The 64928-nt window shown below is 39.4% G+C and overlaps 1 long non-coding RNA gene across 4 annotated transcripts; it reads left to right on the top strand.

The window, feature by feature from the left end:
• The first annotated feature begins 7981 nt into the window (after positions 1-7981).
• LOC137476186 (uncharacterized) lies at positions 7982-53693 on the top strand. Of its 4 annotated transcripts, none has more exons than XR_011000289.1 (3): positions 7982-9694; positions 12717-12858; positions 17016-19763. It is a non-coding gene; the product is annotated as an uncharacterized lncRNA (long non-coding RNA). The 4 variants fall into 4 exon arrangements; XR_011000290.1 differs by lacking the exons at positions 7982-9694; positions 17016-19763 and adding exons at positions 11005-11219; positions 51738-53693; XR_011000291.1 differs by lacking the exon at positions 7982-9694 and adding an exon at positions 11005-11219 and having other exon boundaries at positions 19685-19769.
• The last annotated feature ends 11235 nt before the right edge of the window (positions 53694-64928 follow it).

The following is a 64928-nucleotide window of genomic DNA, read 5'->3' as shown; positions in this document are numbered from 1 at the left end:
CAGTCAGGAGTTCTGCGTTTGCAAGTGTTTTCAGGTGTTGGACCAAAGATGTCGGCAATCAAGTAATCCCAAAGACCCTGTTAAAAAAGAGAAAGTGCTTCAAAAAACTTACTTGGAAAGCACTCAAGTTGAAATGTTAGTCATGGACTGGAGCAAACAGATTTATAAAATGCTATATATAAAAGCAGAATAATTTTATGCACTGAACAGTAAGGAAGTTTTCGATGCTGAAATTTTGAGCATTTTACCACAGTAAAAAATAATAACTGGCAGCTTGCCTGTAACAGAGGAATCTCATCTAGGCTTTTGTGCGGAAGCAAAGGGTCTCACAGCACTTGCAGCTGAGTTGCAATGCATCTCCGGCATAAGCATCATTTGATAACCATTATGCTTTCTAATCACTTTCTAATTAAGCTGTGTTATTACAAATACGATGTGCAGCTGTACTTTATTTGTCATATTCTTCCTTGGACTTATTGGCTCCAACCTGTAGTCTAATTTTCATACGGGGGGCTGCCTGGAAAAGTTCATTTTGTCAGTTGTGGTTGGTAAGCTGAAAATTTCATTCCTTCTGCAGTTTGTTACCTATTTTCTTTCTTTCTTTCTTTCTTTCTTTCTTTCTTTCTTTCTTTCTTTCTTTCTTTCTCTTTCTTTCTTTCTTTCTTTCTTTCTTTCTTTCTTTCTTTCTTTTCCTTCTTCCCTTCTCTCTTCTCTTTCTCTTCTCTTCTCTTCTCTTCTCTCTTCTCTTCTCTTCTCTTCTCTTCTCTTCTCTTCTCTTCTCTTCTCTTCTCTTCTCTTCTCTTCTCTTCTCTTTCTCTTCTCTTCTCTTCTCTTCTCTTCTCTTCTCTTCTCTTCTCTTCTCTTCTCTTTCTCCTGAATTAAAACTGGATTAAATATTTAAATTAAATGTGGCCCAGACACCCAATGTAATTATGGCATGGCTGTTTCTGTAGCTGATGGCACCTGAGCCTGACTCCTCCTTCCACTTCAAATGATCAGGTCAGGTGGAAGCAACCTCTGCTACACAGCCTTAAATTCCCAGCTCTGGATTATCATGACTAAGAAATAAAAAGGTAAACAGGGCTTTTGACAAAACCAAGTAATAGCAGCTTCTCACAGAATATTGTATTCAACCATTTTACATCTGAATGACAATCACATTTTCAAATGTTTTGTTCATCTTCTCACCTAAAAATACAATGTATTCACATCATTGGTTCTAATTGCATTTGTAAAACTCACTGACATCTTTGATGTTTTACACTGCTTACTTGTTTTATTTAGTGCAAAAAGAAATGCACTAAAGTGGACTGCAGCATTATTAAGTCATAAAGTTTCACAGCAAGGGGTCTAGATACTATAAAATAGGCTACAAAATCCCAATGAATACTGTAAGTGAGATGGGGGAATCACTACTGTATTCTAAATTAAGTTAATACCATCCAATGACTTCACCATCAATGTTACAAGACTGCAGTACAAAATAGCCTCCCAAGACTTTGGAGATTTATCAAAATTATTTATGTTCAGGTTTCTGGAGAGCAATTGTATGCATATTTCTGCATCACCCATTACCCAAAAGGAAGGAAAAAAAGAGAAAGCATAGTTAGTTTTATTCATTACTACTCTTGGTTACAATTCTATTATTTCTGGGTTTACGTAACTAATGTTACATAATGTGTGCAACAATTCTTGCAATATTTCCATTGTAGGTTTCTAAAGAAATGACTACCAAATTTAAAATGTCTGTTAACTACTAAGGTAATGTTTCCTCATCCCCTTATTTGGTGGTAAAGCAAATACAGAATTGAAAAGATGAATCTCCATATTCTCATGCTATACAAGCAACATTAATTAATTCAACATGACAGGCTTTGTGAAGTATCTGGGTAAGTCAATCTAGTATAATTTTGTTCATGAAGCCCAAAATATAGACTGACAAAACACAAGTATGAAATGCATTTCAATCAGTTTAATCAAATAGAGTCAATGTAAAGAAAAGGGGCATTGTCAAGATGTGTCAGTGAACATTTGACCTGCCTTGCAGTTAATATTGTTTTTGTGCAAATTTCTCTTGGGGGGATACCCACTCTGCTCTGCATTTCAGTTCTAAAAACTGAAAATTTTATTTTTGATCTGGTGAGTGGAAATCTTTAGTAGGAATGATATAGGAAAACATCACTTGCAAATCATTGTTCACACACTAGCTGAACCTGTGAAATCAGACCCTTTAATGAAACTAGACTATTCAGTGCGACTTTGACTTCACTGTAGGAAATTCTGCTTTCTCTGAATGATCTTTTTCGTCTGTTTTGCGAGATGCCAAAGATGAGACTATAGTGTACCAAATTCAAAATCTGATGGAGGTTTAGCTTGTTCTCTTCTCTAAGACTTGCACAGGAAAAAGATGAGGGCTCAAAGTGAACCTAGACCAGAGTCAAGTGGCCACAGAACCTAGCAAGCTGTGACTTTTAAGGGCAAGTGGAAGGGGCTTGCCACAGATGGCTTCAGTGACATTTCAAGAGGGATTCCCTGGTAAGATAATTCAGGATTTCTCCGAGGAGAGAGTACCTAAATCTGCCTTACTTCTCTGCATTCCAAATCTCCCTTTATCACTTTCCATGATCCCAGTGAAAATCAAAACAGAATGCAGGTTTGTATTTATTTCTGAAAATTTCTTCACAGATTTATTTTCACAGTGCTTGATCTAATGCCATAGTTTCTGATTATGCTCAATATGCAGAATAATTTAATGGTCAAATCACGGCACAAAAGGATTCTGTTTTGTCTGTAAATCCACTCTTCTGCCAGGGAATAATGCAGTTGTTTTAAGGGCTTTTAAATCTGTCTGTTACTTTCTCTGAAAACTATAGATTATGCAGGATTCAAATTCACTGACTGAAGACACACATGCATGCTCAGCAGAAGCCAGAAAAGTAGCTGTTAACTTTTTTCTCAAGAGAAAGCTATGAGTGTGACCAAAATTTAGAGAACAATTTCAAAAGCCCATTTCCCACAACAATATGTATTTGATAGCCTTGTTTCATTTTCTGGACCTTCAGCTTTCACTGCCTAAAAAAAGTCATCACCGTCTAGCAGCTGTCGTGACTTCAGACACATGAATCGAGTTTGCCAGAATATGGAGAGATCTGCAAGGTGAGTCTCTAATAAATGCCTGAGCAAACTTCTCTATCCACCCCTTTGAAGTATTGAGTGTTATCCCACCCAGGAATGAAAGCTGACTTATCAGTGCTAACTTTCCTACCACTCCTTAGAGGCAAGAGGAAACCCACAAATTCCGTTAATTTCAAGTCCTCTGATGATTGCCATTTGTACCCCCTCCCCTGATTCCTGGTCCCTTCCCCTCCCCAAACGTTGATGGAGTCATTCCTAGAGCACACCAGAGCCTATGAAAGCAGAGCACAGTCAAGCTCTGTAATCCCAGTGGACCAAGTTGTACTTCCAATATGTGCATTCTGGTCTGAGCAGGGACCATTGTAGCGACTCATCTGCAGGGCAGGTTTTTGAAGTAATGCTCCAAAAGATCAGGACCACACATTTTTCTCAACCTGTTGATGGGTGAACCATGACATGTTCACAAATCTGGTAAGATCTCCACATAATCCAGTGTTTCTCCTGGACCTCTTGGAACTCCAGTACTATGTGGAAATGTTACAAGTTCTTTTACGTGATTTTTTTTGAATGCTTCCTTCTTCAAACTTTGATGGAATGAGCTAGGAGCTACGTGGAAAGAATGATTAACTGCAGTTTAATGAATCACAGGAAGGTTGATGCCTGGCTCCAGCTCCGGAGACGCACCTGTATCACTCTTATTTATTTGAAATGGTTTACCCTGTAGTTTTATAGCCAATGAACTAGAATAACCAAAATGGTCTGAAGTGTCTTATTTTGATATTTGCAGCATTTTCACCCCAATATTTTATATAAACCTTTCTGTTTTTCATGAATATATGCTGCTTAGTCCTTGACTAAAACATTTAACAGTGTGAGAGTGGAGTATTTTGCTGCTACAGACTTAGACCTTCTGAAGAGCCTAATCAAAACCAGATTTTTTTCCTTTAATTGGAAAAGAAATGAGTGTTTTGCACTACACACTAGCTAGTTAGCGCTATCATAAGCAATCCCCTATTAATCACGTACCATTTTTTGCAGCTGTGTACAGTAACTGACCTGCCTAGATACACTATAACTGAAGCAATTAAGGATCTTTTGTATTTTTTATGTAATTACCACTTCTGAGCTGGGTTGCTAAATACTTGGGACATGTGGGGTTATAATTTCAAGGTCGTTATATTTTTGTTCATCTCATTTCCTAGGAAACCTATTTGCAGACTTGCCTAAAGCATCCCAGATACTGTACATTAAAGTATGGCAAATTAATTCAATCCTACCTCCTTCCACTCAGTAGGTGCATATCCATTTTTCCAGTGTCTAATACACGGTATATTTTTAAATTGTAAACTATTGCATGTTTTAATGATGCAAACAATGGAGAGACCAAATAAGCTAAAAGAGCTAACACATTTATCTCTACATTCTGCCATCTGTTTGAAACTGCTGATGTAATTCCAGTTTTAAATTACATTAGATCCTGCCTTCTGGACCCCTTTCCCTATTTACTTTTTTTTTTTTTTTTTATTTAAGCCTTTAGAGAAACCAGTGCCTTCAGGTTGTTGACTACATAATAAGAAACTGTGTCTTTGACTGTTTTCAATCTAGACTTAAATTTAGGTTTCCTGGACAAAGAGGTATAGTGAAATAATAGCTTTATTTCCAAAAGATGAAATTATTCTCTGTGTACAATTTGATGAGATCTGTTTTCAGCAATAATGCTAGCAACCAGCAGATTTGTTTATACTGAAGAAACAGCAAAGATTAAGGTTTGTGTTCTTGCATATTCTATTGTCTAATGATGGAATTTCCAGTTTTATCTCTGTGTTTATGCTTCAGAATTAGTTTAATTTCTTTTATGTAACCTCTTCCCCTTATTTTATTGGTTTAGTTAACAAACTTGTATTTATTTTTCTTAGCACTTCCTTTGCCTTTTCAGTCCACAGTGGCATCTCTCCATTCTCCCTCTGGCATCTTGTGGCTCAAATCACTTATTTGTCTGGATCGGATACTAATGTTGATCTTTTAAGGATTTGCTTACAGGCATGTTGGTCAGGGTCTGTCTTCAGCATTATCTATCAAACATATAGCCTGATTTTTGCGCAGTTATTTTACTGTCTCGAAAATTCAGACTTTAAAATATTTGCATCACATAATTAAATTAATTTCTTATGGTTTGCATTTATTTTTTTTTTTAATTTTTACTTTGTTTACATTCATTATATACCCACAGAATAGTTTGGATAGAAGGACTTTAGAGAGAAGTTGGAGTTGTATGCTAAAAATTTTTCAGACTCCTCATTTGAATTTATTTTAAAAAGACATATCAAATAATTAAAAATCAAGAAAAAATGCATTTCAAGCTCCATTTTATTCATCATAGGAAAGAAATTTTTCATAAGCATATTTTCAAAAGTCATGATAAGATTTTAAAAAATTGTACAGATTTTAAGATGATTGGAACAACTTACCCATTTAGAATTTCTTAACCACACCAGGCAAAAGTCTAAAGAAAATGTTGAAAGAGATTGGTTTGATTCTGATAATTTTCTAGAAAGTTCAGATTGTTAATGAAAATTACGTTCATAACAATACTTTCCTAGATTTAATTTAGAAAATTCTTTAAATTTAAATGAAACCCCACAACGCTAAGCCTTTTTTTGTTTGTTTGCTTTGGAAGGGAAACGGACACTGGGTTAATTTTGAATTCAAACAGATGATTTTATCTTTCACTGTCTGACTTAAAATGTAGTAAAATTGTTATTAATAAAATTTAGACAATTTAATTCACGTGAAATGCTAATTCTCTTACAGAATGGTGTCTAGGAGCTGTAACTGTTGTCTTACACAAATCTTAAATTTTCTCATTGAACCAGCTTCCAGAATGATAGCAATTTTAGTGCATCAGTCACCGATCCATACCAGTTTTTGGGGAGGAACCTTGACCAAAGTTTCAAAATTCCTAATGCACTGCTACCTATAAAAATATACACAGTCAGTCACTATGACTTCAGCTATCATCATGCTCAATGAAAACAAAAGTCTGGTGATTGAATTGTGACAAACTTAGTATAGTCTTTCTGCATTTCTTCTCCAGACACTGAAGCCAATGGCTAAACTAAAGTGGTGGCCAGCTGTTGGGAATGTGGATGACTCCTTGGAACTTTTGTCTAGGCAGGCCATCACCAGTGGTCAAAATCTGAAGCAGGAAGGTGTAATATTCCCTCTCACTCCAGCATTGCTAACCTGGACTGGGTGGATATAGAAAAAGTCAGCAGGTTCCCATCAATGGTTGAGGACTAAGTCAGGCGTTAAAGTGTTCAATTCTGGATTTTCAGAGGTTGGTATAAAACCATGTAAACCATTTATTCATATTTTCATATAAGACTATGTTCTATGATGATTCATCTTGCTATGAAAAATAAGTGCATAAAAGTTAAACCAGAGATGTTCAGGTATAGTAAAACAAATGTGTATTTTAAATAGATCTGAAGCTGATATCACAGATACATAGAATCATAAAATGGCTTGGGTTGGAAGGGACTTTAAAGATTATGGAGTTCCAAATCAGAATCCCTGGGCAGGGATGTTTAGGGCCCTGTTCAACCTAGCCTTGAACACTTCCAGGGTTGGGTCAAGCACAATTTCTTTGAACAAGATGTTCCAGTGCATCACCACCCTGTGAGCAAAGAATTTCCTCCTAACACCTAGCTGAAGTACCTCACTTTTTGTTTAAAAACCGTTCCTCTTGTTCTATTATTACCTGCTAACATAGAAAGTTACTCTCCCTCCTTTCTCCTTTTCTAAGTGACCTTTAAGTACTGTCAGGCACCAGTGAGGTCTCCCTGGAGCCTTCTCTTCTCCAGGCTGAACAACCTCAACACTCATCCTGTCTTCACAGGACAGGTGCTCCAGCCCTGTGAACCTTTTTGTACCCCTCCTCTGGACCTGCTCTAACAGGTCCACATCTTTCATGGGATAAGGACCCCAGAGGTGGATGCAGGACTCCAGGCGGGGTCTCATGAGCGAAGAGTAGAGGGTCAGAATCACCTCCCTCGACCTGCTGGCCAAATATTGTCAGTTAAAACTTGTTATGGGGGTTATATCAGCTTTCCATAGAAACAGAGAGTGACACGCATCAGAAGAGGGAGTGTGGATTTTCTGCTTACAAAAATACCGCTGACTTATGGAGTTTGAGCAGTGTTTCCCAAAAAAAGAATTGACTCCACCCTAGCCTACAAAGAAAAAATAATTGAAGTCACATTATTTCTTCAAATACTTAAGATTCCAAATGTTTGGTAACCAGCTGCCTGTTGTGGTAATGCTCCTTCTTCTACACAGAATTTGTATTCTAGACCTACATGAAATTAGTATACAAAATGAACTGAGTGATTTGTTGGAAGAAGTTTTTGTTGTGAAAATGTAATGAATATTTCATGGTTCAAATTCAAAGCAACTATAAAATATAAAGTTTTGCTCTGATGCATAAAAACAATTCATCATAACTGTTAAATACAAACCATATTCACTCATGGTATGAACCATAAATATGACAAGAGGTCCCAGAAAGTTGTAGTTATGGTTAAGGAGTCTGCAGTGAATACAGTAAAATTCATCCCAGATATTTTAAATAATGCTGCCTTTCCTGACGGTAGATTGTATTTCATTGGCATCAAGATTTACAAATCAGTCAGGGTCACCAAAACTCCAATTTTTTCACTGCATCCCTAACCAATGTTGTCCTGGGTTTCCTCCCAAAATCTATCCCAAACCAGGACAAATATAACATTCAAGTATATAAAAGAATTTATTTTAAAAGTCAAAAAATATATCCTGCCAAGTCCTGTGCCAGTTTATTTGCAAGAACCTCCGAACATTTCACCCTGTGTGCACATCAGGCCTTTCAACACAGTTCCTGGTCTTACAGAGACACTTTCGAAATGACAGATCTCATGGAAGTTAAAGGAACTGTTAGTAAATTGAAATATAACACTAATACCATGGACTATATTTCCCCTGGAGTAAAATATATGTTGTTGTTCTTGAGATCTATGCTGTTGAAAATATTTGATACTTCTTTAACACAGAAGTGCATGAGTCCATATGATAGCAAGACTGATTTTTAAACTGAATTAATAAATTTTATTTGAATGATTAATTTATTTAGTGATTGTGACATCTTACATTTTCCTGCTGTTATTTTCTTACTATTGATCTATAGAACTGCATTTCTTGAATGGAGGCATCTGCAGCAGCTGGATGGATGGATGGTGGCCTGCTGTAGGCTCTGTAGAACAGTGCTACAATCTGTGCTGTTTTACAGAAAAGTCTCAGACTGTGGCATCCTCTCTTGTAAGGACTGAGCTGCCTGATTTGGACATACAGACAATGTAAAACTTTGGACAAAGAGCAGAAACACTGTGATCACTGTAGTGGTTCAGAGATATAATGGAAATGAGGCTTATAGGGAGGATGAGTCTCTCACACAGCCAAGATTCTAGCCCAACACTCCAATCAAAAACCTTAAAAAAATCAGCAGACTACGAAACATGAACATGAAACATTGTTCATATTACTGAATTAATATACTAATTTTCAAAATGCATATGCCTGCATGTATTTACTTTAGAAGCAAGCTTTCTAAAAGTCTTTGTGTATACAGCTTGATTCCAGCATTAATACCATTTGCAATGAGCTAGCTAATGAGCTTCTGGTTTTGAACAACTTGACTCTATTTATGAAAGATTAGACCCACTGAGAATCACATTATTCTTTTTTCATAAAGTATTTGAATCTAGCTACTGTAAGGTTGCAAAATACTGTAGAACAGTCAGATTCAGAGATTATTTAATCAGTAATAAAATGTCATTGTAGGCAGAATAGCAGTACTTCCTAAATTCCCCGATGCATGGTCGGCTTATTTCATTAGAATCTGTGCTGGCTGTTCTCCAAAGATGCAGAACTAATGCTATCTGCAATTATCGGATTTTGTTAAGCACAGAGCATTCGACAGTTACAGTGTTAATGAATGAAGAATAGCTAGGCAAGCCTCTAATCCATTGCTCATTGTTTAAAGAAAAAATTAGGGCCCAGCCCTATCATACTCAGTTATAATATGACTCAAATCAGCAGAATAAATAGCTCTGCACCTTTTCTCCCTGTGAGGCAAATGTAATGCATTGCTTGCTATTTTGCAAATGAGAGGCTTTTTACTGAGAAATCCTTTGCTGAGAAATAAGTAAGATGCAAAGTTTTCTAACAAGTAGGGGTATGATGTTTACCTATCATGGCCATATTCCTGCCTGTTGCAAAAATAATGTATTGATAGGAAAAGGAGAAAATAATCTAGTCTGTCGCTAGAAATATCAGTGCCTTTTAATTAGCTCTCAGCAATTGTAAGTTATCATGGTGTGTATTGCACTGTGTTGATAAAGATGTGAGGGGAAAAGACTGCAGCTAATAAATAGCTCTGAGTTCAGAATTGCAGCATGTTCCGTGAAGCTTCTGGATGTTGACACTTTACAAGAGTGATGGAGATGTGGGTCCCCTGGCAGAGAAAAAGGTGAGCTTGTGTGTAACTGGATCATGGCAAAGGACTTTAATTAGCATTTGTAATTGCATAATATTTGTAATTGTACGTTTTGTAAATGTACACGTTATATGTTATAAAATTTAAAATAAAAATATTAGTAATTCAAATACTTTCCTTAGGGAAAAGAGCTGAAAACTTTATATTTTAGAGCATATAGATCTACTAAAAGAATTTTAAATTGTTTTGGGAAACAAAAGCTCCACGTGGCATTTTTTTTACATTGTGTCTCTCAACAAGACAATACTACTATTGATCAACCAAATTTAAAATATTTGTATGTTTCAGATTACATCACCATCATTAATTCTGATACTGACAGCTAAGTTTGGCTTTCTAATGAAGCAGTCTGGTGATAAAACACAGTGGAAAAACAATGTATGTATCCTAAATATGTCCTTTTCCTGTATCTGCAATCCATCAGCCCCAATTACTCTGCTCTTTTTCCACTGTCTGATTAACAGCAGCCACAGAGAATGATATAAAAAGTGAATAGTTTTGTTACTTTTCCCCTGCCATGTCTTGGTCTCCATCCTGCTGTTATCTGCTAACTGAAAATATTTTAGGCTAAAACGGGAAAATGGTTTTAGAAACCTACAAGGCAGGACACAGGTATGGCCATTAAGAGCTGTTGCTGGTTCTTATGGGTGAGAAAAGTAGTTATATTGTCTCACATTTCCATTGGCAGCAGACTTTGGACAGCTGAAGTTGTCCTGCATAGGCACCAAAACCCTTGTCATGGAGATGCATATTGGCAGGGCTGTTGGTGTCCCTGGAGGGTCCCCAGCACACCCCCGCCCCAGGCCCTGGCACCCCAGAACCTGCCTGGGGCCTTCAGCCCCTGCCTGGGCTCCCATCCCATAGTGCAGTGTTGTGGTTTAGGAATGCTACTCTCCAGTTTAGTGCTTCCATTGACACTCTCCCATTCATGTGTTGCTTTTTTCATCTCCCTCCCTCTCCCCTCTGCATCAGGCTGGAGAGGGGAATTAGAGGCACAAAAGGCAAAGATCAGATGAAAACAGATTAGTTGAAGTAAGAACAGTTTACAGGAAACAGCAATGAGATAAGAAAAGGGATAGTACCAGTATTAGTAACTAAAGTGTACAGAAGAGAGTGATTCACATGCCAAATGCTCACTGCAGAGCCCGACATGACCACCCCCTCCAGCCTGGAACTGGTGGCGCCCAAAGGCTCCTTCTGGCTCAGAACTGGACCTACCCAGCTGCTTCCCCCAACTCAGAACAGGCAGCAGCCCAGCACTCCATCTGGCACGCTTACTCAACCAGAAGAGACTCCCTCCTCCCCACCTCCAGTCATGAGGTGTCACAGAACAACCTCCAGGTCCCAGCCATGCCCCTTCCTGGCTGCTGCAAAAATGAGCTCTGTCCTGGCCAGAACTGGGACCCAGGGTGAGCAGGGCTGGTCTGGGGCTGCTGGAGGCACCCAGGTTGCTGAGGAACCTTGAAGGCAAGAGGCATATGCAGGGCAGTGCACCAGGGTCCAGTCTGGCAGGGAAAGCCCTTCTTTCTTCAAAAAGAAACTCAAAAGGCAACCAGAGCAAGGCTGCGCCCCAAGGGAAGAAAAGGCAAAATGCAAGGGTAATAGCAGCCACCCTTAGTGAGCACAGTGCAGTCCCACAGTACCTGGTGTGGCTGAGCAGAGTGCTGTTAACAGGTTCATGGGCAGGCACAGGTACAGCAAAACCTGAACCACGTCCACGCAGGAGACACAACCAGAACAAGGCTGCAGCATGATCCAGGGTCTGTCCTGGAGTCAGCTGTGCCTATGGAAGCAATGAAGAACAGAGCTTGAGTTTAGATGGAGCTCTTCAGCCCATGGGTCAAGGATGTGGATGAAAGTTTCGGGCCAGGCTGCACAGTGCTATTGAGGCCTATTGGTACACTCAGAGTTCTGACAGATAAGCTGTTCCAAGTATTAGAAAAATGTCTATGACTTGTTATGAAAGATTACTGCTTGGCAATAATTATAATAGTATATTTATCCTCACTTTAATAAACTGAAATACTAAAATATCAAGAAGTTGCAAAACCAGTTGTTTTGAGGAATGCTTTTTTAGATTGCTTTAAATGGTGCTTATACAGCTGAATAACTTCCCTAAGTGGACACCAAACAAAATGTAAATTTTGTTACAATGGGATTTTTTTCTAAAATCATATATTCATATGGAGAAAAGTCTGGTAGATCAGTGGTCACAGGCCAGCCATGAAATTCAAATATGCTTTTTCTGGATTTTTTGCATTTTACGCATGCAGATTGCCCTCACTCATGCTGTAGCTTTGGACAGCTAGCCCTGAAAACCATGGCCACAAAAGGAACTTCAGACTATCCCTAACCAAACATGACATGCACATTTCTGTGGGATGAGAATCACCCTCTATAAATACAATGAGAATTCTAGATTTTGTGTTGCAGCATTAAGGGGGTATGTGAGGAAATGTGTAGTTCCAAAAGTAGTTGCCTTTCCTCCCATTAACTAGCTCTTAAAAACAGAGATGTCCCTTTTGCAATAGTACTTTAGATAGTACAACGATTCAGCTACAGCTAGAAGGCCCAAATATAAATGAGTCATCTTTAATTTCTTCAAAACTAAGAATTGAAAAGAACAAAACTTCTTTAAAGAGAAGCCTCCCAGTGAACATTAGTATCCATTTTCAACAGTCATCTGATTGAGTGTTCTTGCTTTCTTTCACACTTTGGAATTGGACGTCTAAGTCTCTGATATGGTCAAAGTTTGCTTTTTTCCACATGAGATACTGTTTACAGAATAGACAATTTAGAACTCACCTGCAGTTTGTTACATGGCTTGAATCATCAAAATTTTCTTTAATGAAAGAGTGTACACTGGCTTTTCAATTATTTTTATAGTTTAATACTTAACCACTGACTATTTTTGTATATAAAGATATAAAAATAACCATCATAAATTAAAATGCCAGCTTAAGCTGGAAAACTCTAATTGACTTTTCTAGCTCAGGCAATTCTTCTTGGGAGCTAACAATAAGCAGCAGAACCTGAAAAAGCTAGCTGTTCACTGGAAGGGGCCAGATGGAATGGGTCCTGTGGAAAGATGATGATATGTGCCATCTGCTGGAACCCCACTGCTAGAACATTCTGAGGTAAAGCTTGCTGGTCACAGAATCTGCCTGAAACTGCACCTTATTAAATCAAAGGTAATTTTTATCAAATTGTAGCAATAAATGACAACCAGCAGAGATGGTCTGAGCAGCTCCTTTGTCCACATAGACAGCTTGAAGTTCAAAGATTGAGGCCTGGAAACCACCACATTTCTTTGAAGGTTCAAGACATCTTTTGTTACTCAGCTTCTTTCATTTTTAACCAGATTAGTATCAGAAATGCCATATTCTTCCTTTCTGAAAAGTAGAGACAGGTTTCCCTAATTGCATACAAATATTGCAGTTGTGCATTTTCAGCCTTGAGATATATGATTGAAATTGTTGGATAATCAAAATGTTTCAATGAATATGGGATTCAGACTGGTGTTCATGTTGTTTTATTTTTACTAGCCAATTCACTGCATTAAACAGTAATGCATCATAGGAATTCAATAGAGTAATTTTACCCAAAAACTTTACTTGATGATGTATGTTAAATCAGGTATCGCAGAGAAACATACAATTTCATCCAGGCAAACAGAGCAGCTCAAATTTTTACTATCAAAAATAGTGTACACACAGTATACTATGCTAAAAGTTATTTCCAGAAATGATCTGTAGAAGTCAGTGCCTTTGAAAAATTCTTAACCCTTCTGAGGTACCTAAGGCTCTGACGGCACTTACAAATTGCATTATTTCGCTACTTTTAGAAGCTGTTCTAAATTGTATCTGCTATTAATGATTTGTTTATATTCTTCTCAAAGAAGCATCTTACTGATGCTTTAAAGACTTATCTAAAGCACAATTTTTTCTGGTTGAATTCAAAGCCCTTAAATGTATTTTCTTGGATTTTCAGAAAGAGTTTTTATTCTGTATGCCAGTGCTGGAGTTGGAAGTTTTGATGAAGTTATCATGAAACAGCATCAATTGTTTTGCTGACATCAGTCAATTATTTCTACATTTCTGTTCCCTGCAAATTTTGTGTTTCTCATCACAAGATCAGCCAACTTTGCTTTTAGGAGGTTTATCCTTTGTAAGTCTAGTAATACTTCTCATTAATGATTCCACTGCTGTTTGAGGACTTGAAAAAGATTCTCTAGGAGACCTGTGTGCAGCTGCCTACATCTTCCTGGGAGCCCTCTTTGCATAGGTGGGGTAAGAGGAGATTCAGAAACCCACCCAGGAAGGTCTCTTCATGAAACACAGGCCCCAAAGCAATTCTCAACAGTGGAAAGACTTTGCTCTAGAGGCTGTCTTATTCTTTTACATCTGGCAGTGAATATTTTGGCTTGTACCAAAAGCATTAATCTTCTTTGCGCAACATGGATCATCAACTCAGAAAGGAATTTACGGTAGCCTCTGGAGAAAGTTTTCTGTCAGTGACTAATGGCAAAGCAGCTGGACAGACAGACTGTGCTAAGACCGTTTGCTAAGTTCTAACTTAGCACTGTCTCCATGACAGCCTTAGTTGGAGCAAATGTTCAGGTCGTACTGCTCAAACAGCAGTGAGCAAAGGCAGAATGAAGCAACACAATAAAAGCACCACAACTATAACTCTGCGTTTGAGTTCCTGTAAAAACTTGTGCAAACCCTGTTATGAATTCTGTACTTGATAAAGCTGGGACAGCTGTTCCATCTGCAAACCAATTGGATCGAATAGGAAGAAGGGAATTTTCCCAGAGTGAAAACTAGACATGCATTTTAGAGGCTGAAAAATCTAAGTACCTCAAAATACTTTATTTATCTCAGCTTCACAACACAAGTAATCAAACTGCTGACTTCCACGCATGCTTATGCCACCAAAGGCACAGGATTTCCACATTAATGAGGAAACTGGACTTTCACAGAAGTATATAAAGGTGAGTTTACTCAGAATACACAGCCTGCTCAGTCAGTGATGCCTGACATGAGGTATAACATTGCTTACAATAGTGAGACAAATATGTGAAACTTTGTGTTGGATGGAGGAATGATCAATGAGAAAGAATGATTGAGAGTCCACATTAAAATTTTAAATCACTCCAGTTCAGAAAAAAGTTCAGGGAATGTTCTGTCAAAGAGAAAATCAGAATGAGCACCCCTTACATGGTAGATAAACCATCTCAAAGTAGGCATTTTACTTATTATAACCCATACAGAATTACATTGATCCCATTAAAGTATTTCAGATAATGCCTGCTGCTTCATACAATGTACTGGTATTTCATTTTAGAGCAGCAGCTATATCCACTGTGTTTGCAGGCAAGCTTATTTTCCAGCTGCTGGTGGAAAATATTTCTGCTGAACCCCCTGGTGTTTTTCCAGGCATCTTATTGCTAAGGCTAAACCAAATACATGCTATCTACTACTTTAACTTGTGTTTAGCTGAGGCATTAAACATACTATTACACTGTACTCTTGCAAACTTCATAGACTGAAGGATTTAAGATTAAATGATAGGCTTCTCTAGAAGCCTGAGAAAATTCTTGTAGACACATTAAAAACACTTCTTTTCAACAGTCAACTAAGAATCAAGGCTACTTAATGATCAAATCAAGATCTGCAGACACCACAGCCTGCGCACTCTTTCTCAGAAGATTTAAATCTTTGTCCTTGTCCTTCAGTGGAGTTTCTTTCCAGAGCATCTTGGCTTAATAAATGCCTTTGAAGAAGGCTTCAGCACAAATAAAAGAGTACTTGTGTGCAATCTTGAGTTCTTATCAACTGTATAGTGATCAGGTGAAGGAATAATTTATTTCAATCAGCAACACCTGTTTTTATAATTGCTCAAGTGATTATAATTCAATAATAAAAAGCCAATTTAACTATCTTTACTCAGATATTAACCTCTGATATACAGCATTAGAATGAAATTGCCATTGGTTAAATTCCCTTAAGAAAAAAATTGCTATCATACATTTATCCTATTTTGATCTGGTTTGTTTCCTATTTCCTATTTTCCTATTTCCCTTTTCTTTTAAGAATAAAAAATATTCACAGATTCTCAGTTGGAAGACCCCCACTGCTATCCATTTTCAACCATAGTCAAATATCCTTCATCTCTCAAAAGGTTCAATTATTTTAATTTTTCTTCATAGATATCTTTTTATGATTTGCCATTTTCAGAACAGCATTACATTTTAGACACATAATTCAACTGGTGATTTCCTATAATACCTAGATCCATTTCTGCAAAACCCCTGCTTAGCCAGGTATTCTCCCTCCATTTTTTATGCCCTTTGTCTTCCCAATCAATATAAATACTTGTGGTTGTTCTAAATGAACTGCAGCCAGTCTTTTTTCCTAGGCATTCCTCCATTTTGTCAAGATTGTTTGTATTCCAAGCCTGCATTTCTCCATTTTTGCAGTTATTCCCAGCTTTGTGTTGTGTGTTTTTTAAGTTTGCAGGCTCTCCAGTTCATCTTCCATATCTCTAATAAAAATATTGAATACTAAGTGGTCCAAGAGATATTTACTGCAGATCTGTTCTTAGCACAACTCATCATTCTACCTACAAAATTAATATTAATTACTTAGCCACTAAGATACCACATTTCCTTTTTCTTTTTGAATGAGATTTTTATTCTGAAAACAGAAGCAAAGGTAAGTCTGTGATCTCTACCATGCCACCACCACCTTTTCCCTTCAGAAATAAAATGAGGAATTTGTATTTTTAAGTTTCTAGCATTTCCCTCTCTTCTTTGGGTTCTCAAAAATAATAGCAAATCTTTTTGTAACAGATACCTGACCCAGAGTAGTCCACAGCGGGTGCTTTTTGGCATAGCTGATCTGAAAACTACCAAATATATTCTGTCAACCTGCTCTAGTAACCTGTTTTAGTCTTTGTCTCAGATCTGTTTGCCATTGGTTTGCAGCTGTGAAGAGTAATGAAAAAAAAAAAGAGACAAGAAATGAAACATGCTGCTGTTCTCAGACTCTCAGACTCATTTACCCATTTCATTAATTATTCTTCAGCAACCAGACTGAAACTTTTCTGATCATCCGCTTTGCACTGATATAGTTCACAGAAAGTATAACAAGACATTACTCATATCTTATGTAGGCATTTCTAATTTTAACTGTATGTATTTAAACTATTTTTTATGGTTGTTCTTACTAACCTGACCTGGTTTCTACCTTCTCTATGCTCTTTTTTTTTTTTTTTTTTTTTTGCTACACAGAATATGAATCTCTTTTGTTCTCAGCATGATGGAGAATAAAGACGCTCAGCTTGGCCACCCAGTACTGAAAGGCAAACACTGACAGCATATTTTCTTCCTTTTGTTTAGTGATGAGAGACGTCGTCATGCTGACAATGCATCCAACCAGCAACCAGGATTAGTGTTTTATGATCCTACTGGAAAATTAACGTGTAACTGATGTCTTGCTTTGGCACCAAACAGGAGGGGAGGAGCCCAGCCGCCGGGGACATCCGTATCTCCATGGTGCCACCTTCTGACTGGCACGCAGGAAAGCCGGCTCCAGGGCTGGAGCATCCCTGTGAGGAAAGGGGATCGGCCCCTTGAGAGCACATCGGCCTCAGGCTGGAGAGATGTGGGTGTGAGGGTCAAAAAGGGAGCCCTTGGGAGCACGATCTGGCATGTACCCAGTGTTCTGTGCTGCACACAGAAGATTCTGGGGGGGTCTTCCAGCTTACTGGGCTCTCAGACTCAAGCACTGTGCAAGGACTGGTTGTCACATTTATGTCGTGTTTGAATTACCATAGATGAAAGAACTACCTGGAAAGTGAATATTTTAAAATATTTTAAAACTTATTTCACAGGGAAAAAAAAAAAAGCCCACCTCTGTTCATATCAGTTCCAGGTTAATTTACAGTATGATGACAGCAGGACTAATAGACTAAAATATGAATAATAATCTTATTTTCCATGGATGGAGAAATGGTAGAGTTGATATTGAAGACTTTCCTGGTGACTTACCACAGCTCTCAAGCACCTTATACAGAGATGAGAGCAAACACACATCACTCTTCCATCAGTATGAAACGTATGTCTTGTGCTCCTGACTTAATTTCTTTGTCCCTTTTATCTTTTTATTTCCATTAATTTAACCTTATGTATAAGTCCACAGGACACTGTAGACCTGGGATGAATATTACACACTGACTCAAATCCCTCCTTGGTACTTGAGTCCTAGGAAGGGAAATGCCACAAATACCTTCTGACACAGGTATTGGAAACTAGGAGAATCTATTCATTTTTCTTACACACTGGAGTGCTCCTCTATGTACCTGACCAAAGGCGACTCAGAAATAGGGCCCTGCCCTTTAATGGGCTCTCTTACTTATTGATGATTCAAAACTTAAAGGCAGCTATGCTGAAGACGCACTAGGAAAATATAACCAGTCTCAGTCTACCTTGACCTCTAATACTCCTCAAAACATTAGAGTTACTGGACTAACTTTAGGAAAAATCATTAGAATATTGTACCTCTAGCACTTCTAAATGTTTTGCTGAGAAGCTTAAAATAACTGAAAGTATAAAAATTAATAGATATGTCCATAAAATAGTGTGGGGAAAAGAATCTGATGGAAGAGATACTCTTTGGAGTTTGATGGAAGAGTTACTCTCTGGAGAAACTGTTCCTCTTCATAGTAGGGCTCTCTAACTCTTCTGAAATGAATTAAAGAATATTTGAATTACAAAGCTGAATGAATGAAAGAAAAATTCCTCACATTGAATGCTGTAAAAGATAATTTTCCTCTGACCTTTGTCTTATAAGGTTGAGTTACAGATGACTTGCTTTGAGAAGTTGATACCTAATACTCTAGATGTCAATTGTTTTGTTTTGTTCTGACGTTTCAAATAATTGTGTATTGTTGCCCATTCTAAGGGCGTAATGCTTACAAGGCAGAAGGCTCAAAGAAACTAGGGGGCTTGGGCTCTCTGTCCAACAAAATTGTGCTGCAGGGAGAGTAGCCTAGCAGTAAGCAGCCTTGGCAAATTCTAGAAAATTAAAACTATTCAAGAGGCTTTTCTTTTTGTTCGTTTGCCTAGTTTTAAAATTATATTCTCAGTGGAGATATCTGGAACACTGCCTATTTGCATCTAGATGAGGCAAAAATTCTGTCATGTTATTTCAACAGAGTTGAATCTGATTGAACAGGAAAGGTACTCTTTGGTATATGACTTAATCAAATATATTTGTTTTTCGTGGCTATGGCTATACTGTCTTCCCCTCTTCAGAGAGGTGTCCAAAGGGGCAGCTGCCATTTTGGGAGCATTGCAACACATTATTGTGGAGCATATAAAAACGATATTTTCTATCTTATGGCACTGTGAGGTTTTTTTGTTTTTTTCTCTAGGTCACTTGCTACCTTTGCTCAGTAATAGATCAGTGAAAATACATGAACAGGGTGCATAGCAAAACATTCCAGCACAGGTTTACTTACACAAGGTTTCTTTGTCTTATAGTCAATCTGTAAAGAAAGAGAAAATGGCTTATTATGAAGCTAAATAGACATGATTTTGTGGTTCCCAAAAATATGATTTTTACAATGTTGTTTTTTTTTTTTTTCTTGAAGACAGTGCCAAAGTCTTCAGCAAAAATACATTTGTGAGCTTCTCTTAAAGAATAAGTAAACAAATCAACCCAGAAATATGGTTGTTTCTGTTCAGAAACTTGCTGAGTTTTCCAGGTCACAGACGACCATTTCCTGTCAGTACAAGAAAAGAGCTAAACCACTGATTTGTTTATGGGTGAATAAAAATACTATGGCTGTAAAATGCTTTGCTTGTGGGGAGGGGTAAAACGGGGGAAGTCCAGGAGTTGCTGGGGATCTTTTCTCCTTCTAAATTAAATCATGTTATTTATGTGCTTGTTTCACCAGCAAGTGACTGCCCTTAGTACACCTTCAGGTTGTGGAATAAAATCCTGCTTTAATAACTGTTACCTGTCCACTGTAGCAAAGCCTGTTTCATATTTCATATGAAAATATGATATGAATCTAAGTGGAGGCCAGTTCCAGAAGCAATTATTTATAACCAGACTTAGACTTCATTTGCTGAGGCCTGAGCTGTCTCTTTGACTTCCCTAAGCAGGGAAAACATAAAATCTTGAGCTTCAGATTCCTTCACATGTAGATTATGGGACAATTGTCACCTTTAGGATTTGCAGAGGGGCTCCTAGGAGAGATAGTGCTTTGGTGTTAGGAAGCTGTGTTTCGTGGTTTTAAGAAGCTTCATAGTTTTCATCTGTTGATGGAGGGAGTGTAAAAATCAGCAGGCTATATGGGTATGCCTGGAACCATTCCTTTTCCCATCACATATAGGATCGTGGTTTAGTTGTGTGTGGGCACTACATTTTGGAAGGACTAGACCTACCTCATAATATGTCCCTATAAACATCAAAGTAACATATACTGGTCCTAAATACAGCTTTGATGTAGCAATTTTAATCTGAAATAAGACATCAGTCTGTTTGTGAGGTTTTGTGTATGGATTTCAAAGAAACAAAAAAGCTGAGATCCAGAAATGATTAATGGATGTTAATCCAGAAATGTTCCCTTGCAGCATTCTAAGCAAGAAGAGAGGACTGATTCAGCCTCTGCAATTTTGTATGCAAATTGCTCTTGCAAAGGAAGGGATATTGCTTTTGACAACTTGACTCTAGCAGTGCTGCAAGGCACCTAGAACATTCCTACTTTCTATTTCCTCCAGTTCTTTATATTCCTTGAGGTGTTGATAATGAAAGACTCATGCCCAAACTGAATGCAGTTCATGTTGACAGAGACAGCAAATACACATGGTAGCTTTCATATTTCTCTGTCAAATCGTTTGACTTTTTTTCATGCCTTTTCCATAGGGCAAACTGTGAAACAACATATAATTTCTGTCACCTGTCTGAGATTTCAGCAGTGGGATTACAAAAAATGTGCAGGTCTCCAGAAAAACATTCAGAAAATGGTGTTTGAATGATCTTTGGACTCTCTTTAAGCTTCAAAGGAACTGCCACACTTTCTCCGTAACCTCAGTAATTGCTGATTAAAAAAAAAAAAAAAAAAAAAAAAAGCAGATTTTAGAAAGAAATCATGCAATCTAGAAACATACTTTCCATCTGTGTATTGCGGCTGAAATCCAAAATAGGCCAGCTGGTCATAGCACAGCTCACATATTCACAGTATCTGTCCTCTGAATAAGTCATTTCATCATAAACAGTGGAAACCAAAAAGCAGAGTCTTTGCTTTTCTGATTTTCCCTCCCCCCCTCTATTTGACACTCAAAGGACTGGCAGATACTAAAAGATTCCTCTCTGATGTTAAATTTGATATCGTCATTGCATTTTATTTGCTGCTCAAATATGTCTTTTTAAAACTGTGTGATCCAGGATGTGGAGTGGAATGTTTGTTGTGGCAAATGCCTCTCTTCATTGGAGCAGTTTGGTCTGGCAGTGTTCCCAGTTGCTGTAGATTTAGCAAGTAAGTTGTGCACAAACCCTTGATTTTTGTTCTTGCTTTTTGTGGCACACTATATCTTAAGAACTCCTGCAGTTTTTGGAACTAGGAAGTAGTGTCTTTCAGTATCTACATTTTATATCTAATCAACAGGGACTGATCCTAGCAAACTAGAAATTCCTCTTTAAATAATGGGAAATCTCTCCTTTATTTCCCTCCACATTACTGATTTTGCTATGGCGAGCAGATGCTGTGCTCAGGGGTTGCAACCTTCCCTGCTCCTTCCCTGGGCTGGAATGGTTTGAACCAGTGCTTGTCACTCTGTGCTGAAACATTTTAGATAAAAAAATAGAGATGATGTGTCAGGTGGAGGAGGAGGGATGAAAGGTATAAACTGTAGTAGTAGTAGTAGTAGTACTGCAGGATGATGAAAGGGAAGTTAGTCACTGTAGTTTTTTGAATTGATCTAAATAAGTTTTGATCAGAGACTGTGGATAAGGAGTCAGTGACCAAGCTCTATCTGAAACATAAGCAGTGAAGGAAAATTACACCTGAACTTACAGCTTGGTGCTTTACTTGTTTTTCTGATTTTACATTCTTCAATTATGAATAATCTGGACAGACTGTGTTTAAAGTGCTTTCTCTACCTAATGGCCAACCTTTTAGCGAATTCAGTGATGAAAAGCATGAAGCTGCAGTCTGCAGCTAAGTTGGGAGTGGGAACATATGCAAAAGAATGCCTACTTTCACAAAAGTAATCAAAACCCTTACTGCATGTATAGTGCAGTTTCCATGCACCCATACTATATATACCTCCATGCCTAAATAACTACAAGCACAGCCTTACCCTGGGCTCTCAGAAGAACACTATTATGCTTTCTAATTGCAGCTGTGTGTTAATATGATTCCTCCTCCTCATTAAAAATGGAGTTCACTCTAATTGTATGGCCTTTTCTGTACTCTGTAAAGGACATCAACTTGTTCCATTAACTTTTTTTTTCCCTTTTAAAAAGAGAATGTCTCCTTTGGTAATTAATTGCAAAAATGCATTTATTTGATGCAGATTTATTGGCATTACAGTATCACTTAGGAAGAAGGGAACCTCTGGAGGTCTCTAGTCCAATACTCAACTTTAGCAGGACTGTCTCCAAAAATAGAGCAGGTTGTTTACAGCCTTGTCCAGTGGGTATTTGAATATCTCCATCTATTTGAATATCTACATCCTTTTTAGGCTACCTGATCCGGTGCTTGAGTCCTCTCATCGTGCAGACTTTTTTTCTTAAATTTAGTTGAAATTTCCCTTGTTGCAACTGGTGTCCATTGCCTTTTGTCTTATTACCATGCATTCCAAAAAGAGTCTGTCTTCTCTATAACCACCCATTACTTATTTATGCTGCAGTTGTTTACAGAGCTGCATGAATGGCAGGTAAGGAGAGACAGAAACTCTGAATAGCTGTTAGGCTGAAGTAAATAATGTCAGAACCTGCTGAGCAGAGGCTTCTGCAGGTCAGAAAAGAGGTACATCTGGTCTGAGTAGCCAAATGAGGTGCTGATGGTCTTACCTGGGAATACAAAAAGAAGGGTGGTATAGCTACCAAAATGCTTCTCTCTGGCTCTGCTTGCTCACAATTAGACAAAATATCCCCTTGTGCTTGTTGTGTGAGAATTGTCCCACTATTATGCCTCAACTATTATGTGCCACAGAATAGTTTTTCCAAAAGGTAGTAAATGGTAGCTTGGAAAAACTTGGTCCTTAACAAACCCTGATGGTTTATTATGAACCTTCATAATGAAGGTCTTACTGGGAGTCTAGAAAGGTTCCTTCTCCTATATGTGGTTTTGGGTGGGTTTTTCCTTAGTGAAAATTAATGCAATTGTTCAAAACAATTGAAAATGTGAGTGGGCCATACCTGTACATTTAATTTGTTCTTAACTCATGGTGGACACACTGAAGCACACCCTGCTCACTGTACTGCTCACTCCACCTGGGCAGGCATGTCCTGTGCTAGTTCCAACATGAAAACTAGAGAAGAGTGAAAGTCCCTCCTTTGGACTTTATACCTCCTTGCGGTATAAAGTTTCACACAGGGGTGGTATTGGTACTGGACAACTGATCCTTGAGATAAGGTGCGAGATCTGAGCCTCTCTGGAATGCAGGTGGAAGAGAGGTCTCTGTGCATTCTCCCATATCTCTGGTCTCAGTCTCTGTGGTCTGGCTCACACTGTGTGTTCTTTCCTCATCCATATCTCCATGGCAAGATACGTGCTACATGCACTTCCTAGATCTGCACCAGAATGAGCAGCTCTGTGCAAATGCATTTCACATCTTTTGAACTCCCAATGAGATCAGGTGGCGTATTCAAGCAAAGTTGGCAGTCTTTTTATATTTACTTGGACGATAATATGTACAATAGATTCTGCTTCCTATCCCAGAAATTGTTTGTTCAAATCTGGTTGTGTGTGAGTGCTCAGGCACAAACAATTGCTGCCATTCATACAGGATTAGGTGTGGTTTATACCCTTCCAGATTTGTTATTTGTGGTGTGGTTTCATCCTTAGAGATGCCTGTTTATTGAGGTCTGTGCTTAATCTTTACCTCTTTACCTACCCATATACTTAACTTTACTCAGTCAAGTGATACTGCTGAAGTTTAGCATTAATCTCTAGATTGAGGTCTGCCTCTGCATTAACTTACTGTAATGAAAATGTAAAATAACCAGAGCAAACCCCTATTCTAACTACATATACAATCAAATATGCCCTCAAGTAGTTGGATCTGTAGAATAGAAAGCAAAACATCGCAAATGGTACTGGTTTGCTGTAATTCATAATCCTTTAAGCATATAAATCCACCAGACAGCTTAGAAGTGCAATTTCTGCCATCAGCTATGTTGAAAATGCACTTGCATACTTAGTACTAAACTATGGCATCAAGCAACAAGCTACGCTCCAGGGATGGTGTAGAGCCCCTATCGCTCCCGTGCCAGTCCTGGGAGTTGTCACGTCTTGGAGAGGCACAGTGCCTCAGAGCTGCTCTTGCATCACTATTAATTAGGGCGCCGTTTGCACTCCTTTCTGCATCTTGTCAGCTTCCGTGGCTGGTGTGAGGGGCGTGATAGCCTCGTCCCCGTAGTGAATGCCACAAGAACTGCTGCAGTGGGTCACAGCCAGAGTCCAGCCAGCCCCACACGCCTTTTCTGACAATGGCCTGCAGCAGAGGTTTAGAGAAAAAGAAGCAGAGTGAGGCAATTACAGAGAGATACTTTTCAGTGGTTTGCCGGGAAACCAGGAATGTGGAGGATTCTTGAGCCAGATATTGTCTCTACGCTTTAGCATATGATAGCTGTACAGGCTGCCAGTGAACTTGTTTTAATCTCCCTTTGAAATATTTTTTCTCTTCCTGCCTCTCCAATATCCGGTGGCAATACATTCCATAACCATTCTCTGATGTGTGAAACAGTCATTTCTTCTGCAGCCTTTAACCTACCACCTGCTAAGTGTAACAGGTAATTTCCCCCATGGTCACCTTCCCATTCTTGCACTTTGAGAAAAGAAGATACTTGACCCTGGTGGGCAGCAACATCTTTAGCTGGAAACATTTCCGTGTTTCCTGTCCACTTGCTTGTACAAGGGGTACAAGTGGGGAAAAGATGATTTTGTGCCCAGGTTGAACACAAATGGATGAAAAAGACACCCTCAAAAATGACCTTGTGTTTAGGAGTGAAGAAGGCTCACCTCTGTAGCTTCTTGCCAGAGATGCAAAGATCAGGGCAGAGATCCCTTTCTGCACCAAGAGAAGCAAACAGCTTTAGTGACAGCAAAGCCTGTTTCTAACAGTAGAATGTGGAGGGGATGTTTTCCCTTTAAGAAATATCTATTCAAGTTAATTGAAACATCTGTGTAAAATTCATTACATTGTTTTCTTTCAAAACAAATGACAGTTCAGTTCAAAGCTTTTGAATTATATTTAGATTTTTCTTTAGACAAATGGTTTTTTTCATTTAAAAATTAAGTTTACTATAGTTTAATTTTAAAGAAAACAAAAAAAAAAGAAGAAAATACAAGAAAGCCTGTCTTCCCCCTCCATTGTGAACTGCTTCTGATAAAAAATGCTCCTCATCAAAATAACAAGTCCCCCCCACCTTCTCTGATATGAAGGATTAGACCTGCTAGAGAAGTGCTAGATACTTTGTCTTTAAAATGGTCTTTGTCAGGTTGTGTGTGCTATGCAGTCCAGACCTGGTGACTGATTATTATGATTAAAGTTACATTTTACTGTATTTACATATTTTAAATTAGATTCCAGGTAGCAAATTACAAGAGAACTGATGAAGGATATTTACAAAACAGCATTTCATTCTTTCCTCCCTTTTATGATATATTTGGTGAGAATTTTCCACAGAGGAATCAGGATTTGTAACTTATGAATTCTAACAGTTGTAAACTGAATAAGAAGCAGAATTTAACACATAAACTTCTGCATTTCTAAAAATATCTCAGATATGGAAAATCTCCCATTCATTGGCCTAGCAGATGTTGAAATCAAAATAGATTTCTCTATTATTCTTAGAGGAGACCAAAATGTGAGCTGATTCTGAAAGAGTGACTGAACAACAATCCTTATCTCCCAAGTGTATGGGAAAAGGTACTACAAAAATTAATGTCCTCCAAGGCCTTATTTGACATTTCTACCTCTTATTTGCTTATTTAATTCTAGGACAGGCACAGTGAAGTAAAATAGGTGTTAGTACTGCTGGCAGACTAATGGAGACTTTGCAGGTGCAGGAAATAGATACTGAGCAGCAATGACTGAATATTCTTGTTAATGCTCTCTCTAGCAATGGATTAGTATTTATTTTAGGAAATGTCTGAAATATATGTAATACCAATAAACCTCAAAGAAGTGTTCTTCTGTAAGTCAGTGCGATTGCCAAAAGACTACTGCTACGTAAATGAAAATCTGCTGATTGTTTAGTGTTGCCAAATGTTTAACTGGCCTCTGAAACTTGGCACACACAATGAAAATTAGTTACCAAATGGATAAAACAAAAGAAATAACCCAGGAAACGCGCTCTTGAGTGTTGTGCTGAGATGGATGGAGTGCTCTGCTGCCTTTACCTCCTGCTGCACGGGTCGGGTGAGCCCCTGGTGAGATGCCCAGAACTCAAAGGTTGCTGTGGGAGGTACAGAAAGCTGGGCAGCTTGTGACAGCAGATGCAGCTCAATGGCTCAGGGCTTGGTGAAGAAGCACACAGAAGAAGGTATGGCAGCAGTAACAGGACCATATTTTTCATTATGGGAGGCCGTTTTATGCTTCTGGTCTACAAATTTCAGCAGAGCAGATCAGAGGATGATTGGGACTAATTGATAGGAATACTTGTGTCCAGCATAGTGTCTCGGTCTTGGAAGGTGTCAGTCTTTGATGACTTCTGAAGAATGGTAGTCTGAACTCAGGTTCTTTTGTCAGCTGTCTGGACCTAGGCAGGATAATTCTGTGTCAAAGGATGAGACTGGGTCTACTTGTGGCTCTCTGGCTCCAGTCAATCCCACACGGTCTCAGACGGCTTATAAAGAAATTCTCTTTGGGGTCTTCCAGCATGAGAGAACCAAAAGTTCATAATTCATTTAATTCCAAAAAGAAGGTGTAACAGAAATGCTCTTTTTTTTTTTTTTCCCTGGCTAGAATGAGGACCTAGATGACTGGTTCGGGTGTGTCTGCAATGTAAAAATACCTGCAAGTTAGGTGAGATTAGGGGCCCATTTACAGTGTCTGTGTATTGTAGCCATTATGAACTTCTGAATACACACACCATTCTGGCTTTGTGTCAAAGATCTGGCATGATGTTGCTCTAAGGGGAAAAACGTTCATGCTTGGTTTCTTTGATCCAGATGTGGAAAGCTCAGTGCAGGAACCAAGCCTGGCAGCAGCAAAAGGTTGAGCTAGCAGCAATACTTCCACTTGGCTACATTTGACCTTCCAATGTTGCTCTTTCAGTATACCTACAACTAATATAGGTATTGCAGGTGTTATATTGCTAATCAAATTATTACAGCTTTAAGGTTGCGTCCACAGAAATGGAACAGAAGCAGAGACGATGGCAAGCAACCCCAATATTATTTGTTTACACAGGTTTTGTTCTTAAATGACAGAAGTGTGAGGTTAAAGGGACTTGTTGGAACTTACTTATTCCTTGCATCATCCCCTTTGACTTTTATATGCAGGATTACCCTATAATGTGCTGAATTCCCACAGGATCGTGGTAGTTTCCTGATAAATGACCACTGGAGTGAGCACTGGATATGCAATTTCCAAATGTGTAGTTAAAAACTATTTATAAAATCCTTCCTTATCTTCAGCACAGCCTTTTGTACAGCTCTGCAAGATGAAGTAAGCTTCTCAAGTTGATGACATCCTTTAGAAAAAAAATATACTATTGCTTCCCATGGAAAAAAAAAAAAAGTTCATTACAATCTCTGAAGTATTAATGAAATAACCTAATCTTGCAATCATTAAGCTTCTCCATAACTTTTCTAATCACTGATTTTAGTATGATTAAGGATGGATACCATGCACCTGATAACATGTTTGCATGTGTTCAGCCAGGAGATGTTTTATGCTGATCTCAAGCAGCCACTACCTCAAGAACACTGGAATTCCAATTGGATGATTTTAAATGCAATTTATCTGCTCACGGCCTATGTATAAAAGTGTCCCCAAGGTCTTTCCAAATTGCCCTGTGGTTATGCCCTAACATATATTTCATGCACCAAATGTAATTCAAATATTCCCAAAAAGACTTGAAGACCAAGATGTGAGTTCTGATTGAAATAATTCCTCAGGGGAATGTTTGTTGCTAAGAAGTGGCTGAATACCAGAGAGATTAATAATCCCAGTACAAAATATTTTTCCATGCTTCTTCATTCCGCTCATTTATTTAGAACATATGCCAGAGAGCATTAATGTTTAAAAAAGTCTCCACCCACATCCCTGTGCAGTGTTCTGCTAAGAAGGGCCCAAGGTTATTGTAAGTGAAGTCTTCTGACTGTGCAGTTAGGTACATTTACATCACTGACTTTCTTCCCTCAAGTGTCCTCTCTACCAAGAGCATGAGCTTTTTTTCCAAATGCCCTTACCAGAGATAAAATGAACCTTACAACATGTAAGCTTTTATTTCTGGCAGGAGGGAGAAAGGGGTTTCTGTGGCATAAATTGCCTGAATTACTTTACCTAGCTACATTAGAATGAGATGACTCCACTCCAGAATTGTCTCTTATGCTTCAAAATTTAGGTGACTGGCACAGGTGTGAACATGTGAATCTTGGAAGGGTGAATTCTGATGTGTTTTTCAGATGGTTTGTGGCTGCTCATTTTGGGAGTTGTTTCTGCCCACTGGGTTGTTTCTCTACTAATGCAGGGTGGTGGTACAGGATATGGGGACAGCAGCCTGCGTTCTCATTCCGAGCTGACCCTGCTGTGGAAAGGCACTTTGGTTCAAGAGCTGGTCTTAGAGACCAGTGTGGTTCTCTCCTTCCACTGCTGTTCCTACAGCTCCCTCTGCCCCTCCCCTGACTCAGTGAGAGCCAGGCAGGACCGCAGTTCTGCATTAAGCAAGAGGAAACATGTAGCAGTTAATACCAGTATGGTAACAGAACTCAGCAAACCTTTCTGGCTCATCACTATTTTTGTTTCTCCTTTGAGTACATATAAATGCAGCAAGAGAAACTGTATAACTTTTTTGAAAATGAAGGTAAGAAAAAATTGAAATATGGTATCACTGAAACATGAAGAATACAAACAAAATAAGACACTTCATACAATTGTGCAGAGAAACCAACTCTTAAAAGTACAATGATAATCCCTGAGTCAGATCCAGTACTTGGGTGATTGTTTTAATTAGAACTGACATATAGTTGTTTCTAGATGTTTCAGAAAGTAGGGAAGAAGGGAGATCTTGGCAGAAAGTGTATGTATCAGGAGGCACTTGATGCTTTTGAGCCTGAAGCAAACCTCCCCCAAACTCTTCAGGATGTCATTGAAATACACAGATGTAATTATTTGAAGTTGCTGAAGGAATTGATGTCGCAGTAATTAGACAACTCATTACATCAAGAAATGAGGAAATAAGACTGGCACAGGTAAAAGTGAACACACTGATAATTTAGTGCAGGACATCGAGAACTTTAAGGTGAGGCTTTATGAGAGGAATAGCACCTAAGAGAGAATCAGCAGACCCAGACTTGCTTTCATCAGTTCATCCAAACTATAGATAAAATAAAGACAGATATGTCAAAGAAGCAAACACTGCTGCTGTCTAGCCTGGGCTTTCACTCAACATCTTGCTCCCCAGGCCTCCAAATTCTACAGCCTCTTCACAAATGTTGTTCCACAGTACCTCAAATTAAAGGTAACATGAGTGAGCCCTTTAGAACTGGACTTGTCATGTCTTCCAACCCAGCCTACAAAGTACTTCCTATAATTTCAGGTAACTTTGAACCGAGGCTCCAGGTGGCTTATACTTACACACTGCCTTGAATGAAAATGCCCATGGAGTGTGCTTATTCTACAGTGCCACCGACTTTCCCTTTTTTCTCCTACTTTTTTGAGCTCTGCAATTACACTTCGCTGGAACTTCTAGTGCACCATTTCAGATTTTCCACCCCAAAATTGTCCAAGTTAATATTCTATTATTCATTCTAACATCTGTTATAATCCAATTATTAAAACAAACTTATTCCTCGGGGAAACCTTGGTGGTAATAACATGAGGCAAAGAGGGTTTTTTTACATGTCAGTAAATATTTTGATAATTATGGTGAAACTAAACTTTCACACATGACATTCTTACTATAGCAGGAAACTTTAACCACAGTGCTTAATGATTGTCTTTACAGGTGACATGGGGCTGTTCAAAACTTTTGAACAATAAATTATTAGCACATGCTACCTCTTTGCAATTTCTCTTCCCATTAAGAGAACAAACTGAATAAAATTATTTCAATTTTCCTCTCTTTCCCTACTTTCTTAAGTCTCCTACTAACTGTGCAATATATTTGAATTACCTTTGGATTCAGTCTTAGAATACAATCCTCAGCTGACCTTTCGAGCTTCCTATTGTGTCACAATACTCTTCATCTCTGTCCTTTCTGATCACAGATCCCCACTTTGTCTATCCTTTACCTGTGAAGAGTCATCACCAGTTTTGCTGAGGAGTGTTGGGTCACTCTTCAGATCTGCAGGGAGAGAAGATGCTAACAGGGCCTGGATATTTAATTAAGTATATGGTGCAGAAGGGTCCTTATGACTAGTCACTAACCTGAAGCTAAATTTAGTTGGTCAAAAGTGACCAGAAGTGATTTCTGAAATCTTCTTGGCAGCTATACAGAAATGGAAGCTAAAGCTGGTAAAGTTGGTTTTGGTTATGCTTTTATGAGTTTTATTTGGTGGTGTTTTGGTTTTGTGGGGCTTTTTTCTTTCTTAACTGAGCTGTGAATGTCCTGTGAAAGTTTTACTGGAAATTTTTCAACAAATCTCTCCTGCCCTAAAAGTGCCCTAATTGGAGGTAGGGGTGAAAATTTGTCTTCTTTTCTTTTTCTGCCTTTTACATTTCCCCACATAACCCAGGTTCCTGTTTTTAGCAGTAAAAATGCAAAAAAACCCAACTAAGGACAGAGATGGAAAACTGGGAAATAAGGATAATCCCAATGACAGTGGTGACCAGCTGTCCTGAACGGCAGCTGAACACGGCCCGTCCCAAGATGAGATGAGGTGCTGCCTCGAATGTTCTCACAGTTATCCTGCTGGCATTGTACCCCCACCTGGCATAGGGCAGAGATGGGGAACACACTCCAGAGGTGCCAGAGGGAGCAAAAACTCCATCATCCCCTGGCCCTGAACTCAGCTTCTTTGGAAGAAAGCAGCCGCAGTTAGCAGCTCAGTGAATTTCCATGGCTGCTCGGCAGCTGCAGTTTCGGGGTGGGATTTTGGGCTGAGCCAGCTCCCTGGAGCTCGGACCCAGCTCTCCCTCGGAGGTGCTCGGGGAGGGAGTGCGAGGGAGTTTGCACAGCTGCTGCCAGCCCTGGGAAGGCCGGACCCAGGAGCCAGCAAACCGCTCAATTAAAGGCTTGTCATTGACTCCAATGGGCTGCAAGTGAGCGCCAGAGTGAATAAAGAGTTTCAGTTCCTGGAGCGGTTCAGCTGGCACCTTTCACCAGGAAGGGGCCAATTTTACAGTTTTAAGTAAATAAAGTTTAAAGCAAACAAAGCTGTTTTTCACCAAAACTCTGGATTCTTTGTATGTGAAGAAGTGGAGGTTGCTATTGCCTGAGAGAAAAACTGACAGCTAAAAGGAGCAGAAGTAGAGCTTGTGAAAGAAGAAAGCCGTACGACACATTGCAACTCCCCTAAATCATGCGAGGAAGCCTCCTGCTGTAATACCTGTGCTAACTCTAAATCTGAGGAGCTTTGTAGACCTGTCAACACGACACCCTGCCTGGGACACGTCTCTCCCACCTGATGCAGCTGTGCTGCCTCTAGGAAACAAGCTGGTGCTGGTGCTGTGCTGGTGGGACCAGCCCTTGCTCCTTGACACTCTGCAGACACCCAGCATCACGTCCTGGTGCATGCTTGCATACATACTCGACCCAGTTTGATGTCATACTTTGGAATTTAAATCTGTGCAAAATCCATATATAGGTCCTAGACTGACTGGCGATTCAGCAAATTAGCGTTTGAGCAGCTAACCTGATGGCTTTTTTTTTTACTGAAGTGAAATAGTGCAGTAATTTCACTGAATCCACCTAAAATCACCTTTTCCATTACAGTCATACCAAATACACTGCATAATTTGAAGAGCTGCATTCGTGTGCCTCAACTATGCAAAATAGACTGATACATAGATTTCTTTGGGACATTTCTCACGTTCCCATTGAGATGCCATCATAAGAAAGGTGCAAAAGGGAGCTATAATTAACCATTTGGAAGTCTGTGATGTTTTCACAAGGAAATAACATTTTCCTTTTCTTCGGCTTACAGTATGTTAAGTATTTAGTAAATAGTCTGGAAGGAGACTCCTTCAAAGATTTTCATTACTTAACACCTACTGTTTCAACTATTCCTAAACTGTTGTAATAGTGCAAGCTAAAGGAATTTCAGATATCCTGACGTCATTTTTTGTTCCATTCTCTTCCCCTCACCCCATGCACTCTCCTTTTGGAGAATTCCTCCAAAAACACAACATCAGTAATAATCAGAATGTTGAATTTCTGACAAATGCCATCTGCTGATTTCTTTTTTTTTTTTTTTTTTTTTTTTTTTTTTTTTCTCCCCAAAAGACAAGATTTTGGATAGGTCTAGTAAGTACTTTAGCTTCTTCTACTTTATGGTACCAAAATAATCACCATGGCAACTCTTTAAGGGCAGTCTTCCAAACAGATTTATTGTGAATGCAAGAACTCAACAGCACTCTCTAGCAAGAAACAAGACGACATCTACTGCAGGTTATTTTGGTACAATGCATGAATGATGACTAATAGACACAGGCATGTCTGTCTGAACTTTTTCAGTTATCCCTAATACTTTAGCTTGCCATATTTATAGGTGGTGGAGGATGCAAGGGTGGGGGAGGGAGGGAGAAGCCATCAGTGTTAACCTTACACAGATTATGTTGCAATTGCTTTTCCCGAATACATTTTTTTTGGCCACTGATGGCTGTAAGAGAAGAAAGCTAGAGAAACAGCACAAATACTGGGACAAGGATGTACTACACTAGAAAGAGGCTCAAATTCTTTTGAGATAATAACTGAAGGTTTTGGCACATTGTTTTTCTCCTTCCCTTCCTTTCTTATTTCTTCTTTCTTAGCAAAACAATGAAAGTAAGGAAGATTGCCAAAACTATTGTTTGTCACACTGTGGGAAGGGAAGGGAAGGGAAGGGAAGGGAAGGGAAGGGAAGGGAAGGGAAGGGAAGGGAAGGGAAGGGAAGGGAAGGGAAGGGAAGGGAAGGGAAGGGAAGGGAAGGGATCTTCTGGATGATGAGGAAGATAGGCCAGGATAAATGCTAAATTATTAATCCTAAACAGTCATGGTAGTGTATTCCAGGTAGCTATTTTTTGACTCAGGTGTTGGTTGAAGTTAGCAGGTATAATCTGTACAAACCCCAGTACTTTGAAAACCAGCCAGCATTGCTGTGTTATGTAGTTGTGTAAGAGGTTATATATGGTACTTGCTTTGCATTTGGCAAATGGTTCTCACTTAAACATTCATTGAGTATGATTACTTAAGTGAACCATATAAGGCTATTCCTTGGAGCTGCAAAATTAACTTGTTATAGTGATGCACTATGCCAAAAGCTAATTTAGGATCTACTTAGGAATTTATAACATTTATTTACCATGCCATTTGAATAAGGCAACTTTGCTGACAACTCTTAGCTGGCCACAACTTTTATATCATGCTGTATCTCATCTACTGCTCCTGAACATTTATTTTTCTGTTATGCACTGTCACCCCATTCTTCTCAATGCAAAGTGAGAAGATAAGAAACTGTGTACAGAAGCAGAAACCCACTGAACCCTGTGAAAAGTGTCCTTTTCTGCATGAATGAGGGGAGGACTTTCAACTTTTGGGAGTTCTGCTTTGATTGCATTGAACATTGAAAGAAATACAAAAGCTCTTTCTCACTCTCCCTCCGATTTGAGGAGATCAGAGACACAAACCAGGGAATGTTTGTCTCCTTTTCGTCAATTCAACCAGAGGAGAATGTTAAAAATATTGAAGGATTCCCTGCCTGTAATGTCATGCATGGAGATAACATCCTGGGAAGGTTACTTAAATATACACATGCATTACACAGCAGGTACCCTTCTCCAGGTGTAAGATATCCCACAGGTTTTGTTTGTGGGCTTTCCCTGCCTCAATTGCATAGCAAATTGTTTATGAAGTGAGACATGAGGTAGAGCAGACTTACTCATCTAGTGAAGCAAGTTTTGCAATCACTAAAAAACTTGCAAGGGTTCTCTGGAAAGAAGGGAGTGACTAGAGGCAGGGGAAAGCACTGGTGTTGCTTTCTGTTCAGCCAGTTCAAAAGCTGGCTCACTGGCTTATGTTCAGTAAAATGAGGGAAGCAAATCCAGGAGAGCTCCCTCTAGCCAGGCTATGATGCTCCTTATTTGTCGCAAGAGGACCTGAGATCACAGTCTGTCCTGCTGTCTCTTTTTACATCTCAATTTCTGTGTGACCAGCCTTCGTGCAGAAAGCTCCCTGTGTTGCTCTTCAGTGCTAGCTTCAGCATTCTCCTCAATCCCAGCTCTTTTCCACTTTAGCACTGTAACAATTCCCAAACAACAAGAAAAATAACGAGGGGAAAAGTTAATTTGTGTCTCATTGTAGATACTAATTGCAGAATGCGTCGTCTTTCTTTTCCCCCTTTTCTCCCCTTTGCTGACGCACATGCTCTATAATAAGCTCTGTTACTTGGAGCCTGTAAGCCTCTGTAGTAAGCTGAAACTGCTACTATATTTACTCACTTTCCACATTTAGACAAAGGCTATTTTTAACCAGACTTCTATTTGCGGGGGCTGCCAACGTCACTTAATGTTCACATGCATCTTGGGCATCATATGCTTGTTATTTTTATTTACTGTGCCTGTGCCAGGTCTGCTTTTTTTATGGGAAGAAAGAATGAGAATGCTTCTTCAGGCCAGTTCTTGAAAGCTCTTTTGTACAACAGCAGATACACAGATAGGCAAAGAAAAAGCAACTCAGCAGTAGATTTGGCAAACCTGCTTTTTATTGGCTGGCATTTTTTACCTCTTGGTCTAGTCACAAAGCTGTGCTCTTAGTCTCACTGCATTTGTTAAAGGTGAAGATGTTTCAAAGGTATGTTAATTATTCTGGTGTCTCCTGGAGGAGCCATGAGCTCTTATTCTGTGATTAAGGATGCTGGGGATCAGAAAATTATTATGATTCCAGTACTGCTACCAGGTAGTTAAAATAGATGATGTGTAAATAATCAGTGCTTTTCTGATCCTCCTTATTAATAGGTGCATTCTTTGGAACTTGAATGCAACAGATGTTATTTTCAGATAATTAGTTCAGATTTTCAATGTAAGAGTCCCCTGAAAATGCTGAAAGTTCTGTGCTGCAGCTATAAATCAAACCTGTAAATCGGGGCCTGTACACAAGCATTTTCTGCACGGGTTTCCCTGCATTGCTCCAGTGACCTGAACATGACCCAAGGGAATTGCCCTTTACAAAGGTTTGGAACACTTCAGTCAGCATGCTGACTCAGGACGCCTGATTCACTTGATATTGCCATCATCATATGCCCAGGATTTTGAGATACCCACATGCTTTTGTAGGGAATAGGTCATTCTCTACACACAGAGTGGCATCTTTAGTCACACTAAATGATTAATTCCTAGAAAGGGGTGGAAAATAGGGGAAAATCCTTTAACGCTTTGCTGTCAGCATACTTAACTGGAAAGTTTTAGCAGGAAATTAAGCTACAGAAGAAAGCTACAATGGAACCTCCTAAGGTGGATTTTGTTTAAGTTTGAAATGTTTTGGAAAGCTTACAGGTTTGGTTTGGTTGGTTTTTTTTTAATCTCTCTCAGTACTTTGTACTCTCAACATTAATTCCCTTTTCAGACTTATTTCAACATGAAAGAGACTTACCAAGCCTCACATACATCAAGATTCCTGTGTGCAGATCATAACAGAATCAAATCTTTCACATTTACTTGTGATTAATTTTTGCAGTGCTGTTTCTTTCCCCACTACAGGGAATGCTTTCATTTTCTTTAAAAAAAAACCCAGTAACGTCTGATTGTCAGTAAAATAAGGTCCGGGTTTTAAAGTCAAAACTGCTAATTTCACATCTGTGCTTCCAGAACTGGGCAGTGAAATCCTCACTAAGTCATGGACAGGTGTTCAGACACAGTGGGAACTGCACATGCTTAATGCTCTATGGGTTAATCCATTTACTTAGGTGACTGAACATGAATGAATCTACGTACCTGCCTTTAGAGGCCTTTATTTAAAAACATGTCAGCCTAATGATATTACCCTATGTGGGGTTCTTTCTATGGGAAATTATTTTTCTACTGCTAGATGATTTTTTTTAATGGTTTGGAGACTAAAACCTGAAACTAACTGCCAGGAAAAGGAAGGTTGTTAAAAAACTCAACAATACACCACATACTGTATACCTTTTATTTAAAACTGTGTTATAAAAAGCTTCTCTTTTTCGGTCCCCTTCTGTTCCTGCAAGGCTTTTAATTTACCCTGAGACAATAAAATGGATTCTGGACCTAAGGGTCACCCCAGGCTGGCACAGTGTGTGGTGTCTGTGGGGCTCTCTTGCTCTCTCATGGTTTCTGCTAGTGGGGCAAAGTAGCAAGGTGATTGCTGATCTGGCTTCTTGAGATGAGAAATCACACTCAAATTTTTTTGTTATAACTTCTGGCCCTTTGCTGGGCGTGTAATTGTAAACAATCTGTCCCACGTGTAGTCTCTGATACCCTGTGCCACATGACAGCTAAAATTGTACAAGAAAGAGCATATGTAAGCATGCTTTTGGAGGCAGAACCCATCTTGCCTTTGTCATGCCACCAGCATGTGATGTGCACATGGCTCACCAGCGACACACGGCCAGTGGCTGTGCATATCAGGAGCAGAGGTGAGCTCATCTGTATTTTCAAGGTAAATCTATTGGTTGTGTTGCACTGATAAGGTACGAGGACAACAAAAACATGTTTAATTAAAAGAGCCATTAGTGTTTGCTGTCACAAGTTACAAGTAGCAATAACTTTGCTTCAGGTGCACTGGCATAATCCTCATCTTTCTTCCTCAAAAGTACTTTCTCCAATTTTTTTACTGCTGTGCCCAGGCAAAATTTTGTAGTGTATGCAAAGATATGGTATGTTTATGTATGTATGAATGGGTGTTTTCCTCTCTGTTCTCCACAAGGGAAAGGGTGGGTGTGAAGGAGTCTGCAGAGATCAGGAAGCTTCAGTGGTATCCTCTCACTACACTGTGTGATACAATTTTCTATCTCTCCCCAGTAAACAGCAGCAAATTTTGCAATTTATAGTAGTACTGAACTTACTTGAACTTTCTCTGTGGCCAGAAATGGCAGGCAGATTACTGAAAAAGAAAATAGACTCATAAGAGAGTCTCAGCTGCCTGCTGACAATATATCTGATTTTCTACTATATCAAATATTTGCACTACACTGTGTCAGGAGGAGACTAATCAAAAGCAAAGAGAATCTTTTTAATCTGAAGAGTCACTGTGGAGGGGAGGCAACGGGTTAAGCATTACAAGAGTTTAAGCTGACAGCCAGCCCTTGTGCTCTGCTGCTTCGCAGAGGTTTCCCTTTGATGGAAAATATTTCAGTGACAGAAGACACTGGCAGCTGAGGTAATACACTGCTGCTGCAGGAACCTTGTGCTTGCCAGGGAAAGTCAATGGGTGAGACAGTTCTGAGAACAGCAGTGGCCTGCTTCTGTCCCCCGCCATGCACTGCTCACGTGAGAGTGCGTGCTGCAGGACTGCTGGGGTAGATTGTGCTGGGAAATGCATCAGATCAGGGCAAATTTGGATTATTTACCTGCTGCTACAATGAAGAGCCTTTCTTAGGCAAGACAAGCAGTCCCCTATGTTATTCACTATGGAGAAGAACACCAGGACAATGCTTATGGATCATTTCAGTCAAACTTGAGCCTTCAGAGCATATGTTTTACTGCCTTCCCCATTGATTCTTGGATGCATTCAATCTATATATGAGTTGAGTGTGGCGTAATGCATGAGTTGTCAGGAGACAACACTCAAAACCTGTAGCACCAGTTCCATTTCATGTGACCAATCAAACTTGTCACCTTGTCAACAACATCCTTTGTTGTAAGAAGAGCGTTTCCTTTGTACTGTTCAAAATGTTCATTATGATTTGCCAGAGCACACTGAGGTCCAGAGCCCCAAAACTGAGCCACAGACCTGAAAGCTGTGCTAACTACCTTTTGTAAGTTGTGAGCCCGTGCTGTTCGAGCAGTGTAAGAAACATTGCTGGCAGTACAGGAACATGTACACAAACAGTTCACCCTTGGGGCTCTGGTATATTTAGGTACACAAAGGATTTGGGGTGGTATGGCAGAGATGTAAGGCTTTTTTTCCTCACACTAATCTCTCATTAACTAAAAAGAAATTGACAAATTACCCTCTTTCAATCCAAAAAGATAAGGTTACATTAATGGTAGGCAAACCAACAGACTGTAAATTTTGGGTAGAAAAGACTGCATTCACTAAAATTATTGGCATTTTCCCATAATTTCAATTTTTGCCATAATTCCAAGTTGAACCAACTTTTCCTTTTCTATTGAATTCCAGTATTTAGTGGCTTTGAGGAAACATTACAGTCCAGGCATGTGAATTCAGAAGCCATTTTACTCGGAGAGTATAATCAGTGCTTTTTAAATTCACAATATTTCTTGTGGAAAAAAACTTGCAGAAGAAGCAAGACAGTAAAAGCATTATTTAAAAAAAAAATCTCAGATTATTTGACATACCCTGTTTTAGGAGTTTCAGAGATAGGTTTTAGGGCTTATTTAAAATAGATCCAGGTTCCACATAAATCAAAGAAATAAATCAAAGCATTTTTTACCTGAGCTTATCATGTTCTAAAGAAAAAGACAATTTGTACTCTTTGGATTTGGACACAGCTAGGAATATACATGAATATTAGAATCTAGGCTTACAAGCAGGGTAAAGGCAGCATGAGCTGCCATGGAAGGAAGTCATGAATCAAGGCCCTTCAATTCCAGGCATTTCCAAGCATTGCTTTTCTTCAGAGAGAGACAGAGAGAGTAAGCTGGCATTCAGCCCTTAGTCTTCATTCAAACCAAATTCCAGTTGCAATATTGCCAACTCTAACTGTTAAAAAATCAGGAGAATAAAAAAAAAAATTTTTTTTTTGTATATTTCTGTTTGCCGTCTGGTGTTTGAGACTTAATATGGGTTATGTTTCCAGGCTTTTCTCTGCAACCAGAAGAGATAGAAACTCTGGGGGTAAGAAGTTGCGGGAAGAATGAGATTCTCACAAAACATTTGACTCCAAAATCAGTCCTTGAATTGAAATCCCAAATATTAGGAGATCCACACTATAAAATCCTATGTGTCAGAACACATTACAATAAGCTTGTTGGAATTTTATTGAATAAAAATTGTGAAAGGACACCAGGAATAATTTTGCTATATTCCATATTACTGAGTATACTCTCAACAAGAGTTAAAAAAAAAAAATTAAGAATTAGAAGTTCCAAAAAAGAGTTTTTATTCCCTGATTTGGCTTTTGTAGAGACCTGTCAGCAAATATACAATATTTCAGTGCTCCTGACACATCGGGTTTTCTGTACGCCACGTGTTTGTCCCCTGGAATAGGCTGTAGCAAAAGAACAAGCCAGGATAAATTTGTAATAGCCTGTGAATCCATCCAGCCCAAATCTCCTGATACATAAACAACACCAGGTCCAAACATCTTGTCACATCTGCTTTGTACACCAAACAGCTGGATGCACAGATGCTTTGGTCTACTGGAGCATCTTAGGCTGAACGCATTCTTCTGCGTGCTTAGTTATTTGTTTTAATTGGTTTTGATGATTTGACTTACATCACTTTAGATCCAGCTGGAGTACAGGTACTTTTGTGGCTGATAGTCACAGCTGCCACAGGCGTGTGAGAGTCAACAGCAGTCACCTAAAACTTCTGGGTGAGAGTTCACCACGAGCAGGCCCTGAATTTAAGGACACTGACTTCAGCAGCAGAAGCATTTCTCTCTGAGCTAGAAAAGACACTTCACATGCAATGAGGCCCTGCCCCCCTGAGAACAGTGGAAAATCACACTTAGAAACACACAACAGTTTCTAGGAAAGGAAGTGAAAGTTAAACAGCTAAATTACATAACTCTTTGTATACATTATGTATAGTTCAGACATATATATACACACACATATATACATAGATATATATACACATATGTGTATATATATTACATACATATGTATTTTTAATGACTAATAGAGCATCTTGTTGATTTCTCCCTGCCCTTCCTCCCTAAACCCATTCTGTCATGCTACCACACCACACCATGCCACACCACACCACAATTTGCTCTAAGAGCTGTTTGAAGGCAGAATTGAGTCGCTGTCATCCACACAGGTAAACAGTCAGAACACCAATGAGGACTGTCAGTAATAGAGAGCATTTATTCCAAAAGGGGATATGCTCAGTGGCTCAGTGATTCCCCACACCACTCAATCTTTTCATGATCCTTTTCAGACTGGGAAGAGCCCTGTTGCAACCAGCACCTCCCAAGCACCTGGCATGTGTGTCAGTACTCCCTCACTGGAAGTATTGAACCAGTCCAATGTTCCTCAACTAACAAAAGCAGAAACAATCATAGAGCTAGATGGCCTGGCTTCTGGCCAACTTTAATTAACTAAGTTCTACCAAGCATCACACATTACCCTTCAAAAAAATTTCAGTTCATATTAAAGGAAAATCATCTGGGGAAATGAGCCACCAAATCCCTGTCAGTACCCAATCCCAGTGTCTCCCATTGCAGGACAATACCTCTTAATTGCCATTTCAACCTCAGGCTGCTCCCACACAGTGCTGAGCCCACTCTCTCAATCCCATGTTTGTTTTCTCTATCCCTTTGAGAAGTTTCATGCTTGAGGACACACCACACATGTCGTCAGTGCCATAAGCATCCACACAGAAGTGACCCAGCTGGCACAGACCTCTGCAAGTTTTCTAGCAAGCTCCATAAACATGTGAACAGTTCTTTTTTAATTTGATACATTCATTTAAAAATCTGTACAACAAAGATGAAGGGATAGTGCTGGTTGGAGAGGAACTTTCCCTAACTGGCAGGCCAGGGAAAGGGCTTTGTGTCTATTGCCAGTAAACAGGCAGGAGGGAATCCTGTCCTCCATGTCCCCACCAGGACATTGGCTCACCTCTGGTCATTCTAGATGTACCCTGACATTTGCTAAGTCAGACTTCTCTCATGTCTCTGAGCACTGTCCACGAGGCACCAAATTACTCACTTCTGTCTCCTGGGAACACCTCCCTGTCATCAGTCCTGTGCCACAGGGATACTGGATCACGAGTCACTTAAGATTAATTACAATTGCTCCACATTTACTGAGCCTTGAAAGATCAGATATCGCTCCTCCTCCTCCTCCTTCTCCTCCTCCTCCTCCTCCTCCTCCTCTTGCCTTGCTGTGATGGGGAATTCACACTGAGTCCAGAATAGCTACCTGATACTCTTTGAAGTTACCTGCTGTTATTTATAAATTTTGAGATCTTTGTAACATACTACTAAGTTTTGCTTTGACTAAACTTTTCATTAAATTTCATTTTCCTGATTTCTGACACAAACTGTGGGAAAAAAAAAAAATCAGTCTTGTTTCATTCAGTGCCAGAACTTGCACAAGGGAAACAAGCACAATGCTGTCCCTTGGTGTAAATGGTGGAAAACTACCTTTGTGTTCAGCACTGTTTGTATCTTTTTTTTTTTTTTTAAACATCAGTGAAACCAGTTAATTGTTGAGCTCACCATGCACCAGGAGCTGTACTATGCCACCAAATTAGAAAGGCTGATCAACATTTTTGCCTTGGGTAAATAATTTGCAAGAAGAAATGTATTCCATGAATGTACTTTCTTTTCTGCTCAAGGATTATCTCTGGGAATGTTGCTGTTTCCTGGAGATGGCTGTAATAAAAGCTAAAATTAACAAAATAGGCGTTACTATAGGCATTGCCAGTAATCTTGCAGGAAATGAAATAAAACCCCTCAATCTATGCATATTTGTGCATGCAAGATCATGGCTTGATTTCCTCCCATTGCTCAGGGTAGTTAACCTCCATCACCCGAATAATCATGCAAATCAAACAGGAGCCTTGTGAGAATGCTTGTAAAGCATCTTGAATCTGTTCAGACACCATAGGCTTATCTTTATCCTTTGAAAGTCTGTATTTTCTGAGGCTGGGATGGTGCTAAATGGTAAAATTTCTACTTCACAGGGGTTTGAGTGCCAAATAAAGGTAATGCACAAGTATGAATGTTGCTATTTCCCGCTGTGGAAAGAAGATGACTACATTTGCAGTGCTGGAGGTTCAGATGGGAATGGCAGAGAACGTATGGTTGATATTATATATTATCATTTTGTGTCAAGGATTTGGAATGCCATCTCACGGGTGATGGGGTGGGCAGGAGGGTGAAGATAGAAGAGTGTTAATAAACAACCTTATTGCTTCCTACTCCTCATAATTTGTTTGCTTTTTTACAGAAGAAATCCTCTTCGTACCTTATGTCAATCATAGCTGAGAATATGAACTATTTTTCATGTGAATAAATGAATGTGAATGTATGTGAATAAAGTAACATGCCATTTCCTATCTGGAAATTATGCATACAGTTCATATGGTGAAAATCCATTTTCTCCTTAAGCCCACATTGGTGTTTCAAATGCTGATGTTCTTGTAGACACAAGGAAAAAAATCGCTAGTTGGCTTAAAGGAAAACAGTCAAGATTCGCAAGACCATAATTTGGATTGAGCGAAGTCCTTTCCCTTTTCCCTCCTTAGTTGTATTCAAACAGCCTGTCAGTTTTTAGCCTTCTTTCAAAAGTAACAGTCAACAGTCGTAGCTCTGCCATGCCCGGGGACCAGCAGCTCCAAGCCGTCTGTTGGCCGGGATGGAAACAAACCTGGGGCTGGGATAAGTGTGAAAATTCTCAGTGGGGAAGCAGCTGTGTTTTGATCCTCCCAGAGCATCTTGGAAACTAGCAAGGGGAATGATAATTATGAAGACAATATTATAATATTCACATTTAAATATATAGGTTTTATAGCTGCTCCCTCTGCAATATGCATTTGCTTAGGCACAAAAGGTCACATGTGTGCAAGCTGCATATGCTTTGCCCCGTGCCACAGCAGACAGGAATCACGTGGATTGTATGTGAACATAGCTGTGACAAAATAAATGCCCAGAGTACGGTTTGGGGGGAAGTTTGTTTCCCCATTCCTTGATAAGTGCCACAGTCATAGCAAAATTCAGTCAGTATCCACGTTTCTGATGCTGTGGTGTGCCTTGGAGCCTGCTTGCAACATGGAGGCTTGTTTTGAGCACAGCTGCATCACCATATCAGATGGATGCACAGCATCTATCACCTCTGCAAATGGTAGAAACTTACCCTATCCTCACAGATAATGCTGCATTGGGTTAATTGGGTTACACCTGGTAAGAAGAAGGGGAATTGCATTGTCTGCTGGCAGGGAACAGAGGACATTTTATAGGCACCATGGACTACTGAATCAGATTTCAGATAGCCCCTTTGTTTTGTAAAGTTTTAAGGCCTGGCCCACCTTTGCAGGAAGAGCTTCACACCTTCCTGATGAAACACACACAGTGAGAGCATGCATGCAATGCAGTTAATGTGTCTATTAACTACACATATCTGTTCAGGACACAGGTAAATGTGTGCCTTGGAGGGGAGGTGGGGAAGAAAGATGAACAAGAAGGACAGATACAACTCATACTACATCACTCAATACTGACAGAAGTAGATTTGCCCCAGTATTTCTCTCAGTTTGATTCTCCTTTTAATTCCCCTCTTGAGTTTACAGTATGTTAGTTTTTGGTGCTTGAACTTTTACACCTGTTGTTGGTACACAGAGCATTAACACAATACTCCCAGACGTGTCTGACTTTAAAACTTTGTGTTGTCATTAGGCTATTTCCCTTTCTTTTTGTGGGAGATGGACAATTAAAAACATTCCCACTATTTGTAAATTCTCCTTGTGAGGAACACAGCAGATTGCCTGGATCTTCTGCTTGTTGTTCTGGCTTCAGTTTCAGAACTGAATGCACTCCTTCTGCTCCGTCTGTTTGAGTTTTGACAATGCAAAGGATGAAGCTGGAGGAAGTCCCATATATAAGCGAGGTCTATGCTTCTGCTTTATCTCATTTTTAATTGAATTTCAATGGGATTCTGCTCACTTTTATGTAACTCAGTGAAAGAGAATACAGAATTTTTGTAATACACTTTCTGCAACTACAAGTTTTCTCTAGTCACGGAATGATAACATATAATGGGCATTATATTTAAGCACAGCTGATGTTTTCAACTAGTACCCTTTTCCTGCAAAATAAGTTGTTTTGCACACATTCGATTTCTAAAACATATATAGGAGTAGCTAAAAACTTCACTTGAATGTATTAGCATACATTTTTCCTTTTCATTAACTGCATGTTAATTATTCATCCAGAAGAAAACAAACTAGTGCATTTCCTTCAGCTGACTATGCAGTGTGCTTCTGTAATATGCCCTCTTCTTGTTGGACAAAGGAACAAATCTTCACTTAGTTGATGTATGTAGGTGTTGCCCTTCACTGCAATGTCTCACTAGAAGCCTTTTCTTTCAGTTGAATTTTTTCTACAAACTTGTCACTTGCTATTGTCTTCTCAGCCTGTCTTTTTCTTGTAGGTTAAGATTCTGCATCCTATCATTTTGCAAGAATACTATGCTGATAAAGCGAGAGCTGCAGTAAGTGCTTTCATTGTCAAAAAAATATTCCTGTAAGAAAGTCTATCCACACAGGCATGATAACTTGTCTATGCAGTATCTTTATGGTATTTCATACAGGTGACTTTAAAAGTTCTTAATTGTGCAATGGGTCTTTTAGTTATTAATGAAATATTAATAGCATTATTTTGTAGCTTCACATATGCCCAGTTTATTTTGTAGAATATCCTGCAATGAATTACAGATTAAGTAAGGAGCACAAACAATCAGCCTGAAGTAGGACTTTAAGTTTGCATGAATAGCCCAGTTACACATTTCTGTGTGTATTATGAAACCAACAAACTTTTATTAGCAAACAACTTCACTTGCTAAGCACTGGTTCAGAGAACATATGTCATTATACACTCTTTTTATAAAACAAACAGGCAAATGTAGAAAACTTTATAAGCTCATCTTGCAGCTTCTTTGAGTGTATAACTTAGCAGTTTGCAGGATTGAATACTATAAAAGAAATTAAAAATTCAATTAGAGCACAGCATTACAAGATCATTAGAAGTAAAATGGTTGCATTGTGCTAACCAAAAAATTCTGCTGCTTTGGGGCATTGTAACTATGCCTGCTGCTAGGGTGGGCTACATGGGTGGACCTGTGAGTTAGATGACAGCTGTCTCTCTGGGAAATTCAGAATGTTTGTTCTGCTGGAAACACATAAGCCTAAAATTTGTGACATGCAGTGTAAATTTATAACATATTATTAATTCAAATAATTAAAAAGAACTACTAATAAAAAGCCCTGAAAAAATTCTGCTATCAATCCATGCCAGCTTATCAAATTGAGACCAAAAATACTGACCTGGTCAAAAACTATCAGTGAAAGAAAGGAAAGTTTACTGCAGAAGCTTGGATTCAAGCAGAAAAAAGGGAAGGATCCACTTCCCCTAGTCCGAGTCATAGAAAATCAGATTTCTGATCTGAAACAGTCGTGGCAAGTGAGAGAAGGTCACCTTTACAAGTGTGGCTCACTCAACCCTTGGAGACACAATCCCCATGAGATGGGTCATGCTGGCTTTGGTGAAACACCAAGCTTTCCCATGGCTAACCTGTGGGGTAAATCCTTTGTCGTTGGACCTGAGCCTGTTCTCCCAACTCTTACAGAGATGCAGTAATATTACTAGGTTGTAAATCAAATTTGGACATTCTCAGGAAGGATATAAATTGTCACTGAGGGTTTTTTGTATGTGTACAGTGTTTCAGTGTATTGTCACCTGTGTTTCAGGTGGAAGAGTTTGCACCCAGGACATGTGCTGGCAATGCTGGTAGTTTTTTGCCTTTGGGCCTAGATTATGTCCCTGCACCCATTTCTAACCAGTTGCATTATGCAATAAAAAGGGAGAGCATTCCAAGCCCTTTGGCATAGTCCTGCTGACAAAGTCCTCCATTCCCAGGACAGAGGAGGGCAGGGCTAGGCTACAAAGGCCCATTCATCCTCTTTGCTGCACAAGGCTTTGCAGCCATGCCGTCTGTGCAGCAGGAACAGTGAGAAAGGCTTGTCTCCCCACAGATCCCAGCCTACCATGAGTTTTAGGCTGGACAGATGGAAGCCCCATTGGATCTAGCTGCGTAGGGAGTGCAGATTAATTGCTATCTGACTGTCACAGAACAGCACCAATTTCAATTGCCTGGGAAGCACTGTCTGTTCCAAGCCAAAGGAAGAATAACATTTGCCTGATGCTATTACTTCTCTGCTTCTCCTGACTGAGAGAGAAAGAAAGAGGCATGGTACTGCCATGGAAGCCTGTTTCCCCACTGAGGAGAAATAAAGGCACCTCATCCTGCAGGCACGTAATTTTGCTAGTCTGCTATGCCAATTACCTGTTTTTAAAGTACTTTTAAATTAGATTCAACTTAATTCTGTTTCACTTTCAGGTCATAATATTGTTTAGAAACATTATGGGAACACAGACACAATAAATGCTCTCTGTGGTTAAAAAAAGAGAGGGCTGAGGTTTTCATCTTTGCTGCTCGCTGATGGCCCCTTCACTTGGCTTCAAAGGAAACCCAGCAGTGGCCCTGAGTACCTCTTAGCACCTCTGTCCCTGGTGCCCACGCTGTGACTTCACAAGGTGGATGCAGCTGTCAGAACATTGTGGGACCCACTTAGGCGGCAGCAAAGGAGCTCAAAATGGCCATGAGACTTTGGTAAACATGAAGAGAAAAGGCATGAGAGGCAAGAAGGGAGGTCTGTTCCTCTTGCTGCTGGCCTGCTTGCTGAGTGGTGATAACAGCAGGTCTCACCTGGGAAGTCCAGGGGAAAGGTACGTGCTATTCTCGCTATCTCCCAGGGATAGCTGCCGATGTGGTGGTGACTGGTTACGTCTGGCAGATGGGGTCCTGGAGCGAGAGCAAAGCTCAGCTTCTGTGCAAATAGATATGAGGCATAGTGCTAGCAGCAGAACAGAGGGAAAACCCCAGTTGTGTGATTTTCCCTGTCTCTGAGAGCTCTCAGGTCAGCATCTATTGAAAATAGTGTTGCTTATTATTCTGGCTCCCAGGCTTCTTTACTGATCATCTTGAAGACATTGCCTTGCAGTGGTAAAATATTTGCACAGTGCAGGATAAAACTTAGAACTCCTAGCTCTTCAGACAAGGCCTAGTATTTTTTCAGAGCTTAGACAAAAGTTTGGGAGCATCTCTCTCTGTTTAAATTGATGTATGTGTGCACAACTCCATTGAAATTTATCTCAATATAAATGCAGTTAATTGAACATAGAACAGGTGTAAAGTCAGAATCAGGTGTAAAATCAAATAATTGTTCAAGTTTTGAAAATGTTACACATAAGCATGTAAGCCACACTAGTTTATTTTTACCGTTACCTAATGCAATAAAATATTTCTTTGGATTTTTCTCCTTGTAGAGGCATGTAATGTGCTTTAGTGAAGTAATCATGTGCAGCCTCAGGTGACGACTGCTTGTATTTCTAGTTTATTTTCTAGCCTTCTTTTCATTCTCCCTTATTAATAGATGTACTGAGGTTTCAGAGGAAGCTTAATTTTCTAGAAGCCATTTCTCTTCAACTAGCTATGACACATGCCTGCCTGATGGATGTATGGGACTTGCTCTCTCTGCAGATGAGTATCTGATTTCATTGGGAGTCCTCACTGACTTCAATATTGCTGAGACAGCTGCTCATCTCTTTTTTTTCCCCAGTGAGGAAGCACCATGTACTCACTCTAATTACAAATCCTATGATCTGGCCATTCTTCAGGTTATGCAGCCTGCCTGTAACTCTCCCTATTGAGGTTTTAAAGATGATCTGGAAGTGGAACACCTGCTCACCCCAAAATATTCCATTTCCTTTATTGCTTAGTTTTGTGCTGATCACACTTTGATGTCTTTACTGAAGGCAGAGGGGTAAGAAAGTAAAAAGTTGTTTGTTTATTTCTATTTTCCTTTTAGGGAAAGGGACTGAGAAAGCAAAATGATGACTCCATGGCCACTGTTTAGTGTGTGAGGATGCAATATCCAATGTATGCTTTGTGGCTGGTCCTAACAGCTTTGCAGAGCCTCCTCATTTTTGATGCCAGGAGGAGTTCTGTGGTTCTGACAGGTGCTGATAGGTGCTTGTGGCTGTGGTGCAAAATAACTATTGTAAATGGTACCCACAGGCAACATGGTAAGGATGAACACGCAAAAACTATTAGTGTTATTTGTGACTTTTCATCAAACAGTTACTGTTTGATGACTACCCAATTAAAATTCTTGAATAAATAGGTGGCAAATACCGTTGGAAAGTCCATCCCAGTCAGATGGAAGTGTTTTGATTGTCTGGAGCTTAGTGATGGTGACAATATGGTTGAGTGTTATATGGTGAGAGGCAGAAGGAAGGCCAACAGGACACATATCCTGGTGGGAGTCTGATAGAGATCATCCAGCTAGGATGAAAAGGCAGATAGAATACTCTATAAGCAGCTGGGAGAAGTCTCAAAATCACTGGCCCTTGTTCTTGTGGGGGACTTCCACATGCCAGGTGCCTTCTGGAAATATAATACTACAGAGAGGAAACAGTCCAGGAGGCTCCTGGAGTGTGTGGAAGATATCTTTCTGACACAGATGGTGAGGGGGTCAAAGAGGACCCCCTCACCACTGAACCTTTTTATGGGAACAGAGATGGCCTGGTGGGGGCTCTGATGGTCAGAGGCCACCTTGGGCAAAGTCATCACAAAATGATAGTGACCTTACTTCTTGGAGAAGGAGGGGTGCCAGCAGAACTGTCACCTTGTTTTTCTCGAGGGCAGACTGTTTTTAGGAGGCCAGCTGTCAGAGTGCCTTGGGAGGCAGTCCTGAAGGGCAAAGGTGTCCAGGGAGGCTGGACATTCTTCAAGAGGGAAATCCTAGAGGTGTACAAGCAGACCATCCCCACGTGCCGAAAGATGAGCGAGCGAGTTTATGTGGCCAGTCATCAGAGCCCCTTGAGAGGCAGTCCTGAAGGGCAAAGGTGTCCAGGGAGGCTGGACATCCTTCAAAATAGAAACCCTAGATGCATATGAGCAGGCAGTTGCCGTGTGCCAAAAGACAAGCCAGTGAGTTTATATGGTCAGTATTCTCCGGTATGGTTTTGCCCAATATGGTTCACTTTCACTTTACAAGATGATGGCATTTCTTGCAACATTTTTGGCCTTATGGAATTCAAAGTTCGTGATAAACAGGATACTCTTCCATGCTATTCCCTTGTCCTCCTCCCTCTGATGTTTGAAGCAATTTCTTTGTTGAAACAAATAGATAGCAGAGACCATCCAGTAGATCTTTGGCTGGCCTTCATAGCTCTATGTGTACCGGCAGCCCAACACTGTGTGAACTTGTAGCGATCTTATGCTACTCTGAGTGATGCTTCCATAAGTTTATTTTCCAGGAGATAGTGCTGACTGCCCATTTGAGGATGTGCAGAAATGCACAATGCAAAGAAAAGATCCATTCAGTTAGCTGTTAGCATCCCTGTGTAGCTGAATAGTTTGAAAGATACGCTTAAAAAAAAAAAAAAAAGATTGGATTAATTCCATGCCCCCTAAAACACACTCGGGCCTTGCCTGCTACCATTTTACGCCCTTTGTCCCTTGTTGCTGTTCCATCCTGGCAAAATCCTTTTCCTTTCTGATAAAAGCTTTTAATATGCATGTATCTGGGAAAGTTATTGTTTGATCCAGAAGATTCCAAAATGATACTGTTTGTCTCGACTTGCAAGCAGCCTTGTGCAGATGGTATACCTTTGGTCCCAATCTGTTAAGCATGCATGACACTCAGAGATATGCAGTTGTGGTTATTCCCTTAAGTAGTCTTATATTAAAAAAGACTGTGTAGTAAAAATCAATGAACAAAAACGAAATGACTGAGTGAAATCCTCATCTCATGGAAGTCTATAGCAAAGCTACTTCCATGAAAGAGCAAAACTGCTCTATTTATTTTGGACCTCGAGCCTTATTTTGCCAATTTTGACTTAAAGGAAAACTTTTTGCATTGACATCACAGTATAAAAAATACTGTGCCAACAGAACTCATGTCTTTGAATGGTAGGTGACACGATTATTATTTCTACCTCCTCATATGAAGTTCATTTAGAGTTTGCAAATCTCAGTTAAATTGATGTATACATTTAAAATGTGCATATACATCCACAATATAGTAATTAATCCAGAAAACTAGAGAGGGATGGAGCAGAGCACGTATAAGTATCCTCTAAGTCTAGAACAAATGGGGGCAGTAAATTGGCATATATTAATTTTCCTCATTATTGTTTTTAATGTCTTTGTAGCTGAACTTAGAAGCAGTGCAAAAATCTGCTAAGTTATTATTTGCACTTTGCCGCTCTCTGGTAGCATAATAAGCAACACAAAAGAAGAGCGTTTGAAACAGTCCCAGATGTTCGCCTTGCGAAAGCACTGCACATGTGTCGGCTGTATTTGTCGGTTGTATTTGGTATTTTTAGATTTCTTTGACATCCAAAACACTATCAAACTCCAACAGCTTTTTCTCTGTGAATCTTCAATCCATGCTGTGTGGCACTCATTTGTGTTGCGTGACGCCAAGGCAGGGGCTGAATAATCAGACACCCTGGCACATTGATAGATTTTCTGAAACTACAGGAAAAAACCCTCAGCTTAGGAATGCATTCTTTCACTCCTCCGGTAAGATCCATAGCTGGTAGTATTATCCCTAATCTGTTATGGGGTTAAAAAGAAGAGAAAAAACTCTCTTAATGCATTCTTCTTCTTTGTAAACCGCATACAAATTTTTATATGCCTCCTGCCCTGATTCCTCAATGCTCCCCCCCGCTCACTCTGTCTTCTCTAATGTAAGTTATAAAAGAACTATAGTGTTTCTCCTGGGCACCATGAGGTGGAACTGGAAAGCACATTTAAAGATTACACCTGTTCTCTATTTAGAGCAGATTCTGAATTTCAGCCGATACACTTTTTTCTCAAAAAATGCAGTAAAACAAATTGGACAACACTCTGCATCTACTTTCTTCCTCCCTCCCAGGACTTCATCAGGCTTTTCGTATCATCTCCTTCTTCTTCCACCTCAACAGCTCATGCCTGGTAGGAAGCACATGGTGATGCTTGTTTCCCACGCTGCTCACTGCGAACATTAAATGGCTGATGGGATCACCTTGTTACACCGTTAGGAAACAAGTGGTGCCTCTGAGGGAACACTCACAGCTTCGGGAGCCTGCAGTGGCTCAGTCAAAATGCAGACTGACAACCAGGAGCTGTAGCTCAAGGAGAGGTTCCTCCCCACCGTGCAGCCACCCCTGAACCAGCATGGGAGGTGTTTTCTCTGCTATTTCCAGCTTTGGTGTGAGGAGTCTCCTCAGTTATATTTAGGATGGAATTTTTATTTTTTTTTTACAGCCTCTGCATGCCCCTCCTGTACACTCTGTGCTGGCTGCCCAAGAGCTGCTGAGTGATGGACAGAAGGAGGGATGGTGGCCAGGGTGGTGGCATGAGCCAGCAGGACGTGTGACCCACGTGGAGTCTGTGTTACGAAGCAGAGCATGCCTTGGCAGGACTGCCTGGTCACTGACCCCACGCTGGCTCAGATCACTCCTTGGTAAAAGATTCCTTTCTGGGAAAGTGTTCTTCAGATCCAGGCTGTCTGGGCTTTGAAATCATATCAGATTGCTGCTGCTGTTAGGGCCAACAGGGCCAACGCGATTTGGAAGGCAGGCATTCACATGTTTTACAATGTCTTGTTAAAAGGCAATAGGTGGTTCTTCTGTGCAAGTCTGAGGCTGGGACTACTGGCCCCAGCAGTGTGGCACATGCAGCACGTCCATTACATCAGAGCTTATGAGCTGAAGTGGCCTTAATGGAAAATTCCTAGTATGACAAAGAACCTTAGACCCCAAAATAAAAGAGTTATAGGGTCATAAAACCATAGAAAAATTTATATTGGAAGGAACCTTTGGAGGTTTCTTGTCTCACCTCCTGCCTGGACCAGGGCCAGAGCAGGTTGCTCAGGGCTTCATCTGGTTGAAAAGATGAAACCTCCAAAGTCAGAGATTTTCCAGCTCATTTGAATCCATTTTCCCAAAATCAATGTGCAATTTTAAGGTATACCTCAGGTCTTCAGGTAAGAGTAGGACACAGTTTACTCCTCTGTTTACAGAGCTACACAGTGCCTCAGCTGCAAGTATTCAGGCCAGAAGTTACTCCTGTGACTACCGCAAATGAATGTGGCTAAAGTCCAGAGGGCTTTCCTAGAGGTTTTACCAAGGCCAGAGGACTATAAAGCTACCCGCTATGAGGACAGTGTGAAAATATGCCCACGTAACAGAATCTGGACTAGCTGTACCTCTTGGATACTCAGCAGCCTGCTATGAGGGGATCGAAACACCGGATCTTCCACTTGAATTTTTATGAGGTAGGGACAGAGCCCAGACAAATGCCCCAAATGCCCCTGTTTGTTTCCTCTACCTACTCCCTAACACCTGCTCTAGAGACTTCATGGTTGGACTCCTTAACCTGTGTCCAGGGCTTATTCTTCTGTCATATCTCGTATCAGTATTTCCACTGTTAAGGTAAATACTCAATTGCCACCTAATTCTTTAAGAGTTAGGGACCTTTTAATGGGAAATACATACAGGTAGGTGCATAGAGCCTTTGTGTAGAGCTTCTGAACTTAAAGGAGTCAGTTACTTAACTCAAAATTACAGAAGACTTTATTAGTTCTTGCTGACTTAAAAAGATCACAAAATATGATGAATGCTATCTTTCCTTGGGAGTAGGGCAGAAAGTTCAAACATCAGGAAGGCAGGACCTCCCATTGTCCCACAAGGCTCTCACACAGGCCTCTTGTTCAGGAACTGTTGAACCAAGACTCGACCTGAGAGCTCAGTTTGGAGTCTGTCACAAAATTCATAATGAATTCTCAACCTTGTCACAGTTAAGGGTCTGTCTTGAAAAATTATGGGTTTCAAGTAGCAGGGGAAATTCACAGTTATGTTACATTTTTAAGAAGAGGTATTAATTTAGCCAAATTTAGCAAGTCTAAGAAGTATTTGGTAAGAAAGGAATGGGAATGCCTCTTTATTGCAGCCAATAAAACTCCAGCAGCGTTAAAGTGCAAATGATTCATGCCCTGATTTGGAAGCGAGATACTTGCATTTGTAGAACTGTGAGTGAATGAGCAAGTGAAGAGACATCTCAGCAGCAGAGAGAGCAGAGAAAGCAGTGCTGGCCCATGTCATAGCCAGAACAATGAATGTAGAGCTGCCTGTTGAGTGTGTGCAGTTATTCCAGTGAAAAAAGACCAGAAGCATTGTGACTGGTGAGCTTGCAAGCTCCAGTGTGTGCTGTGTATTGGGAGCTGTGGTTATGGTCCATTTCCTCCCACGCAGACGTGCACCATAAGGCAGCAGAAGAAAATCTCTTTGTTTGAGTCCTTTAAACATGAGTTAACATAAAGAGTCAATAATATATATCCTTTGATAAGGAATTGGTATGTGGGCAAAGCTCCATGTTTCCAATGGGAGTAGGATGAGCAAACAGGTGAGTCTGCTGTAATCGTTGGCTCTGTGATTCCCAGTATAAAATTACTAAGAATCTTACTTGGTGCAAAACATTTTAGTGCTCAAAAATTTCCTTTTTTGTTAAATCAGAAAGGCAGAGGAGATAAAGCCCACATTCCTCACCAAACACAAAACAATGTTAAAACAGAACGTATGATCTGATTTCATGGGTGACCTGTGACACCTGCAAATGCAAACAATCTGAGCCAAACCTTAGACTCTCTTTAAATCCAGTTCAGAGCTAATCAACAGAACCCAGGTCATTATCTGTCTCATCCTGAGGCAAATATCTATGCTTAGCCAGATTAAACATCCACTAAATCCCAGTTTCTATGTTGATTCCATCTCCACTGATGATAAAAGAATCCTATTTCTGGTTTTAAAATATTAAAAATTATCTTGTCCCAGTAAGAGTATGAATTAGGGCAGTGTCCACTGTGGCAAACTGTGGAGTGCAGATCCATAAGGGAATCAGAGAAGAAGGAGAGTTTTCACAGTAATTCCCTAGGAAAGAGTAGCCACCAGAGGGAGAGAACACTCAACCCAATGATAGGACACTTTCAAGCTTACAAAAAAAAAATTGCAATAAAACATAAAGGGTTAGACATGGGAATTTATGGAAATATACATTAGATGAGCTTCGCAGATGCAGAATTAATTTTTGGTTTTGTTACAAAAGAAAATAGAAGAGAAAAGCACAAACAACTTGTGTGTTTTTCTTTTTCTTGGTAGGTGACCAATTTAAATGTCGAAGGAGACCAATTGGAAAATTATTTTAAAGAGCTAAATTGAACATATTCAAGTGGAACTTGTTGTCTTTGTATATTCATGTGTTTTGTATTCTGGCATAATTATTTTAAAACATGACTAAAATACAATGAGTTTTATTAAGATGGCTTTAATAAGGAGCACAGAAAATGTGTCTGTATGTAATAATAACAACGAGCCTCATATTTTACAGTTTAATTTGCTGGGTCAACATCTAATGCTTTTCCCATTAGCATTGGTGTGATTTGATGTGGAAAATAATCCCGTTTCCCAACAAACTTTAGGAGATAACAAATATTTAATGACACCCTATGTAGAAACAATAAATAAATTTGAGTTGCTCTTGGACTCCTGTGGAAAGAGGTTGTGAAAATTTTATAAGTTGGGAATTAATAAATTATAACCTGGTTGTTAAAATGTGAATCACTAAAGACTCTTGACACCCTTTTCCTTTCTCTAATTAGAATTTAAAAATAAATAAATGAACAAATAAACTTGTCATGTTTAGTGGCTAACTTACTTTTCTGCACAAGTTACAAAAGTAATGAAAGTTGATCATATACAGGTCACATACTTTCATTTAAAACTTAGAATTTCTGGAAATGACAGGAGCACGATAAAGGACCAGCAGGATAAAGCATAACCCATTTGTAAAAACATGTTGTAACATGCAAAAGAATTACCCCAAAAAATCCTGCAGCCTGCAGATACTTTTTAATGCTCTACATATTAAGTATTCATAAGAATTTTAAATGCAATTTTCATTTAGTAAAGGACAATTATCTCAAAATACATCTGTATGTGCCTTTATTTATGAACACTTCACATTCACATTCAGAATGAACAGAAATAAACAGCATAATGATGATACAGGGACATTGGTCAAAACAAGATATGTACTGAACATTCTCTGGAGCTCAGACATTTGTTTGGGAAAGACGGGAGTTATGTAAATGCCTGTCTGGTTCTAGCAGCCCCCTGGGTCTTCACAACCATCCATCTCTGCTGAGCTCTCCCTGGGCCTATCTTGAAGGGCCAGTTGATCCTTGCGGGGCTGCAAGGATTCAGGGATGAGCAGAGGGAAAAGGAGGGAGCATAAACCTTTTACTCTCAGAGCAGAATGAAGGCAGGCTTCAAAAGTAACTGAGTCTGCCCTTGTGAAATCAAAGTCCATAATCTTGTCTGCTTGACCACACTTACACAGTCTCGGACAAGATATGAAGAAATGTGCTAGCAAATAACATTAAAGGATGATTGGGCAGGCCTTTCATCTTCCACTTAATGTTATTTTTCATTATCTGGCTAATCCTTGTGGCCATTTGATTATCTCTTGTTCCCACTTTCCTCAGTATTTATGACTTGTGATGTCATCACGACATCATGGAAACCTACTCTACAGCTGAGCAGAACCAGACCTTACTTGCAGCAACCCGTGTCACTGTCTTTGCATGTCAGATTACTCAAAATGGTGGGTGCAAGTCTTCTGGCCTTGTGAGGCCAACCCAGATTCTGAGAGTAGATCCTGTTCTGATCTTCCCTTGTCCTCTCTCTGTCTGGCAATCCTTTGATCAAAAGGAACATCTGGAGCCATTGGAGAAAAACTGACAACTGAATGCAAATAAAACACCCCAAACATCCCAAAACAAATTTTTTGAACCCGTGTCTGTACAATGTCCATTATTTCTGCAGACATGCAGTCTATTTCGGATATATATTTTTTATGAAACTAAAAGAGGATAAAATATTTTCCCATGGAATTGTTCTGGTTCTGTTACTCTTATTATGGTTCTAGTGGTTGCTGTGATTTAAATGATGAGCTGTATGTGATTATTGTTCAGTTCTGGACAAGATAAATACTCTGCTGTATGTAACAGGAGTGTGGAAAAAAAATTGAGAACCTGTCATGGCTGAACCAATTACCTAAGTAGTGGTTGTTTCTTTTAGTCATATGTTCAGTATATTTTTGTAACATGCTGGAGCATTTCCTGCTTTTGCATGCATGAGTGCTATCTTAATTCAGTCAGCTGAATTAATGTTATTTTCTTTAGAAAACAGATTAGAGACTTCAAAGACTTCTTGGTTGCCTCAAAATGTTTTCATAGGAGAAGGTAAATGAAAATAGATACTTTCTTGCTCTAAAGAGACTGTAAATAATTTAGGTACTTTACATCCATATACACTTCTATTACCAGACAATTCAGACAAAAAGTTTAAAACCTTAAAAACTACAATATTAATTAATTTCACATTTGGGAAAAAAAAAGAGGCTCATTCTTGATGATCCTGCATTGTTTAACTTGCCTTTTTTTGTTAAAAATGAAAACATACTAACTTTCACATTTGTCTGTAACTCTCTCTTTATTGTGTCTCCCGAGCAAAAAGTCTGTCTCCCATCTGTCCACCCATTCTTTGTAAGGGAATTAGGCCTACCTGAATTTCCCAGGAGATATCTGTTGGAAGTATGGTAGAAGGCCATGTTTGTCTGGCTCACTTCTCATCATTTTTTCTGCCACTAAATTTTTGCACACAATGATCTTTCCAGCAGCTAGCCACTTCCTAAAGAATTTGCACCATCAGTCTGGAAAGCCAGTTCATCACCAATTTCTCATCACTGTAGATAATTTTGCCTCCACAGTGTCTCACAAGGCAGGCCTAAGACTGAAGGAGCCACTCAGCTGATTGCTCCCAGAGTTTAACGATACTGGAGCCCTTTCACTGTGCTTATACTCCCAGCACCCACTTGTACAGATATATCTCTTGAGGTCAGAAGGAAGATTAAAGCTTGTAATGGATCTTGGAAGCTTTATTTCTTAGTAACATCCCAAGGGAAGGTGGAGTTAAAAGACCTCTGGAATGTCCTGCATCCCTAGTTAATAGGATGACAAGCAGAGTTGATGGTGTGGGGAAATTTTAATTTCTGATGTCTATGCTGTTGTCTGTAATGGGTAAGCAGAAGTCCTCCACCAGTATTAGCAGCTCTTTTCCCAAAACTCGATGATTGATAAAAATAAGATAAAAAAAGATCTGGCATTTCCTCGACTGATTTAAGAAGTAACACTGCTGACCAGAAAATACTTTGAAAAATATGATTTAACCCTTGCTAGTGTATTTCAATTCAAGAATTAATTTGCTTCTCACTAGAGACTTGGTATCATCCTGTTTGCAAAGAGTAATTAAAAAAATTCATTAGTGGGGATGGTAAATTCTTCTGCTATTTCAGTCAGTGTTGCAAGGTAATGTAGCCTGGAGCTTTGCACAGCTTGGCACTTGCTATAAAAGAGTGCATTTCTAATAAGATTTACATTTATTAAGACTACTGTGGCTGCTCCAATCTTGATCTTCTTGAAGCTAAAGGGAGAATTCTTACTGACTTGACCCAGAATCTGACCCAAACAGCAGGACAACTTGAAATAAAAGGCGACATTATAGCATCCCTCATTTTACTGGGATAAGAAATAAATTTAAATCAGCATTTCTTCACACCATTTTTTCTTACTCGGATATACAATGCACATGTTCATTCACTCATGGAAGCACTTGGTTGGCAAGGTTATTTTAAAATAAATTACCTTAAAATAAGTTAGGTCTGTACAAAGCACATATGATACAAGACACAAGCAAAGGCACTTGATTTAGGACAAGTGCCTAGGCAAATTACTGTTTTCTTCTAGAAGCTGGCCAGAACTCTGTAACTTTGGATCCCTAACCCAAAATTTTCCCTGTTAGGCATAACTGTGTAGATAGAGTCAAACTGAGTTATGTTTGTGCCTATACTGTGACATACTCTCTTTGCATTCCTTTCCCCGATCAAATGCAATTACCAGAGAAAGCTGTGATCATATGTGGAATCCTCTAAGCCATGACCTCCTACCTCAATAAGAACAAATTTTAAGGCTGAATCACTCTAAACACCACCCGAGTTAAACCAGGATCTCTCACCTAATGGGATAAGTATAGCAGACATTGTGAAAAGGGTCAGCTGCTGAGGTGTTCCACGGCCTTCGCTTGGTGTGGTCTTCATGCATGCTGTTATCTTCATTGATGTTGTCTCCTTTCATGGAGCTACGGGTTCCATTATACCAACTGACAACACACCTAACTTCATAATACTTATTCAGGTTGAAGAGAACTTACTTTGGGATGTTCTTTTGAAGAATTTGCTTTTTCCAGCCAATAGACTCTACATGAATCTACCCAGCTTTCTTAAAACTACAAGACTTTGCATGCTGAATCTACTCACATGTTTAGAGAAGACAGAAAGTAAGGACATCAGTTGACTCTGTAGCAGCTCAGAATATTTCTTCTGCTGATGTAAATTGATTGTGGCTGCCTGAAATGTCTTTTTTCTTATGGTATTGGCTTGTAAGAAGTAGAAGAATTCAGTGTACTATTTTCACTCCCCTTTCTCTCTTACAGAAAGATCATCGGGTACTTTCAAGGAACCTTATTGTTATTATAACAGGTAAGTAAGGGACCAAGAAAAATTACCAAGTTCATCTGTACCATTTATTCCTTTCTTGACATCCAACATTTAATTTTTCCTAAATAATTTTCTAGCTTTGGGAGTTGTTTTTTGGGAGTTGTACCAGAGATGCATGCAATACTGAACACAGAGCATATCACAGAGTCTTCAACATGCAGTGAAGGAGAAGAGCAATCAGAAGCATCATTGGAGCTAAACACTGGATTTTATAGAGGCAAATATGTATAAATAATTGTTCTAAGTATCCCAAGTCTTTCTGCAAGAAAGCTTATTTTTCACTCTGAGTAAAACAGCCAGACTGGTATCTGCTCATGAGCCAAGTCACACACTTTTATTTCTATTGTGAACAAGAAAGAGCTTACAAACAAAGATTTAATTCTTTAGTTGAATAAATAGTTTCTTGGCAGCAATTATGAGGGCCTCAAAATGCCTATTATGCTTTGATTATAATTCTCACTGAGTCATCAACTCCTATAGCAAGGACTGGTATTTTTTAATAATGAAGAACTGAATTTTTAGCCTTGAAGAGTTGTCTGCCCAGGACTGCAGAAATGCATTAAGCATACAGCTAATATGAATGAGCGTTTTTCTGCACTGCCAGTATTATTGTATAGTTTGGGAAAAGGAAGTATGTCTATAAATGAATAAGCTGCTTATAGCAAATAGATAATATCAGTGTTAACTTGGTTTCCAAATTATCTATGGATGGCATCTCGGGATGCTTTTGGAAAAATTACCAGTGTTTTAAGGTATTCCCTTAGCTCTTTTTCAGCCATCTCTGTATCTGTTGTGCTCTTTCCGACTTGAATTGCCCAGCTACCCAACTGAATACAAGTAAGATTAGACTGGCAGATCTGCTCCATTCCTGTGGGCACAGCAGCTTTCAGTGACCCCAGCAGTTGGGCAAACGCTTGAGGAAATGGTCATGACCGATACCTGGCTGTCACCATGGCAAATATTAATGGAAGTATGCAGAAGGCAATGCTTTAAGTTTAGCAAGCTGGCATTTTTCAGCACATTTCTGTCAAATAACTCCATAGCTGCTGCATCTGAGACACTGCAATGCTGCCACAACCTTACTGACAGCTTTTAGGAAGCACTTGAGCTCTGAAACAGCTTGAACAGTATCCAGGAAAGTTGGGAACCCCAGGAAATGCATTAGTTCTTTGTCTCTCTTTTAAAATAACATTGGATTGACATTAAAAACAACATTCTTTCTGGAGTCACAGTGTTAGATTGTGGCCTCAAGCCATGACCATCATTGGCTATGAAGCAGAGAAGGATCAGCACGAGTCGACCTGGAAGCTGTGTTATTAAAGGAATCTGATCAGCTGAGCCAATATGTCTCTTGGAGATTCAGAGCAGAACATAGAAGAATGCTTTGTGCCAAATCTGTAATTAACTCTCACCTACTACATCTCACCAGACCCCTTTTAGGAACAACAGGGACAGCAGTGCTACTACTCTTGCATTTTTGTACTCAGACACTACACAAAGGCATGCAAGTCACTGCCCCAATGCTTCTTGGAGCCAGGAGGGGCTTCCAACAAATCCAGGGAGAAGGAAGGACTCTGCATCTCCTCTCTCTCCAGCCCCCCTCTAATACATATATATGTATGCACAATCAGGTCTTCATTTAATGGGAGTTGAATTTACAACACATTAAAACAGTGTGTGGTTTGTACAGAAAGTGATAATACGGATTTAATTAGTTTGATCTTGCTTTCTGTGCTAAAGCTGAGTATGTTTAAATTATTTTGTGACATTTCTTCTCTATTTGTTTTGTATGTATCATAAATAATAATACAATAAGTTTTCAAATGTCTTTTCTGGTAGCTATTAGGCTGTGAAGCAAAATAAGAATGCTCAGTGGAAGACCAACAATAACTTTATTGTTACAGTACGTTTAATTCCAAACAAATCTGAAATATAGATGACTTTACAAATATTAATCCTTTCCCATCCAGGAAATGCTGACACTTTTTGCATATGTCTGTTATGAAAACAAGTTCAGAAAAGCACAAGACAACTAACTGGGACAGATATCCATTTAACCTTACCTACTCTGCCAAACTTGAATGAGTAGTCCAGGCTAGTTGTGCCAGCTACTCTTAGTGGAAAGCTAATATAACTCACCATCCACCTCTGTGATCAGCTGCATTAACGCAAAGGAAAGGGCAAGAACACATGGGCAGGATCAAAAAATTGTGGGAAGACTCTTTTTCAGGGTTTTGGATTAGTTTAAGGCAGTTCTAAAAACCTCACCTGCTTGTTACAGCTACAGAAGTCCCTTATTTCATTTTCAGCTGTGCTTTACTTTTTACTCCCTTACAAGTCCCTTGTATTTAACTCTGCAAATTAAGACAAGAAAATATCAGGCAGATCACCTGAGAGGCTTGATATTTATAAAAATAACATTTAATTTCCTTTTTTTTTTTTTTTTTGCAGATAAGAAGAACAAAGATGTATTATCAGTATACTGTTGCTCAGCAATAATGGAGTGGATGTTGACCAGCTAAGAAGATTTCCATATACCAAACAGAATCAAACTGACAGCAGGCAAATTGAGAAAAAGTGAAAGAAAACGGGAGATATGCTGAGAAGACTTGACTTTAGTAGAGCTGAAATAAAAGGAAACCCTTTGAACCGAAGAACTTTCTGCTCTCAAAATCTACCAACATCTCACGGGTTCTGTGTTGAGACAACAGAGAATTTCAGTGACCTGTGTTGCACTTAAATAATAAGCAATTCTGAAATACCCTGAGTGGCCTCAGTAAGACAGTTGAATTTTTTGCCTTGAAAAAGCCAGTCCAGGTCTACGATAGGGTTATAGGGAAGGAAGAAGGAGTTATTTATGGGGACACCACTAAGATTAAATTTGTCATTCTTGAGGAAGATTATGTACTATAGTAATAGACTCATTACTGACACTTGAAGAAACTGATTAAAAGATCCCTAAAATATTGGCACAAAATAAAAGTCGTGAAATTTACAGCAAACACTATTGAAAGTTACCAGATGAGAGATTACAGAAAGTGAAAATTCAAAAAAAAAGCAAAAAGGTAATCTACAGATATATTGTGGTATAAAGGAGCAAGGGGGTCACATTATTTTTTTTAGAAAATGGGTATCCATTCTGAAAAAATTCTATAGGAGTGAGCTCAATGAAAGGTAAATGAAAATGGAACTCAGGAAGAATGAAGAAGAACATAACTAATGTATATAAATATATATACAATCTATTTAGCTATATCCAATACAAGGTGTATGTCAGTGTTTACCTAAAAGCACCATGTAGAAAAACTATGGGGAAAAAAACATTTTTTTTTTTTACTTTCATGAAAATTTTTGGAGCCATGTATTAGACTCCAATATTTCACTCAGTTATCTGAGAAGACAAACCTCTGTTTGATATTAAGCTAAATCGAAATTAATAAAAAATAAAATTTTCTGCTTTTTTTTTTTCAATCTGAAATTTTCCTGAGAAAATTTGAGCCTTGGTAAGTCAGAGCAATAAGTATTAACATAGTACTTCATCAGAAATTCACTGTCTCCTACTTAATCAAACCAGGCTGACCAAGCAGTGTTCAGTTCATCAGATGTTGAAATAGGTGTATTTTCCACCTGCACACCAGATGGAGCACAGTGACAACAACCTTAGCCAAGGGCTGGTTTCTCACAGCTCTGCCACAGTCCACTGCCTGAGTTCAGGGCATGACCAGGCATCCATGATCAGGAGAGCCTGGAGGTATTGAGGGAACCCATTGGTTTTCAGGGTGCTCTGGTGAGGAACTCTGCCCACAGGCTGTCTGTTCTTCTGGAGTCCCTAGTTTGTGGAAAAGAATTGGAGGAAACTGACTTTGCAGCTGCTATCAGGGGCTGTTTTTTGGCATTCCAGTGCCATCACCCAAGTCTTTTTGCATTTTTAAAGACTGTCCTGTATTTGTGGTAAGGGTGCACCCTCTAGACACTAGCCCAGCGCATGGCTTGTTCTACAGCATGGAACAAACGAGATAGGAATCCATGGACTTGGAACAATGATCTACTTCCCACAGATAAGATAACCTTCCCAAGAGGCAAACTGTTGTGTTCTATATACAGCTCAGAGCATGGGAATTTCATGCTGTATATGCATTTGATTAACTTTGATACTCAATATTCAGGTTAGTGTGCTGTCTCGTGCATTGTGGAAGTAACACTTCATATTGTATTGCAGGTAAATACAAGGAAATATATTTATTCTCGTATTAAACAATTCATTATTGGCCTAAAATCAGGACATTCATAATTTGAAGATTCTGTTTATTTCCTTGGGCACTGAATTCAGTTGTTATGATGAAGCCTTTTCTAATCTGCCACTAATATTATTGACAGTTGTCCGTTTATCTTTGTGTCTTCCCACTTCCTTGCTCAGACAACCATTTCTCCTTTGCTTCATCAGTCTCTACTCTTGAAGACACCTTTTACCCTGTTACTTAGCTTTTGAAGCTACATCCCAGGGCATGTTCATCTGATGTACTTAACAGAAAAAGTCTAGCATTCTGTGAAACTTAGATGCCTTTGGGTTTCACCGAGTTCCAAGTTTTTCTAAGATTCATTAACCTTTTTAGAGGGACTTGGTCCTGTCATAAAAACCCAAACCACCGCTTACTTTCATTATCAAGGACCACAGGAACCCAATGGCTTCATGACATTTTCACAGAAAACAGTTTGTAGTGATAGTTTCTAAATTCAAGTAATCTACAAGCCTTGTAGGAAACTCTGGGGATGTGCATATATGCAAATCATATACAGAAAAACTTTCTGGCTACATATAATACTCTTAGACTTGTTTTGTTTTAGCCTTAGGTCTTGAATTATCTGTAGTATTGTATGAGTTTTAACTTACTTTTAGCAATTTTGCTTAAAGCTGTCTTTCCTACAGCACAAATGTTGTCACGTGATTTCATTTTATCTGCTGTGTGCACACATTTTGCCATTTTTGGTGTATCTTTCACAATCAACTATTCCAATAAGTACTGTATCACTTATGTCTGACTCATTAACCATGCAGACATTTCTGTTTCACTTGGTTTTGCTCTTAGTAAAAAAAATGTTTTATCAAAATGGTAAAGCTGAGCAAATAATTTACATCAAGCACTTTATCTTCCTTCTCCTTCTGGGAAATCTATGACTAGATTGCACCTATTTCTCAATTATTAATTATTTATACCTCTCCAACACCAATTAATTCATTTATTACTATATGGATTAATTACAGATGTCCTAAACAGAAATTAATTTCCTTCACTCTACAATTAGTCAGCCCCGTCAGGTCGCTTTGTCTCAGATTCCTGGGCCATGTCATGTGCAAGAATTCTTTACTTAGAAAAATGAAAATACTAGTGCCAGTAAAGTGGACAGTCTGTGAATGTTTACAGAAATACACAAATTGTTTCTTTCCAGGTAGATGGATTGTGTTTTGGACAACAATTTTTATTCACGTTTATATGTCAGGCTGTGAGGATGCTAAGTGTGCAGTATGGAAGTGAGGCCTTGATTTGTACATTGGTGTATGAGGCTCCTTTTAGTATCTGCAAAAGGTCTGAGTGACACAAAACTCAATATATAGCATCTCCCAAGTGCGGGTCTCAGATATCACCCTCCCTCAAAAAACTGCAGTGAAATCAAGGTTGAACTATGGGTGCTTGTTTGGGCAACACCAGGTTGAAACCAGAGCACATCTTTCTGCTATGGTTTAACCCCAGCCATTCACCAAGCCCCATGCAGCCACTCCCTTAC

This window comes from Anomalospiza imberbis, chromosome 1 (assembly GCF_031753505.1).
Source record: "Anomalospiza imberbis isolate Cuckoo-Finch-1a 21T00152 chromosome 1, ASM3175350v1, whole genome shotgun sequence".
Lineage (NCBI taxonomy): Eukaryota > Metazoa > Chordata > Aves > Passeriformes > Viduidae > Anomalospiza > Anomalospiza imberbis.
The sequence above is the reverse complement of the archived record's forward strand: the minus strand, read 5'-3'. Positions and strand labels throughout refer to the sequence as shown.